The following is a 72,089-nucleotide window of genomic DNA, read 5'->3' on the forward strand; positions in this document are numbered from 1 at the left end:
CCATCATAAGCTGGTAGGCCTCTGCTTGGATCCGCTGCGCCTGGGCATCCAAGGCAGCTCGCTCTGCAGCCATCCTGACGTCCTCAACCGCCAGGTCTGCTTTGTCCTGTTCTATCTCTTCTCACAACTTTGTAACTTCTACGTTGCGCTGCTCTCGATTCGCCGGGCTGACCTCTGTTGTCATCAAGGCCGTCAAGTTATCCAACAAGTCTGTCAAAACTTGAGCCGGCGGGCGCACAGGGCCTCCTGCCCCGGCTGCCATCGCTGCAGCTGACCCGGGAGACATTGTTGGCATAGTTGAGGGAGTCTGCACAGGCTGTGTCCCGGCCATAAAGATTGCAACCCGCTTCGGCGGCTCAAAGGGATCCGAAATACTGTCGCCATCAGAATAGCCCCCAAGCCTACCATCTTGTAGTTGATACAACGAAGTAGTCTCACCCGTGGATGACTCACCATCAGAGTAGATGGACGTCTCACCGCCAGACATAGATCCTTCATCAAATTCCCCTCCATGGATGCATCCCACGAAGGCACGCTTCACGGCGGGTTGAGCTCGGGCGGGTCTTGCACGCTGAGCCGTCTCGATGATGTCAGTGCAGATGTTTGGCTCAGGGCCCGGCTCGCCAATCTTGCCGATGAAGACGTGAATTCTGCCGAAGGGGACCCGGTACCCGTACTCGATTGAGCCGGCCTCGGGGCCCGAGCCTGCATCATCGATGTAGAGCTTGCCACGACGACTCTTGGTCATCCAGCCCACAGCATATCCCTTGATCCCTTCGAAGCTGCCCTTCAAGAACCTGAAACCACCGTGCGCTGGCCCCATAGTGGGCGCCAACTGTCATGGAATAGTCACGACAGATGTCCTCGTGAAAGGACTTAGTCGTGGAGCCATCGCCTCTAGTTAGCTTAAAGGGGTTAAATGTGACAAAGGACACAAGAATTATACTGGTTCGGCCCCTTGCGGTGAAGGTAAAAGCCTACTGTCCAGTTTCAGGTGGTATTGCTTATGTCTTGATTACCAGGGAGCGAATCTTCTTGACCTAGCTTTCGATCTCTTGTTTCTTGTCCTGAACCGCCGCTTGGTCGTCCCTTTAAATACACAGGTTGAAGGCCAGCGGCTCACGGAGTCCCGACCGGCTCATAGACAACGTGTCCGGCTCGGTGACTACTTTTACATGCCTTACAAAACAAGTCTTACATATATGGCGGTTTATACCTGCAGGCCTTGAGTCGCCCGTGGGCCTTGGGCCCTTGGCTGTTAACCGCTATCTTTAATGTCTTCATGGTCTTCATATCAAGAGTCACCATAGGTATAACCCTGCCCCTCCTGGACGGGTCATACCAATAGTTATATCCCCAACACATACCTTGACAAGATTTTGAAAGAGTTCAAAATAGATCAGTCAAAGAAGGAGTGCTTGCCTATATTATAAGGTGTAAAGTTGAGTAAGACTCAAAGCCCGACCACGGTAGAATATAGAAAGAGAATGAAAGTCATTCCCTATGCCTCAGTCATAGGTTCTATAAAGTATGCTATGTTGTGTACCAGACCTATTGTGTACCTTGCCATGCTTTTGGCAAAGGGGTACAATAGTGATCTAGGAGTAAATCAATGGACAATGGTCAAAATTATCCTTAGTAAGGACTAAGGAAATGTTTCTCGGTTATGGGGTGATAAAGAGTTCGTCGTAAATAGTTACGTCGATGCAAGCTTTTACACCGATCCAGATGACTCTAAGTCTCAATCTGGATACATATTGAAAGTGGGAACAATTAGCTAGAGTAGCTCCATGCAAAGCATTGTAGACATAGAATATTTGCAAAATGCATACGGCTCTGAATTTGACAGACCCGTTGACTAAACTTCTCTCACGAGCAAAACATGATCACACCTTAGTACTCTTTGGGTGTTAATCACATAACGATGTGAACTAGATTATTGACTCTAGTAAACCCTTTGGGTGTTGGTCACATGGCGATGTGAACTATGGGTGTTAATCACATATAGATGTGAACTATTGGTGTTAAATCACATGGTGATGTGAACTAGATTATTGACTCTAGTGCAAGTGGGAGACTGAAGGAAATATGCCCTAGAGGCAATAATAAAGTTGTTATTTATATTTATTTATATCATGATAAATGTTTATTATTCATGCTAGAATTGTATTAACAGGAAACTTAGTACATATGTGAATACATAGACAAAACAAAGTGTCCCTAGTATGCCTCTACTTGACTAGCTCGTTAATCAAAGATGGTTATGTTTCCTGACCATAGACATGTGTTGTCATTTGATGAACGGGATCACATCATTAGGGGAATGATGTGATGGACAAGACCCATCCGTTAGCTTAGCATTATGATCATTACTGTTTCATTGATACTGCTTTCTTCATGACTTATACACATTCCTCAAACTGTGAGATTATGCAACTCCCGAATACCGGAGGAACACCTTGTGTGCTATCAAACGTCACAACGTAACTGGGTGATTATAAAGGTGCTCTACAGGTGTCTTTGTAGGTGTTTGTTGGGTTGGCATAGACCAAGATTAGGATTTGTCACTCCGTGTTTCGGAGAGGTATCTCTGGGCCCTCTCGGTAATGCTCATCACTATAAGCCTTGCAAGCATTATAACTAATGAGTTAGTTGCTGGATGAAGTATTACGGAACGAGTAAAGAGACTTGCCAGTAACGAGATTGAACTAGGTATGATGATACCGATGATTGAATCTCGGGCAAGTAACATACCGGTGACAAAGGGAACAACGTATGTTGTTATGCGGTTTGACCGATAAAGATCTTCGTAGAATATGTAGGAGCCAATATGAGCATCCAGGATCCGCTATTGGTTATTGACCGGAGATATGTCTCGGTCATGTCTACATAGTTCTCAAACCCGTAGGGTCCGCACGCTTAACGTTTGATAATGATATGTATTATGAGTTATGTGATTTTGATGACCCAAGTTTGTTAGGAGTCCCGGATGAGAACATGGATGTGATGAGGAGTCTCGAAATGGTTGAGACATAAAGATCAATATATTGGAAGGCTATATTCGAACATCGGAAAGGTTCCGAGTGATTCGGGTATTTTTCGGAGTACCGGAGAGTTACGAGAATTCGCCATGGGAATTAGTGGGCCTTAATGGGCCATATGGGAAAGGAGAGAAGGGCCTCAAGGGGTGGCCACGCGCTCCCCCATGGGTTGGTCCGAATTGGACTAGGAGGGGGCGGCGCCCCCTCCTTACTTCTCCCCTCTTCCTCCTTCCCTTCCTTCTCCTAGTTGGAATAGGAAGGGGGGGGGGGCGAATCCTACTTGGACCGGGAGTCCAAGTAGGACTGGCGCGCCCCCTCTAGGGCCGTCCTCCTCTTCCTCCCTCCTATATATACGTGGGCAGGGGGCACCCCAAAGTCACTCCAAGATTGGTATTAGCCGTGTGTGGTGCGCCTCCCTCCACAGTTACACACCTCGATCACACCGTTGCGGAGCTTAGGCGAAGCCCTGTGCCAGTAGTATCATCATCACCGTCACCATGCCTTCGTGCTGATGGAACTCACCCTTGGCCTCAACTGGATCAAGAGTACACGGGACGTCATCGAGCTGAACGTGTGCTGAACACGGAGGTGTCGTACGTTCAGTGCTTGATCGGTTGGATCGCGAAGAAGTTCGACTACATCAACCGCGTTACTAAACGCTTCCGCTTTCGGTTTATGAGGGTACTGTCGGTGTCAAAACTGGCGGATCTCGGGTAGGGGGTCCCGAACTGTGCGTCTAAGGCTAATGGTAGCAGGAGACTGGGGACATGATGTTTACCCAGGTTCGGGCCCTCTCGATGGAGGTAATACCTTACTTCCTGCTTGATTGATCTTGATGATATGAGTATTACAAGAGTTGATCTACCACGAGATTGTAGAGGCTAAACCCTAGGAGCTAGCCTATGATTATGATTGTCTTGTCCTACAGACTAAACCCTCCCGTTTATATAGACACCGGAGGGGGCTAGGGTTACACAAAGTCAGTTTACAAAGGAGGTCTAGCATCCGGATCGCCAAGCTTGCCTTCCACGCAAAGGAGAGTCCCATCCGGACATGGGACAAAGTCTTCAATCTTGTATCTTCATAGTCCAACAGTCCGGCCAAAGCATATAGTCCGGCTGTCCGGATACCCCCTTATCCAGGACTCCCTCAGTAGCCCCTGAACCAGGCTTCAATGACGATGAGTCCGGCGCGCAGATTGTCTTCGGCATTGCAAGGCGGGTTCTATCTCCGAATACCTCAATATAAATTCCGAACATAAGGACCATGTCCAGCTCTGCAAAACAAGTTCCACATACCTCCGTAGAGAGAATAATAATCCACGAATCTAATCTGCTGATAACTCTTCGAAACATGTCATCATGCCACGGTCCAATTTTTATTCGAACAGTTTTTTATAACCAGCTACCGCACATATTACGAGGCGGTTCCTTTGGCATGTCTTGTCGAAGCAGAGATCGTGTCCCTCTTATCGTGGGATCCTCATCATTATAGATATGGGTAATCCAACCATGCCTGTTGGCATGACTCCATGTTTTTAGGCAAGTCCCGAACGGTTACGCTGGGGACGCTTGATATTCTCCCCCCTTTATAGAGGGGTCGAGGCCTATCCCTCTATCTCCACACTCGCGCCTTCCCGCACTTTGAGTCCCAACACCCAAAGCTCAAGCTTAAGCACTCCGGATCTTCGATCATGTCCGGATCCAACCTTCAAGGCCGGTGGATGGCCTCCTCTGTCACAGAGGAGGACATTGCGAAGCTTAGGGAGGCCGGGTATCTGACCGCTGATGTCAAGCACAGGCTTCCCGTCGCAGGGCAGGTCATCCCCACTCCCGAACCCAATGAGAGTGTTGTATTTGTCTCTCACTTCCTCCGAGGCTTGGGATTTACTCTTGATCCCTTCGTGAGGGGGATCAGGTTCTATTACGGGCTAGATTTTCACGATCTAGCTCCGGATTCCATCCTCCACATCTCGTCGTTTATCGGCGTGTGTGAAGCCTTCCTCCATATCACCCCCCACTTTGGCCTATGGCTCAAGACCTTCAACGTGAAGGCGAAGGAGATTGAGGGGCGACGCATGGAGTGCGGGGGCGCTGCAATAAGCAGAAACACCGATGTTCCATGGCCAGAAGGTTCTTTCCTGGAGGTGTCCGATCTGTGGCAACGAACGTGGTTTTACATCACAGCTCCCTGAGGCACAAGGTGGGCGGCCGCCCTCGCCTTCCGCTCGGGCCCTCCGCCTCAACTAGCATCATGGGCCAACATGGGACCGGACTGGGGGCCTGCTAACGATGTACCGATGTTGCAGAGCCGTATTCGGGAGCTTCTTGAGAGAGACGTCAGTCTTGTCAAAATAATCCAGGTAATGCTAGTTCGGCGGATCCTGCCGTGCAAACGATATCCTCTCCGGATGTGGGAGTTCAATCCGGAGGGTCCGCGAACCATTCTGCACTTCTTCGGTATGACGCCCGAAGAGATGTATAAGTTGTTCTTCGGGCCACGAGTAAAGTGTCCGGACACCACCGAGGATGCGGGCCTGAGCTGCAACCGCCCAGATACCCAAGTAAGCAACCCTATAACCGAACACTTTGTTTGTATTTATCATAACATTAGTCTGAAAAACTGTCCGCGGCCAGGATTGGCTCAGCAAGGCAGAGAGAATCAGGTGTCCGGCCCCACTTCCCGAAGGCCCGCCCGGTCCGGCAATAGCCAGGATGCTTGAGCGGGCATTAAGTCAAGGGCCATTGGGGAAAGACGAAGGGAAGAGTGAGCTTCACACATTGTTCATCCAAACCTGGGGAATTAATGTCTCCACGAAGGAGGATAATTGGGGAGGTGAATCCAAGAATTCCTCCCCCCGCGGGAAGAAAAGGGCTGCCTCCGAAGACTTGGAGACGGAGGCGCCTAAGCAAGGGAAGAAGACTTCACCAGAGAGCCCAGCCCCGAAGGGAGTCCTTGCTGCATCATGCCCGAGAACGGGCCAGCCCTCCACCAAGCTGTGAGTTGATAAACCAGAAACTTATCGCTTTCTCCTCTGAGAGTAATAACCAGGACCTGTTTTTTGTTGTCCGGCCAGCAGTTCATCTCAATAGAGTTCGTCCTCGGGGGATCTTCTTTCGGAGATGATGGAGAGTGAAACCCCACTAGCCTCTCCGCTCCATGGGGCAGGTGACCCTGAGGTGTCATCACGGAGGAGTCTAGATCCACTGAGGCCAGAAGCTAACACTTCGGCCGTCCCGAGCCCAGCATGTTCGGCTCCTTGGGAGGGCAATGAGAAGGGTCCGGGAGAGTCCGGTGCCCGGCCGAACATACTGACGGGCCTCCTGGAGCAAGCTGCTCTCTCGGAGGATCACTGTACACTAATGGGTAAGTTGTTGGAGAAAATTTCCTCCGCTACAAGCGGTTTAAATGAAGCTTTTAAAAGCTTGCTTAGAGGCTTTGAGGTAAGCAACGAAATACATAATTTTTGGTTGCACCACACGCGATAGATGTGCTCTGTATAGATAGTAGCCCCTGAGACTGTGGTTGCCAGCCTACAGCGGCAAACGGAGGATCACACTCCCAGGTAATCATCGCACTTGTTTTGATGTGCAGGTTGCTAAGGGTCTGGCGATAGACCAGACCGCTAAATTCGCCGAATTGAGGCGACAGATTGATGTGGTGGATGCCAACATCACACTTGTGAACAAGCGATTCGATGAGTCGCAGAGTATGCGCTCGTGTTTCCTTATTTGTTGAGGAAATTGCAAGAATGTTGTAATATTAATATGATGTGATGTGGCTGTAGGCGGAGCTTCTGCCATGGAGGCCATGAGGGCGGAACTTGCTTTAGCCAAGGAACAAGCCCGGGTTTGCAATGCGGCTGCCCTAAAGGCAGCCGAAGACTTGAGAGACGAACAGGCTGCTCATCTCCGAAGCGAAGAAAAGATAGCCGAGATGGCTGTGGAGCTGAGGGACGCCGCCGGCCGGTATGAGCTTCTCGAGAAGGAGAATCAGGCAAAGGCGGCTAACCTGAAGAAGGCGCTGGATTCCGCTAAGGAGATGCACTCTAATATTAGAGACGCGCGGGAGGAACTTCGACAAGCCGGAGAAATCGCGTTTGGAAACCCCTATTTGTTGCGGATGAAGTTCTTAGATCCAAAGTATGCTCCTTTGGATCAACTTTGGAGCACTGCAGATGAATATGCGGACTTGGCGAAGAGTACGGCTGATGCGACCAAGTTATTTAAGGATCATAAAGATAATGAAATAGAAAGGCTATTCTGGTTGCAATTTAGCGCTCCAACGCGCTCATTGCCATTAAGTGAGAAGATGGCCGCTATAGCCGAGCTCCATAGGTTGTCCGGTCTTGCAATGAGGTCAGTAATAGACCATCTATGGCCGAAAGGACCAAGGCCGGACAGCTACTTTGGTTTAGTGCAGCAACTATTTGGTTCCAGATCGTGAATCGATGCCGTGAAGAGGTCGGCATGCATAGAGGGTGCGTGGATGGCTCTTGCCCGTGTGAAGAAATATTGGGCAGATATGGAGGCCACCAACATTGTAACCTAGGGTCCGGCAGGAAGCCAAGACCCAGTCGAGCACTATTTTGAGCAGGTCGTAGAAGGTGCCCGTAGAATAGAGGCTCAGTGCTCGAAGAATGTCATGTTCGAGTGACAAGTCTATTCATTGAAAACAATTATGTGTTAATTATAGAGGTTGTTTTTATACTTTTGCCTCAAAGTATTATAATGTCTCCTGTGTGGCCGGTTATGTATGCATATAACATGAAAGTTAGCAGTCGTTGGCTTTAGCCCCCACGCACATAATGCGGGGGTGTTCGAAAAATAATATGCGTAAACACACTTGATCCAACGTCTTGGTCCGTTAAGGAGGTGATCGCACGTCGAACCAGGCAACCGGACTATATAGCTGTAACACTTTCACTTAGCCATAGGAGTTGAAAGGTGGGGCTACTATGTAGCCCCTGGTACTTCCGCGTGTGTCCGGATACGGTGCACGTACGTACTTGACCAGGAAACCGGTCCTTCATTGATGCGGAGGAATCCTATACATTCCGATGAGTCCTCGAGTGGTTGACCAGTCTCTCGTTGTATCACGATAGTCAGTTTTCAGCTTTCTCTACTGAGGCGCTCATCCGGAATAACCAGGGCACAATCGCAGTAGTTCTCCCTTGGCCACCTTAGCCGATAGAACGGAACATAAGGCGGCAAACCCAGGAGCCGGGCTAACCCAACATTTGACCAAAGACATGATTCGGAGCTAATGCATATAAGGCCAAACTCGTGACGCCGAACACTCCCGAAGGTATTCGGACTTTATAAGATATACTGGGCTAAGTAACGCCCTTGACCCTGTATTTCCAGGTACGTGCATTGATTTGTCGTGGCGAATAGCCTATAACGCCAATGTCCCTTGTGGGTGTATGGAATACCCATGGGATGTCAAGCAACAAAAGACAGTAAAGAAGGTTTACACAGGGGCTTAATCTAAAGAGAAACCTTTGAGCGGGGCCCTGCTGCACGTCTGCGCCTTTGTCCTCGTTGTGCCGTATCCTGGAAGGGTGTCGCACGAGTAGTGTCTGTAAAAACTAAAACTCATATAGAGGAGTAAGCGTGCGGGAAGTTGGTTATTCTCAATAGATACTAGAAATATGAGAGATTGGCCTATTATAAGGTAAGCTGAATTGTGGGCTGTATTATGTGTTGACAACCCCTAGTACCATTTATGGGGATATATGTGCAGCACCCAGCCAGGGTTTATCCGGGCTGTTGTTGATGGTGGTGCGCCAGACTCGTCTAGCCGTGTCCGTGGTCTTAACGACCGATCATGCGTTCTGGTGGGAGGGGCCGCTTAGTGTCCGGCCGCGGGAGCTGCCGCATATTGCTCTGTGTTTCCACTAACCGTTATGATGCCATATGGACCGGGCATCTTAAGTTTGAGGCAGGCATAGTTCGGTATTGCATTAAAGCAAGTGAAGGCCATTCTTCCGAGTAATGCATGATAATTGCTGCTGAAGGGGGCAATGTCGAAGAGTAATTCCTCGCTTTTGAAGTTGTCGGGAGAACAGAATGTCACTTCTAATACGAGAGAGCCCCGGTAGCGGGCCTCGATGCCTGGTATCACGCCGTTAAAGGTGGTGTCACTCTGTCTTATTCTGGATGGGTCTATCCCCATCTCGTGGATAGTGTCCTGATATATCAGATTAATACTACTGCCGCCGTCCATTAGGACTTGAGTGAGATGGTATCCATCAATTATTGGGTCGAGCACCAAGGCAGCCGATTCTCCGTGCCGGATACTGGCCGGGTGGTCCATGTGATCAAAAGTGATCGGGCAGGCCTCCGAGGGGTTGGACTTGGGGGCAACGAACTCCGTGTGGGTTGCGTGGACCATGTTTACTGTTTTAACTTCTGGTGGGAATTTTTTCTGTCCCCCAGTGTTCGGCTGGCGAGGCTCATCCTCGTCTTTGCTTGGTGTTTCCCTTCCCTTGTATTCGGCGTTTAACTTGCCGGCCTGCTTGAAGACCCAACATTCTCTATGAGTATGATTTGCATGTTTTTCCGGGGTGACATGGATTTGGCACAGTCTATCCAGGACTTTATTTAGGCCGGACGATCCTTCTTTGCTGCCTTTAAATGGCTTCTTTCTCTGACCGGGTCGCGAGCCCCTGAATCCGGCGTTGAACGCCGTGTTGTCCGGACTATCTTCATTGCTTCAACGCTTATTCTTGTTGCGTTGTGGCTTCCCGTTGCCATCTCGAATTTCGGATGTGCCTGGGTCGCTGGTGCCTCTACGGGCCAACCAGTTGTCCTCGCCCACACAAAAGCGGGTCATAAGGCTTGTTAAGGCCGCCATCGTCCTTGGCTTTTCTTGGCCGAGGTGTCTGGCAAGCCACTTGTCCCGGATACTATGTTTGAAGGCCGCTAGGGCTTCAGCATCGGGACAGTCGATGATTTGATTCTTCTTAGTGAGAAATCTGTTCCAAAGCTTATGGGCTGACTCTCCGGGCTGTTGTATTATGTGACTTAAATCGTCTGTATCCGGAGGTCGGACATAGGTCCCTTGAAAATTGGCCCTGAAAGCGTCCTCAAGTTCCTCCCAACTTCCAATTGAATTTTCGAGGAGGCTTTTCAACCAGTGCCGAGCTGGCCCTTTCAACTTGAGGGGGAGGTATTTGATGGCATGGAGATCGTCCCCTCGAGCCATGTGTATGTGAAGGATAAAATCCTCAATCCAGACCCCAGGGTCTGTCGTTCCGTCGTATGCCTCTGTTCACGGGTTTGAATCCCTATGGAAATTCATGATCCAGCACCTCATTGGTGAAACACAGGGGGTGTGCAGCCCCTCTGTACCTGGATATGTTAGGGCGTGCTGTCGACGGTTGTTGTGTCCGGGTTTGATTCCGGACTGGTATTTGATCAGTATGATCGTTTTGGTGACCATAGTCTTGTACGTGAGCGCGCCCTCTAGATCCATAGACGGACCTGGCCGCACCAGCCTTTTTGTCCAAGAGCTCACGTAAATCATGGGCTGACTTGTGTGCGGCACCGGTGGCTGCTCTATCACGGCCATGAGGTGGTCGGTCCGGTTGATCGGCTGTGGTGTTCTTTAGCGAAACGGGCTCTAAGGCTTCATTGTCGAATTCTGGCAGTAGTTTGCGCTTTGGGTAGCTCTTTGTTTGGCGATCGTCGCCGTATTTTTCTTCAGTATCTAGCACCTTCTTCCATCTTCGGTTCTTCTTTAAGCTCCTCGCCGTGGCAATAAGCCTTTTGCGGAGGTTATCTTGTTCCAAACGTTTTTCCGGGATGATGAATGCACCGTCGACCGGACTGTCCTCCTCTTTGGAGGCAGTGTGATGAGTTCGGCCCTCGGGATCGCTGTGGTCAGGCGCCTGCTCCGGGCTGTGTTCGGCGTGACCTGGCTTATCCTGCTCCATCACTGGGTCCCCATGGTCGTTGTTGCCTTCGTAGTCGACCGGAGTGTTATCCTTTTTTGCGTTGTTATCGCTATTTTGACTGTGACTAGACTTAGAGCGGCGCCTGCACCGTCGTTTTGCTTTTGTCCGGGGGGTTTATCCTCCGTTGTGTCCTTTTTGTCACTGTTGTCCTCCTTGGGCGTGTCCACCATGTAGATGTCATATGATAAAGTGGCGGTCCAGCGCCCCGTGGGCGGTGGTTCCATATTGCCCCCTGTATCGACGCCCATACCGTCGATGTCGTCGAAGTCGAAATCAAGCATGTCTGTTAGGTCATCGACAGTGGCTATGAAGTGGGTGGGTGGGTGGGAAGCGAATCTCTTCTTCGTCCGTACCCCACTCGGGCCGGACATAGTTCGGCCAAGAGTCTTCTGACAAAGAGAGAGACCTTAATGAATTTAGCACATCGCCAAAAGGGGAGTGTTGCATGATATCCGCGATGGTGAACTCCATTACTGGGGCCCAATTGGACTCGATAGGCCCGGGTGCACGTGATCCCGAACCTACGACCAGAGACAAGTCCGGGGGTCCGGAGATACAGATTTCCTTAGGAGCGGAGTCTGTGTTCGGCTCCAATACCGATGAGTGTGCGGCCTCCGGGGCGGGGTCCATCCACCCATCCTCGGAAGGCACGATCTGCTCTAGATCGGAGTCTGGAGCCGTAGTAGGCGCGATATTCCGAATACTGTCCGACATTAGATCTAGGTCGTGCCCGTCGTGATCGTTCGGCGCTCTTGACATGGGCCCGAATCCGTCGAAGATCAAGTCTCCATGGATGTCGGCGGTGTAGTTTAGGTTTCCAAACCTGACCTGATGGCCAAGGGCGTAGCTGTCGATCTGCTCTAGACGACCAAGCGAGTTGGCCCGCAGTGCAAAGCTGCCGAACACGAAGATCTGTCCAGGGAGAAAAGTCTCACCCAGGACGGCGTCGTTGAAGGTTGGGGGAGCCATCGAGCCTTACAGCGACGACATAGAGGAACTCTCAATGAAGGCACCAATGTCGGTGTCAAAACCGGCAGATCTCGGGTAGGGGGTCCCGAACTGTGCGTCTAAGGCTAATGGTAACAGGAGACTGGGGACACGATGTTTACCCAGGTTCGGGCCCTCTCGATGGAGGTAATACCCTACTTCCTGCTTGATTGATCTTGATGGTATGAGTATTACAAGAGTTGATCTACCACGAGATCATAGAGGCTAAACCCTAGGAGCTAGCCTATGATTATGATTGTCTTGTCCTACAGACTAAACCCTCCAGTTTATATAGACACCGGAGGAGGCTAGGGTTACATAGAGTCCGTTTACAGAGAAGGAGATCTACCATCCGGATCGCCAAGCTTGCCTTCCACGCAGAGGAGAGTCCCATCCGGACACATGACGAGGTCTTCAATCTTGTATCTTCATAGTCCAACAGTCCGGCCAAAGCATATAGTCCGGCTGTCCGGATACCCCCTTATCCAGGACTCCCTCAGGTACGTGGACATACTCTCCCCTCTTGTTGCTATGCATCTCCTAGATAGATCTTGCGTGATCGTAGGATTTTTTATGAAATTACTGCGTTCCCCAACAAGATCATCTTGTATGCAGTTCTTACCGAGAAGCGACCCCTCGGGTCCTCCGACCACGCCCAGAAGTCATCTACATGCCTTGTACATAGTGCAATTCTCAAAATAGCCTCGGCATCAACAGGAACAAAAACTTGTCTGATCAAGTCTTCTCTCCAAGATGTTGAAGACGTGTCGATTAACTCTGCCACTAATTGTGGAGGATCCTAAACCAACGAAGAGATCGGCCTCATCAAGCCCGCCCTAGGGATACAGTTATGTTGCCAAATGTGAGTCGGTGTCCCATCTCCAATCCTCATGATCGCACCATGCTGCATTACGTTTCTGCCATCCACTACTACCCGCCAAATCTGAGAGGGATTTGATCCCAAATCCGCTTCGAGGATAGAACTGTCTTGATAATAAGCTGCCTTGAGAATACGTGAACTCAGCGAGTTAGGTTCATTCAGACACTTCCAGGCTTGCCTTGATAGAAGAGATAGATTAAAGACTTCTAGATCCTTGAAACCCAAGCCTGCCAAGTTCTTTGGTTTTGTCAGCACATCCCAAGATACCCAAGCATGCTTCCTCTTTCCCTGTTTAGATCCCCACCAAAAATGTCTTATAAGTGTAGACACACTTTCACAAAGTCCCCTAGGAAGTCTGAAGCATGACATTGAGAAAACGGGTATGGCCTGTGCCACTGATTTTATCAACACCTCCTTCCCCGCTGCTGAGAGTAGTTTCTGCATCCATCCCCTCACTTTCTCCCACACCCCATCTCTCAAATAACAAAAAGTGTCATTCTTTGAGTGACCCACCTCTGTCGGCATGCCCAAGTATTTTTCGCTCAAAGATTCGTTCTGCACATGAAGGATATTTTTCACCTGATGCTTTAGAGCCTCTGGACATCCTTTACTAAAGAAGATTGATGACTTGTCATTGTTAATTCTTTTACCAGATGCATCACAATAATTACGAAGCAGGTTTGAAACCGCATTTGCTCCCTCCACACTAGACTTAAAAAGCAGCAGGCTGTCATCCGTAAACAAAAGATGGTTCACCACAGGATCTGTGGGTGTCACCTTCACGCCTGCAAGTATCGATGACTAAGAACTGGATTTTAAAAGGCACGAAAGGCCCTCTGCTGCCAATAAGAATAAGTAAGGAGAAATGGGATCTCCCTGCCGAATACCTCTAGATGGTTTGAACTGTTCAAGTTTTTCACCATTAAAAATAACCGAGAAAGACACTGATTTGACAATACCCATAACAATTTCCGTCCAAGCTGGTGAGAAACCCAACTTGAGCATGATCGCCTACAAATATGCCCACTCGACCCTGTCGTAAGCTTTCATCATGTCAAGCTTTAGAGCACACAAACTATTCCTCTTGGACCTGTTCCTCTTCATAAAATGCAAGCATTCGTATGCACAGATAATGTTGTCCGTGATCATTCTACCAGGCACAAATGTTGATTGTTCCTCAGATATAATATCAGGCAATATGATCTTCAGTCTGTTCGGTACTACCTTTGACAGAATTTTATATAAGACGTTGCAAAGACCGATTGGCCTGAACTGAGATAGAAGGGTCGGGCTCATTAACTTTGGTATTAAAACTAACACCGTGTCATTAACCCCCTCAAGGCTCTCCTCCCCTCTAATTATCCTCAGTACCACCGAGGTAACCTCTTCTCCGCATATGTCCCAGTGACGCTGGTAGAAGTGAGCAGGAAAGCCATCGGGACCTGGCGCCTTTGTTGGGAACATTTGAAACAACGATGTCTTGACTTCCTCGCTAGTGTACGGTGCACATAAAGTATCGTTCATCGCCGGTGTGACCTTTCAGGGTACATGCCTCAAGACTTCCTCCATCCCATGTACCCCCTCGGATGTGTACAAAGATTGATAAAAATCTTGAACCAACGATTTTAACTCAGATGGGTCATCTTTTACCACTCCCAAAGAGTTTGACAAAGCACGTATCATGTTCCTTTTCCGCCTCATACTAGCCCGCATATGGAAGAATTTAGTATTTATATCTCCAGCTGACATCCACTCAAGGCGAGATCTCTGTCGCCACATCAATTCTTCTCTATGGAGTAGCTCTACTAGTCTCTCATTCAGCTTTATCTCTGCATGCACTGGCCCCATTCTAGCTGGATCATTCCACAGCTGTTCAAGCTTTGCTCTGATTTGTTTCATCTCCTTCTGCACACTTCCAAACCTATCAATACCCCATGCTGATATGTCCTTACTTATTCTGAGCAGCTTATCTCTGAAGTCGCCGACTCCATACCCAGGCGCCAAAGCACCCCGGCAATCTATTATCTTGTCCCTCCATGCTTCATGTGACTCCCACATAGTTTCATATCTAAAAACCTTCCTCGACATTGTATCATGTTGTGTGCTATCAAATTTCAACAAGATCGGTCTGTGGTCAGAGGTTGCACCCACTAAATGAGAAAGCGTGTGGATATCTTGTAATCCAGCTAGCCGAGGCCAAAGCCCGATCCAGCCGAACTCTAGCATACCTCCCCCTGTAATCTTCTTCTCAAATGTCCATGGTCGCCCTGGTACCCCAGGTCCATAAGCATGCACACGTCAACTGCTTCTCGAAAGGCTTGGATCTATGCATTACTTATGTCCGCTATCCCATGATGCTCCTCCTGATGCAAGACTTCGTTGAAATCACCAAAACAAAGCCAGGGTAAATCACTTATTGTGTCGATCCCCTTTAGAACGTCCCAAGTTTGGTGTCTGAGATGGGTTTGGGCCTCCCCGTATACACAAGTGATGCGCCAAGGGTCCTGTCCTTCCTCTGTGATTTTTGCATCAATGTGATAAACAGAATCTCCCAAGATCTCAACATTGCATGTATTATTCCAAAACATACCAATACCTCCACTTCTACCTTGACTACTAATAGCATATGAATTATCAAAACCTAAAGTTCCTGCTAGAGCTTCTACTCGTGCACCACTTATTTGTGTCTAAACTATACATAGAACACTAGGGGTAAACTTCATCGCGAATTCGCGAATTTCTCGAACTGTCGCAGGTTTACCCGCTCCACGACAGTTCCAGCAAAAAGCACTCATTGGGCCCGGCGGCGCTCCTTAAAGGAGCCCGCCAAATTCTTCACTGCTGAGATTTGTCCCTCTGTATCTTCATCTGTCTTCTTAGTCCTCTTCGAATCTCGCTGGGGGGGGGGACTCATCACATTAGCTCCCACCAACATAATTGCTAAAGGATTTACCTTGTCCACTGCAGGTGCATAATTGGGTTGGGGGAGAATATGATGTTTGGCCCGAGCTCTGCTCCCGCATTCCTCTTCCTGCTCAACTCCTCCATATCCATATCGCTAGCCGCCCCGGCAGGATCCACAGGGGTTTGTGTTACTTTCGGTGCATGGCTCTCTGTCATGTCTCCTCTTCCCCTCTGAGTGCCCACTCGAGCGCCCTCCTGATCAGCCTCCCCTGCGACCACCTCGTTGGCTGCGTCCTTCTCTAGGGCCTCTGCCTGAGCGGATAAACCAATTTGCACGTAGATCCTTGAACACCAAGGCAGACGGAGGGTGAATACCATTGCCGTGTTCCTTAAATTGATGCCCAAGCATGCCGCAAACCACACACCAGTCAGGGAGCTTTTCATACTTGACTCTATAAATCTGTCTCTTCCATCTCTAATCATAGACACCGCGTTCTTGAGTGGCTTGAATACATTAATTCTGACCCAAACTCAATGAAAGTTACCAATAAAGTCGTGTGAATTAGGTTAAGGGAAGAGAACTTCCCCCACCTTAGCAGCAAGTGGAGCCACCAGATGCGCATACAACTCTGGTATATCATGGATTTGAATCCATATATCAATTGTCTCAAGCTTAACAGTGGAAGGCTTCGTGATCCCATCATATGGCAGCAGAATCACCGCATCTCCTCTGAAATTCCATGGACCATCATTCATGACTCTCTCCCAATCTGCTAGACATGAGAATTGAATAGTGTATAGATTATCTTCCAAAGGTTTGAACCTTGCCTCTTGCGCTATGTCCCAGGCCGCACACATGTTCCTGTAGAACCATGTTTGGCTGTAGGTTTTTGTTGTGTTAACCCTAGCCAGAGCTATCCATCGCGGTCCCTCCGGCGGTGCGGCTTGTTCATCAAAATCCACATCATCCAGGTCCTCCTCTCTCAGTCCCAGCTCCTTCATCATCTGCTCGACATCACTAATTCCCGAGGAACTCGATGCCCCGTCGGAAGCCATTAGAACTCTGGCCCGAAGAAAAGATCGATCGAGTTGCTTGGGGTAACCCTAACTTTCACTGTCCCCCCCCCCCCCCCCCCAGCGCCCCACAGACGGTAGTAGGGAGAAGATTGACGGTAGGGAAGCAAAAAAAAGACTCGACGGTGGCTAGATCGCCCCGGGAGAACTAGAGAAACCCTAACTAGAGGGAATGGCTCAGTATTTTCTTCTGCAGTGAGAATTCCTGCCATCATCCCATTGCATAGCAAGGTTGCTGGCTCCAGAAAAATTGAAAAAAAGAATCGTGTTATTTGATGGGCCCAGACTTCTTTCCATGAGTGTATGGATCAAATGCAAGGTCCAGTAAGCAAGCTCAGCTGGGAAGTGTGGCCCACAGAACAGTCGTGAGAGCTGAGAGGTCAGGCGAGCTCTCACCACTCACTTCCGTCTCCGGCCATGGCGACCATCTCCGCAGCTCTCTCCATCTCCCTCCTCCCGCCCGCGGCCCGCCGCGCCGTCTCCACCGCCACCTCCTCCCCGCCGCGCGTCAAGGTAAGACCCACACCGTCTGCACTTCTGAGCGCCGTCGCCGCGTCCTCTGATTCCGTGGTCCTCGCAGAGAGCCGCGCGGTTCAGGTGCTGCGCAGAACCTCCTTCCCCGGAACAGCAGGAGACCTCCGCGCCTTCGCCCCCTCCTCCGGCGCCGCCTTCGTCCCTGTGGGGCGTCTCCACAAGCGCCTGGACGGCGGGCGTCGCGGGGCTGGGGCTCCTGGAGACCGGCTACCTCAGCTACCTCAAGCTCACGGGCTCCGAGGCCTTCTGCCCCGTCGCCGGGGGAGGCTGCGGCGACGTGCTCGACAGCGACTACTCCGTCGTCTTCGGTAATTTCCTCCCCCACTGCTCATGGGATTGATAGTTCTGAAAATTGTACTGCTTTCATTATGCTTGCATTGTCAGTACTCATTATGTAGGTAGGATTGTGTATTGGTAACTTAGCCACATTCGAGATCCGGTGCCCATTCTTTTTCAACTGTTGCCCATGGTTGCAGGTTCAGAATTTATACAACTATGTATGAATGTCCCTTTTATCATTCTGCCGTGTGCCGTGTTGTGTGTGCTGAGATAAACTTTCACATAATACAGTACTATGGATGCTCATCAGTAACATTGGTCTCGCTTTATTTCTGTAGGGATCCCTCTTCCATTAGTTGGTATGGTGACATATGGTGTGGTGACTGCACTTTCTCTACAAGAAAACGGAGAGGAGTTACTCCCTGGACTCGATGACTTGGATATCCGCCTAACCTTGCTTCTGCTTGCTACTTCACTGGCGACTGCGAGTGCTTATTTTCTCTTCATCCTGAATACCAAATTTGTCGGGACTTCTTGCTTATACTGCCTGTCGTCAGCATTTATCTCCTTCACATTATTTTTCATCAGACTGAAGGTGTGTGCTTTCTTAAACATTCTGCTTCAGCGTGTTCCTCTTCTTCATTTAGATCTTTTGGTAATCAAGTAGCCCGCCCAACTAACCTTGTGCTCCAAGGAATTGTTTGCAGGACATTGGCTTGGCACGTATCCAGAAGTTTGTTGGTCTTCAGTTAGCTGTAGCTGTCATTGTTGCTCTTGCTTTAACAAACTCATATAGTTCGGCTACTACTCAGTTAAAGGGGTGAGACTTACTCTCACATTGGTAATTAACGTTGAATGATGGGATTGCCTCAGCGAAAATACAAATTATAAGGCGTTTTTTTTGCCATTTACTTGAAGTTTCATCGAACGTGCAGCAAACCGTTAACTCTCTATTATGGTTGTATGTTTCATATCCCATAGTGAATTTCTCTTTTGGACAACCATTTTCCTTTTCCTTTTTTACTTAGGAACCAGCCATTTTGATTTGAGGTCAATGTGAATTTTATTCTACGTAGTTCGTTTCCTTTAAGATCATCTCAAGTGACTAATAGACTTTCTTTTTCCTTCATTTTATGCAGTACAGGTGATTTCGTATTAGAACCATACAAAACAGAGGTAACATCAGAATCAACCCCTTTTGCTATTTCACTGGCAAGACATCTACATTCTATAGGTGCTAAGATGTATGGAGCATTCTGGTGTACTCACTGCAATGACCAAAAACAAGTATGAGTTCTTTCATTTTCCTTGAATCAACAGCTTTTAATAGTTACTACCACAGGACCTCATTGTTGCTGTGCTAGATCTCCAAAAATGAAGCAGAGCAAAATCAATCAAGACCTACTTTATAATTCTTACCATATGGTCATGCAGTTGTTTGGTCGTGAAGCTATGGAAATTCTGGATTATGTGGAATGCTTCCCTAATGGAGCCGGTAAGGGGAAGAAAATGGCCAACGAATGTGTGGCCACTGGTCTGGAAGGTTTTCCAACATGGGTCATCAACGGGAAGGTACTCCCGATAAGTTGGATGTTTCCATTAAAGTTCAAGTCCATGATGTCACCCATTCAGTGTTTTATGTTGAGGCATGATTTAAGTTCTCGGTGCACATCTGCATTTCTGTCAGTATTGGCTCACACTGAATCTGCAGCTTATCCTCAGATGACATCCTCTGTTTTACTTCGCAGTAGCATGCATATAGCTTTGGTTTTCTACATGTGATGTTGTCGGTCACCACACTCCGTCGTGGCTTGCACATGCTTCCTAGATGATGAAAGCACTATGCTTCCTATGTGTTCCCGAACTGATTATGTACCTCCCTTCCACTCAGCTCCTGAGCGGCGACCAGGAACTCTCAGTCCTCGCAGAAGAATCCGGTTTTGTCTCCGAGAGCCCCGAGCAATCCTGAGGCATGGAGCTCGATGAGCAGAAGCACCCCGCCGAATCGAAGAGCAGAAAAGAGCTCTCTAGAGGCAAGAACCTGAAGCTTGTGGCAGTTAACAGCAACACCACAAAAATTTCATCCCAGATGAGGTGCATTCCAATGGTGCATATGTAGATTATACTACTAAATACAACCACTAACCACTGTAATACTATGTAAAAAACAAGACCTATTTGTCCTCTCATCGAATGGCGCGGAAGGAGAGCATCGAACCCCGGGGGCGAATGTACTAGGACCTTTTTGTAGAGCCTGTAGTTTGTGCTGTAAAACCTGTAGTCCTGGAAAACCATTGTTTTCGTAGTACGTAATACTTTGCACTTGGACATTTGCAGTCCTGGGGAAGTACACTGTCTGTGCCCTCCGCCCTTTGAAACGAAGGGTTTCTGCTCTCTGGGAGCATATGTGAATTCCTGAGCTCCACAACGTCGATAATTGAGCCATTGATACTTTCTTGCTAAAACTGAATTTCTGCCTGATTTGTGCAGAAAGTCAAAAACACAAGGAAATGGTCTAATTCTTGCAGCAACTGAAGCAAAACCGTCTCCCTCCCCCAAAACATATGGATATGTGAATTCACTTTTGTCTCAGGAAAAAATATGTGAGCGTGTAAAAGTGTGCATACTCATGTTTCTGGCAAAAGGAGAAATAAAGACTGAATGATCTTTATTTTCAGCTTAAGAAATTCGCAATATGCACTTCAGGGTTGCGAAAAATGTAGAGAGAGGGAGAGAGAGAGTATGGCACAGTTGGGGGTATCAGGAAAAAAAAACTGAACTTTGTTTGGACAGCTATATATAGACGATAGCCACTCTGGTTCTAAAAACGGAGAACACACTACTGTATATAGGATTTATTAGAAAGGTTTTGAAGGATTGTGAAAAGCATGGCACAAATGCACTGTGGCGCTTGATTCTGCAGAAACCTTTATTTTTCTTGCTTTATTAAGGTTATTTTCTGCAGAAGAGACAGACACAGCTGGTGCTGCCCTCCAATCTCCAGCACGTTTGTTGTTTGACACGGGCGCCGATGACTTGCGCCTGCGTCCAGCACAGCGCCTTGCACAAGGCTTCGAAACATAATGGCGTTGTCGAAACCCGGTATTTTGCAATCCTCTGCACGGGAACACCACATTATTACTTACATTAAAAGAAAAAGGAAACAGCACATTATTACATTACACGTGTAATTGTAAATGTCCGCGCATCGGTTAACTATTACTCCCTCCGTTCCAAAAAAGATTTCTCAACTTTATATTAAAGTTAGTATAAAGTTGAGTCATCTATTTTGGAACGGAGGGAGTAGTTTGGTCTCTCGTAGCCTCACACCGCGAGCAAAGAAGAGAAAAACATGCTAGACCCTAGATGTGGGGGAGGAAGAAACGTAAGGGGCATGTTTGGTTCTCTACATGAATTTGGGCCTCCTGCATGTGTGGTTCGGTTGAGTCCGGCTGAGTAAATATAGATAGTAAACAGGGGAGGAGCCAGGATTTGGACTTGAGGGGGGCGAAAGGCCGATGTTCACAGAAGTCATTGACCATCATGATATTTTCAGTCTCACGATAGCATGATGAAAAATCATAATTTTTTTTGTTTGGAATTACAAAAGAATGTTACATTTCTACACTTGAATTGAGCGCTACACCTACAATGTTGAACAAGTTGATAATGTAAACTTTGCTATGCTTCTTACCATTACTGTCAATCATGTAATGCTGAAGAAAATCATGTTCATTTTGTTTCGAAAACGTGTCTTGTCTAGTTCCATAGACGAAAAAGTTTGTTCAGTTGTCGCGGCTGACACTAGAAGATTTATGACCAACCGAAGTAATATATAAACCATTGCGTATGTAGTAGTTTTACTTGTTTTAGGATCCAACAGTCAGATCATGAAGACGAGATTTTCAGCTCTGGATGGTTGCAAACATCCAGCTAGAAATGGACAAGTTGATACTCTAGTTGAGCCCGTTCTTGACGAGAAAAGATTTCATGGTAACAAAAAAATCCACCATTGTTCCTGGATTTATTTCAGGATTTCCGGCGATGCGCTTTCAGTGGGAGGAGACGTTCCCGTCGACGACGAGGCGCCTACGGTGACTTCGTAAATTTCAAGATGATATGCCGGCTCAGTCTCTTGGAGGTGCTCATAGGGGTAGGGTGTGCGTGCGTGCGTTCATAGGGGTGAGTGTATGCGCGTGTATATGAGCGCTTGTGTCTGTACTGATGCTCAAAAAAAAAATCCACCATTGTGTATATATTGGACACATCAAATAAGTCTTGTCGTGACCACATGGTATATGGGTAGTAAGCAACTTCATATTTGAAATTGAGCTGTGATGCTTTAGGTTAATAGATAAAAAGCAAAGTTAAGGAAAAACTCATGTCGTGGATGCAGAATATAAACGATGCTAATTAACAAGACTAAGATCACAATTCACAAAAAATAAACAATAATTATTAATAGTTACTGATGCATGGTGGTATCTGCTGCCAACATATTCAATCCTGTATCCGCAAGAAAACATATTCAATCTTGGTCACCTGGCTAGCGACCTCTAGTTGTATTCTGATGATCTGATCCGTTTGCATCTAGTCAATCGTATGCGGACAGCGGGCTGTAGAGGGTAGAATAGTGGATGGAGTCGTCGTGGCGACTATGATGGATGCCGCGGCGACCGTAAACGCCCTAGCACGACACGCACATCAGTGGATGGCACTAGCGGCGGCCGGTGATAGCGGCAAATGCCCTAAGCGGTCCAGGAGAATACGAACGTAGATCAATCAATCGGATCTATTAGATTGTCCATAGGGCAAACAATAGCCGACACGTACATATCTATGGGCTATTGGGCTCTGGTCATCAATATTTGGCGTAGCTAGTTCAATGGATAAATTGTATACGGGCTAATGATGCGATTAGCTACAGCCATTAGCGATTACCACAACCTGCTAAAATTTGTTGAGGGGGGCGAGCGATTGGCAGGGGTCTAGCCCCTGCTCCCCCCCCCCCCCCCCCCCCCGGTCCCCGTCTCCGCCCCTGATAGTAAACCATGTTGCGTGGTGCGTTTGGTTGCCCACAAAGCTCCAGACTGCATGAGAGCACAACAGACGTACGGCGTTTGGTTGCAAGTCTAGGCTCACCAGATAAAACTTACTGTTGTTTGGTTACGTGTAAGACATACAGTGTGGTTACATCTTTTTTGGGCGGTGAGGTTACGAGCACACACAGTCATAGGCACACCACTTTCAACAAGCATGCACACAGTCATACACACCACTTTCAACAAGTGTACGCATAACTACATTAACAAGCATACACATAGCGACACAATCATAGGCATAATAGTGACAAGCAAACATACGCATAACCACACAATCGTAGGCATAATAGCTCAGGACCGACAGACTAACAAACAAATATTACAACTCTTGGATCATGACAAGTTGGGTCATGATGGACGCACTTGACCACCACGTCTGCGTCAGAAATGTTGAACACAATGAATTTGAAACTATCCCCAGTCAGGACCTATGGTAAAGCAAACCCACCCTTGATCCATGGCATGCCTCCGGTTGACATCTTGGAGCTTGACCCTTTAGATGCAGCTGGTGTTCGTCCTCAGAATGATTTCCTGATGGTGCCCATGTGCTCATGGAAGGCATCATGGATTAGAAGTAAATATAACCCAGGTGCTAAGCAACTTGCAGAAGTGGGATGGACCTACGTCCTCATGGAAGTGGTCGATATTTGTTGGCCTCCCCTGACCCCCCTTTGAATAGTTGCCTTGTACTACAGCCTTGCCCTTGGAACGGCTGCCCGAAGAATCATTGTCAATGACCAACTTGTCGGAAGGGCAATGCAATGAAGAACATTAGGCTCAACACACCATCGAACTACAATGTGTAGGATCATAACAATGTGTATGTCATGGGTGATGATCTTCACTGCTTGTTGTCATATAGAAGGATAAAGGTGGTACAAGGATCAGAACTACAATGTGCAGAACCAACCCTCATACCAACGATCACCCTAATACATGGACTGCACATCATTGAAGATCATTGCTCAAGACAGTCCAAGTTAAATTGTTCTTCCCCCAATTCAGATTGATATACCCCCTAATAGAACTTAGCTTTCCACAAATATAACCCTAAATTGACAACCCAAACTGAGCCCTATCAATCTCTAAATAGAGGCCTGTAAAACCCTAAACTGGATGCTAAATCGAACCATAATCTGGCAGGGAAGGGCTTATCGCCATGCGGAAGGTAACCGCCGATGGTCGCCATGCAGATCTTCCCACCGTCGATAATCACAAAGCTACCTGTGAGGGAGTGGTGGCATAGACAGGGAAGAGTGAGCGGTGAGAGAGGGATGAGGAGATTTATGGCGCGGTTTCGAGAAACTATGAACCGTCTCCCTCTCGTCCCCACATGTGCAGCCGCGTGGCCTCCTTGCGCTCATTCGTGCCTGACTCGCTAGAAACGGTCAGTTCGGCCATTACTCCAAAGCCAGGCTCTGGGCTGCTTTGAGTAGTGTGCTATGCAAGCCTAACCACACGCGCATGTAACCAAACGACCAAATTACCTTCCCAGCTTGCTGGAGATGATGTGGGCAACCAAACACGCCCAAGGTAGCATGTCTGGCATCCATGTAGTAGTATATGATGTGACGGTTTCTCAGAAACCTCAGGGATGGAGTGGATGGAGAGCATGTCAAATACACTGGTTGGATGGTAGTAATAATTATCAGGATTAAGTATAATTTTCCCAAATCTTAGTGGGTTTGCGGTTTATATTTTGTGATTCGTACTTACCGAGCTAGTTTTTTTTAAAGAAAACACAGCTGAAGAGCATCTTAGATCCTATAATTACAATGGAAAGACAAGACGACACAAAATGACTAATAATAATAAAATCACGTCAAAAACCATACTAAAACAACACATGCATTAGTTTGTTTTAGCAGGGTACACATGTTGCCTTAGTTATTTGCTTCAGTCTGTCATGTATAAGGCCGTGCAAAGAAGCGAAAAACAAGTTAGAGAGAGAGAAAGGGAGACGAACCGGCAATGGCAGTAGGATTTCCGTTTAACACAAGTACAAGGAGGAAACAGACAACCATATGTCGGGCATCCATGGTGATGGCAGTGATAGTTTCTTTCTTATCAAACCTAAGGGAGACGCCACCAATAGTATCTCCAAGAAAATTATATGCATATATATCTGGCACCGGTTATAAACAAGTCGACGTCATCACATAACATCTGATGACAATTAATATTTTATCAAATAGCATCATGCAATTAATTTCTATCAAATATCAACGTCTAATTATATTTCACCATATATCTACATCACTACATGCAATTAACATCCTGCCTTTTTTATAGTGAATTAATATCCTACCTATATAGAGAGTCTTTGCATGCTCTTGATAAACATTTTTATTTGGAATGATTGTATCTATCTTTAAGATACGATGAATGCTTACTATATATCTTTGAGATTTGAGATACGCTGGACAGGATCCAGCTTGCCCGCGCCCCGCGCGTGCGCCCATCCGTGCTCCCACTTCATCCTACGGCTATTCTTTTTTCCTTTTTCCTTCCTAATCTAATCACCCCCCTGATTTTAACGGGTGGATCCAGGCCTTTTTTTTGTTCCAATCAAATCAAGCCACGTATGCGGGAGCATGGATGGGCGCACGCGCTGGGCGCAGGCAAGTCTCGTCCCGCTAGACGGTACCCTGAGAATGGATGGATGGCCACCCAGGTGGCGGGTTAGCATCTCCCTGTTCCATCATGTATGTATTGATATTGTTGTTAATACACAAGCACGCCATTAATATCTGGAGAATTTTGCACCTACATCAAAAGGAAATTGATGACTTGATGCTCTGTTAGATTGTATGATTAAAAGTGTAGAAATTTTAAAAAGTGCATAATTGAGATGTGAATACTATTGTTAGTGTTAAACATAAAAAATCTATAAGAAATAATTGTGGACAATGCTACAGTGCATGGGAAATAAACCATATTGACAGGGACCGAAGGCAGTGCAGCAGTGTCCGAAAGCGGGGCAACGAGACCCTTGACCTGCTCCAGATGTCTTTTCCAAGAGCAGGAGGATTATATCCAGGGTTCGACATCGGCAGGATCTAGCTTGGCTTCAACCATAAATATGGGCATACTTTGGGTGGAAATCCATGTTCTCGTCTCTTCAGCTTGATCCGACTTTGTCACATGCGTGTGTTGTGCCTTTGTTGAAGGTTTTGTCTCGAATATTGAGTCCGAGGATGAAAAGTCAAAGTGTCATATTTGATTGGACCCGTTAACATCCACATGGTGCGGTGATCCTTCCCTGAAAGCTTTGTTTATGAGTAGCGTTTTTGTTGGTTGCTTTGTCAAACATTATAGGGTTCGTGCTAAGTTTGTGGAGACATTGTTGTGAGGAAGATCCTTTTGTAGATGTTGTTGGGTTTTTTAAGCTCATTTATTCGGCATCGGTATTGAGTTGTACTTGGTCATTGGTTGAGATTGTTGAAGAATTAATAATACGTATATGACTATGCGCATCAGTTTGGGTGGCTGGTCCTCATTTTCAGAGAGAAAAAGTAGCAAGTACTTTATTTAGCGGAAACCCTTTATTTTTTGTTGAGATTAGTTAATCATTTCCTGCAGAACAAACAAATACAAATGGCATCCAATGGTGTTTTGTAACACCAGGCGTCTTTGACATGGCCGCCCTCGACGAGAGCCGCCTTCGTCCAGCAAAGCCCCTTGCACCAAGCGTCGAAACAAAATGGCTGCCTATAAGCTCCTTTCTGGCAATTCTCTGCACGGAAATAAACAATCATGGACATCCACGCGTTAGTATTCAAGTCTGTCACGGTCTCACTACATGAGCATATCCACGAAGCTAACAAGAACATAAAATCAACCGTTTCTGCATCAAGTTAACAAACCTTAAAATGAGAGAGGGTGGGAGAGAGGGGGGGGGGGGGGGGACGGACCGGCCATGGCAGCAGGATTTGGATGCAGCACAAGTATTAGGAGGAGGAAATGGAGAACAACAAGCCGGGCATCCATGGGTGGAGTGATAAGTTTCTTTATTGCCGAACCTCAAGGGAATATAAACACCGATAGCACGGTGTGATGTTGTGTCCATATGTGTATATATAGGATCGTCTTTGCATGCTCTTGATAAATAATCATTTGTTCATATTCAATAGCCATATCTATGTATCTTTGAGATACTACTATGCTAAACGGAGGTACTCCCTCTGTCCGGGTTTAAAGGGCCTCTTGGCCAGGAAGCCCTGTCCGGAATTGTAAGGCCGCGCACATTAAACCTGCTCCAATCACAGTATTTTACCGTTTCCTATTCCCATGCCATGCCTTGTTAATCGCGTGTGCAGTTACGAGCCATGCATGCAAGCCAGTGCATGCTAGCCTTTGCCTGCAAGCCGCCCCAGCCGTACCTTGTTTCTTGCGTGGGCTGTTTATGTCGTTTGCATGCGCATCTAAGCTGCTGCGGTTTATTAATGTAGCATCTACTTTAAGCTAGAACAGAGCCTCCTAATTGGCCAATTTCAGCTGTAATTTTCAAGCTCTTCTTTTAAGCACTGCCTTGGTCCTATCAAAGTGGTCTTTGGGCCTAATAAACCCGGACGGAGGGAGTAGTCAGAATGAATGCATGGTGGCCACACTACCATTTATCCCCGGACGGCCACGTTGCCACGTTAGAGGATTCGACGGCCGCCTCACGAAGAAAGCTTTCATACGTTGCCGACTGCTGCCGTTCGCGTTGGCGCCGGGCTACCGCTAGAGAAAATAAATGACCTAGGCTTTCTTGGATTGCAGAGGCTAGGTTTTTCGCTGAGCAGTACATACTAGTAAAAACAACACATGTGTTGACGCCGGTCTAATATGCCACAATAACTAAGAGCATTTTCAATAGAAATGGTCAAATTCTTGCAGCAACTGAAGCAAAGCCGTCTCCCTTCCCCAAAACATATGGATATGCGAATTTACTTGTGTGTCTTTTAAAAATAAATGTGAGCGTATAAAAATAAAGACTAAATGATCATTGTTTTTAGTTTAAGAAATTCAACATATGCACTTCGGGGTGGTGAAAAATGTAGAGAGAGAGAGAGAGAGAGAGAGAGAGAGAGAGAGATGCCCTTTTTCTTCTTAAGTAAAATGAAAGACAAACTTGGGTTTTCAGAAAAAAAAACTGAACTTTGTTAGGACAACTATATTTTCAATACACTATGCTCCCTAATTTTGAAGGGCTCACAATCAATTGCGGTCTCTAATTTAGAATTGGTCATCTTTTTTTAGGGTCAAAAAAGTAGGAGAGGCTCCTACACCATATATATTAAAAAAATGAGGGTTATGTACAAATATATACATGCTCCCTACACCGTTTTGGTGATGAGGAGGGAAAGTGGGGGGGGGGGGGGGGGGGGGGGGGGGGGGGAGGAGGATGGGGATCAGGGGATTACAAAAGTGTGCAGCAGATATTCTAGTCTATAGAGTTCACCAAGGCAGATATGCTGGGTTTTATATCCTCTGCCACTCTCTTTTTCAATTCTTTTAATTCACCGTGCTCCCTAATTTTAGAGCTCTTCCATTCGAATGAGGTAATCAATTTTAGATTTGGTTTACAATTTCAACCGGGCCAACGAATTTTCAAATCAATTAGCAACAACCGGCCTATAAAAACATATCAATCCCACTCACCCTCTCACCAATTAGAAAAATGAAGCGTCATCGTGTGACACTGTAGCACCAATATAGTACATGCAACAACCGACTCAAAAATTTCCTGTCATATATATGCGTTGTGAAAGGCCGACCAAAACACCGCATTATATAAATAAAAATAAAATACACGCCATCATCTCCTCCACTCGCTAAACATTCCCTCGGTTCTAAAATAGAAGGTGCTTTAGTTTTTTGGAAACTCAAATTTCTTTAACTTTGACGAAGTTCAGAGCCAAAATATCGACATCCACAATACTAAATAAATAAAATATAAAAATCCGTTTCATGATGAATGTAATGATACCAATTTGATATTATTGATTTTGATATACTTCTAATTTGATCAAACTTAAAGAGGTTTGACTTTTCAAAAAAAATACACCTTCTATTTTGAAACAAAGAGTATTTTTTTTATGAAAACCCAACAATACCAATGGGGCAGCAAAGTGCGCCCAGCCCTTCTAGTATAGACGATAGCTGCTCTAATTCTAATAATGGAGAAAACTATAATATTTATTAGAAAAACTTTGAAGGATTGTGAAAAGCATGTCACAAATGCACCATGGCGCTTTATTCAGCAGAAAGCTAGAAACCTTTATTTTTCTTGCTTTATTAAGGTTATTTTCTGCTGAAGAGACAGACACAACTAGTGTTGTCATCCGATATCCAGCATGTTCGATGTTTGACACGGGCGCCGATGACTTGCGCCTGCGTCCAGCACAAGCCTTGCACAAGGTGTCAAAACAGAATGGCGTCGTCGAAACCCGATATATGCAATCCTCTGCACGGAAGAAGACAATATTACATTAAAAGGAAAAAGAAACAACATAACTGTAAATGTCCACGCATCAGTTAATTATTAGTTTGGTCTCTCGTAGCCTCACACCGCGAGTAAAGAAGAGAAAAACAAGCTAGATCCTAGATGAGAGGGAGGAAGAAACATAAGCCGCGTGTTTGGTTCCGTGCATGAATTTTGGGCCTCCTGCATATGTGGTTCGGTTGAGTCCAGATGAGCAAATAGAGACAGTAAACCGGACATGGAGTTTCTACACCCAGGAGCAAATGGTGTGAACAGTAAAAAAAATAAAAAAAATGTAAAAAAATTCTGATTTTTTTTGCGAGAAAATTTTCGATCTATTCATCTTCAATCATGGCAGTACAACGAATACCAGAAATAATAAAAATTACATCCAGATCCATAGACCACCTAGCGACGACTACAACACTGAAGCGAGCCGAAGGCGCGCCGCCGTCATCGCCCCTCCATCACCGGAGTCAGGCACAACTTGTTGTAGTAGACAGTCGGGAAGTCGTCGTGCTAAGGCCCCATAGGACCAGCGCACCAGAACAGCAACCGCCGCAGATGAAGAATAACGTAGATCAGAAAGATTCAATCCGAAGACACGCGAACGTAGACGAACAACGACGAGATCCGAGCAAATCCACCAAAGATAGATCCGCCGGAGACACACCTCCACACGCCTACCAACGGTGCTAGACGCGCCGCCGGAACGGGGACTAGGCGGGGAGACCTTTATTCCATCTTCAGGGAGCCGCCGCCGACTCGTCTTTCTGAGCATGACACAAACCCTAACAAAACTGAAAGAAACGACTAAAAACGGAGCCCTCCCGCCGGCCCTTGCCGAGATCCACCGCGCCCCCATGGTCCTAGGGCCACCAGAGAGGAGGCGGACCTGCGGCGGCGACGGCGGGAGGCAGAAACCCTAACTTTTTTGTCGAGGAAGGAGGAGGCGGCGGCTAGCCTTTCCTTCGAGGGAAGAGCTTAATGCAAATTCTGAATTTTTTTTGTGGCATACTTATACAAATGTTTGTTGTGCATGTAAAATTTCATTGCGAAATCACATTGGTGGAAGGTGTGGTAAAAAAACAAAATCGATGTTGTGAAAATATTACTTACAAAAGCATTTTGGAGCTTTGATTTTAGTTTTTTCGGCACGACTTACACGAATGTGATTTCCTGATAAAAAATTTCATGCACAAGAAACACTTGTGAAAGTATGTGACAAAAAAAATTCAGATTTTTTTTCTACTTTTTTGATTTTACTGTTCACACCAGGAGCATTTGCTCCTGGGTGTAGAATGGTACTTTCGCAGTAAACCATGTTTTGTAGTGCATTTGGTTTCCCACAAAGCTCCAGGCTGCATGAGAACAGAAATAGAAGTACTACGTTTGGCTGCAAATATTTGTTCGTGAGATGCAACGTGTTGTTGTTCGGTTACGTGCAAGACATAGAGTGTGGTAACCTTTTTTTAGTGGTGAGTTTAGGAGCACACACACTCATAGGCACATCATTTTCAACAAGCATACCCATGACTATATTAACAAGCATACACACAACGACACAACCATAGGTATAATAGTGTAGAGTAAAATACACTAGAGGTCCTACAAGTATTCGAAGTGTGTAAGGTAGGTCCTAAAAGTTTGAAATCGTCCACCACCGGTCCTATACGTCTATTTTACCTGTAACTTTTGGGACCTACTTGACATACTTGGCATACTTTTAGGACCTGCGGTGAACGACTTACACACATTTAGAATCCGTGGTGAACGATTTCAAACTTTTAGGACCTACTTAACACACTTGAAATACTTTTAGGACCTCCGGTATATTTTACTCATAGTGATAGACATGATGGGTGCACTTGACCACCACGTCTACGCCGGAAAGGTCAAACACAATGACCTTGAAACTATCCTCACTCAGGACCTTGATGGTGAGGACGTACTAATATGCAACTTGTGAGCTATGGCAAAGCCAACCCACCCTTGATCCATGGCAGACCCCCGTTGACATCTCGAAGTTTGACCCTTCAGTTGCAGCCAATGTTCTTCCTTAGAACGATTTCCTGTGGGATGGTGCCCATGTGCTCACAAAAGGCATCCTGTATTAGAAACAAGTAAATATAACCCAGGTGCTAAAAGCATCTTGCAGAAGTGGGTTGGACCTACGTCCTCATGGAAGCAGCCAATATTCGTCGACCTCCCCTAACTCCTCTTTGAACTATTGCCTTTTACTACAGCCTTGCCCTTGAAACAACTGCCTGAAACATCACTGTTGATGACCAACTTGTCGGAAGGGCAATGCAATGAAGAACATTAGGCTCACCACACCACCGAACTACAATGTGCAGGATCATAACAATGTGCATGTAAAGGACGATGATCTTCACTTCTTCCTGTCATATAGAAGGAGAGAGATGGTACAAGGATCAGAGCTACAATGTGCAGAAACAACCCTCATACCAACGATCACCCTAATACATGGACTGTACATCAGTGAAAATCATTGCTCTACGCGGTCCAAGTTAAACTATTTTTTCCCCAATCAGACTGATCTACCCCCTAATCTAACTTAGCTTCCCCAAAATTTAACCCTAAATCGACACCCAAATTAAGCCATATCAAACCCTGTAAAACCCTAAATCTGGCAGGGAAAGGGCTTACTGTCATGCGGAAGGTCGTCGCTAGTGGTCACTATGCAGGTCTTCCCACCGTCGATGATCAGAACGTTGCATGTGAGGGAGTGGCGGTGTAGATAGGGGAGAGTGAGTAGTGAGAGAGGGTGAGGGTATTTATGGCACGGCTTCATCAAACTATGCACCGTCTCCCTCTCGTCCCCGCGTGTGCAGTCATGTGCCATCCTTGCACTCGGTCATGCCTGGCTCGCTGGATACAATCGATTTGGCCATTACTCCAATTCTAGGCTCTGGGCTTCTTTAGTAGTCTCCTACACAGGTAACCAAACAAACCAAGATTGCTTTCCCAGGATCTGACTGGAGAGGATGCGGGCAACCAAACGCACCCAAAGTAGCATGCCTGGCGTCCATGTAGTAGTACGTGATGTGATGGTTTTCTTAGAAACCTAACGGATGGAATGGATAGATAGTGTGTTAGATACACTGCCTGGATGGTAGTAATAATTATCAGGATCCAGTATAAATTTCCTAAATCTTAGTGAGTTTCTATTATTATTTTTGTAATTTGCACTTACTGAGCCAGGTTTTTTTTCTAAAAAATACAGCTAAAAGAGCATCTTAGATTACAATGGAAAGACAACAAGACAAAAATGATTAAAAAATAATAAAATTGCATCAAAAACCATACAAAAACAACACATGCATTAGTTTTTTCGCGGGGTGCACATGTTAATTGCTTCAGTCTCATGCGTATACGCCATGCAAAGAAGTGAAAAACAAGTTAGAGAGAGAGAGAGGGAGACGAACCGGCGACATCAGTAGGACTTCCGTGTAACACAAGTACTAGGAGGCGGAAACAGAGAACCAAATGCCGGGCACCCATGGTGATGAAGTGATAGTTTATTTCTTACCAAACCTAAGACAGACGCCGCCGATAGTATCTCCAAGAAAATGATATGCATCTATATGTCACCGGTTATAAACAAGTCGACGTCATCCTATAAAATCTGTCGGGCAATTAATATTTTATCAAATAGCGTTGTGCAATTAATTTCTATCAAATATCAACGTCAAGTTATATTTCACCATATATATACATGCAATTAACATCCTATATTTTTTATAGCGAATTAATATATCCTACCTATACAGAGAGTCTTTGCATGCTCTTGATAAACATTTTAATTCGGACAGATTGTATCTATCTTTAAGGTACGTTGAACGTGCACTATATATCTTTGAGATTTGAGATACGTTGGACGGTACTCCCAGAATGGATGGATGGCCACACTGGTGGAGGGTCATCAATATAGCTAAACCATCATGTATGTATTGATATTGTTGTTAATACACAGGCACGTCATTAATATCTGGATAATTTTGCACCCGCATCAAAAGGAAATTGTTGACTTGACGCCCTTTTAGATTGTAGTAGGTATTAAAAGTGTAGAAATTTATAAAAGTACAAAATTGAGATGTGAGTACTATTGTTAGTTTTAAAACATAAAAAGTCTATAAGAAATAATTGTGAACAATGCTACAATGCATGGGAAATAAATCGTATTGACAGGGACCAAAGGTCATGCGGCAATGTCCGAAAGAGGGGCAATGAGGCCCTCTACCTGCTCCCGGTGTCTTTTCCATGAGGGTGTGTGTGTGTGTGTGGGGGGGGGGGGTATCTAGGGTCCGACATCGCCAGTATCTAGGTTGGCTTCAACAACAAATATGTGCATACTTTGGGTAAAAAGCCATGTTGTCGCATCGTCAGCTTGATCCGGTAATGTCATGTGGGTGGGTAGTGCCTTTGTTGAAGGTGCTAGGTCGAAGATTGGGTTCGAGGATGAAAATTGTAAGTGTAATATTTGGTTGGACCTGTCAACGCTGACGCGGTGTGGTGATCCTTTCCCGAAGGCTTTGTTTAGGAGTAGCATTTTTGTTGGTTGCTTTGTCAAACATCATAGGGTTCGTGCTAAGTTTGTGGATAAATTGTTGTGAGGAAGATCCTTTTGTGGATGGCCTCGGTTTTTTAACCCAATTTATTCGTCATTGATATTGAGTTGTACTTGGGCATTGATTGAGATTATTGAAGAATCAATGATATATGACTATGTGCATCAGTTTGGGTTGCTGATCCTCATTTTTGAAGAGAAAAAATAGCAAGTACTTTATTTAGCGAAAACCCTTTATTTTCTTGTTGCGATTATTTAATCATTTCCTGCAGAAAGTACGAACACAAATGCATCCCATGGTGTTTTGTAACACCAGGAGTCTTTGACACGGCCGCCCTCGATGAGAGCCCCCTTCGTCGAGCAGAGCACCTTGCACCAAGCGTTGAAACATAATGGCTGGCTATAAGCTCCTTTCCCGCAATTCTCTGCATGAAAATAAACAATCACGGATATCAGCGTGTTAGTAGTCAAGTCTGTCACGGTCTCACTACACGAGCATATCCATGAAGCTAACAAGAACATAAAAACATTTTTTTTCTGTATCAAGTTAACAAACCTAAAGATGAGAGAGAGAGAGAGAGAGAGAGAGAGAGAGAGAGAGAGAGAGAGAGAGAGAGAGATCGGCCATGGCAGCAGGATTTGGATGTAGCACAAATACTAGGAGGAGGAAACAGAGAACGGCAAGCCGGGCATCCATGGATGGAGTGATGACACCAGTACTATCTCCGAGAACTAAAGTGATGGTGTGTCCATATGTGTATATATAGGATCGTCTTTGCATGCTCTTGATAACAATCATTTGTTCTAGTATTCAATAGCCATATATCTATGTATCTTTGAGATACTTATCCTACGCTAAACTGAAGTAGTCAGACTGGATGTATGGATGGCCACACTACCATTTATCCCCGGACGGCCACGTCAGCGGCCGCCTCACAAAGAAAGCTCACATTCCTGACTGCTGCCGTTGGTGCCCGGCTACCGGCTAGAGAAGATAAATGACCTAGGCTCTCTTGGATTGCAGGATCTCTTGGATGACAGAGGCTAGGTTTTTCGCTAAGCGGTACGTACTAGTAAAAACAACACATGTGTTGACGCCGGTCTAATAGGCCACCATAACTAAGAGTATTTTCAATAGAAGATGTAATGCAAAAATAACTAATTTTTACATCTTTGAGGCCTAAAAACGCACCTTCAACAGATGATGTAGATATAAAAAAATTACATCACCTGCTCCAAGTGATGTAAAATACAACATTTAAAGATGTAAATTTGCATATCTAACCTCCCCCGTGATGTAAAACAGCCAGCCACACGCAAACGCTCAACCGCCACTTCATTTCGGTTCCACCCGCCCGCCCTCTCGCGGCCGCCCACCCGCCGCCGCGCTGGCCGCCCTCGAACACCGCCGCACCCTGCTGCCGCTAGATCCGGCCTTCCCACTCCCCCAGCGCCGGCTCCGCCGCCCTTCGCCTGAAAATAATCGGTCGACCGACCGCTTTTTCACCGCCCTGCCACTCGATTGGAGCTCCCCCCACCGTCCTACCACCGCCGGAATCCCCCCGCACACCTGCCACCACGCCGCCGCCGCTTTTTCGCCGCCCGACTCGAGCTTCTCGTGTCACTCCGCCGCAGCCAATCCTTCGCTCCAATTCGATCTCCCGCTGACGGCCATTCGAGCTCCGCCCGCCGCCGCATTTGAAGCTATACGCTTAGGCGCCGCGACACACGTCGCTCTGTCGCCGCCGTAGCTCGATCCACGGATGATTCCTTGGGATGTGGAAGAAGATGAAGGCGCCTACTGCTACTTCAGCTAATTCGACGCCACCAATAGTCGCCGGCCATGGGCCTCCTCCTCCACCACCGCAAGCCCCGCCGCCAGCCATGGCGGAAGACACGGCCACGCCCGCAGCCACCGCCTCCAATGTGCCCAACAAAATGTCGCAAAAGGTCGTCGGTCGTTTAACATCTTCAAATATACATCATCTATTCGAGCAGACATCAATGGAGGTTTTACAGACTCCTTCCTCCAAATAACCTCATGATACGTCTCCAATGTATCTATAATTTTTGATTGTTCCATGCTATTATATTATTTGTTTTGGATGTTTAATGGGCTTTGTTATGCACTTTTATATTATTTTTGAAACTAACCTATTAACCGGAGGCCTAGTGCAAATTGTTGTTTTTTGCCTATTTCAGTGTTTCGCAGAAAAATAATATCAAACGGAGTCAAAACGGAATGAAACCTTTGGGAGAATCGTTTTTGGAACAAACGCAATCCAGAAGACTTGGAGTGGACGTCAAGAAAGCAACGAGGCGGTCACGAGGTAGGAGGGCGCGGCGCGCCCCCCACCCTCGTGGGCCCCTCGTGGCTCCACCGACATACTTCTTTCGCCTATATATACTCATATACCCCGAAAACATCAAGGAGCACCACGAAACCCTATTTCCACCGCCGCAACCTTCTGTACCCGTGAGATCCCATCTTGGGGCCTTTTTCGGCACTCCGCCGGAGGGGGAATCGATCATGGAGGGCTTCTACATCAACACCATAGCCTCTCCGATGATGTGTGAGTAGTTTACCACAGACCTTCGGGTCCATAGTTATTAGCTAGATGGCTTATTCTCTCTCTTTGATTCTCAATACAAAGTTCTCCTCGATCTTCTTGGAGATCTATTCGATGTAATACTTTTTGTGGTGTGTTTGTCGAGATCCGATGAATTGTGGGTTTATGATTAAGATTATCTATGAACAATATTTGATTCTTCTCTGAATTCTTATATGTATGATTTGATATCTTTGCAAGTCTCTTTGAATTATCAGTTTGGTTTGGCCTACTAGATTGATCTTTCATGCAATGGGAGAAGTTCTTAGCTTTGGGTTCAATCTTGCGGTGTCCTTTCCCAGTGACAGCAGGGGCAGCAAGGCACGTATTGTATTGTTGCCATTGAGGATAAAAAGATGGGGTTTATATCATATTGCTTGAGTTTATCCCTCTACATCATGTCATCTTGCTTAATGCGTTACTCTGTTCTTATAAACTTAATACTCTAGATGCATGTTGGATAGCGGTCGATGTGTGGAGTAATAGTAGTAGATGCAGAATTGTTCACCCACCGTAACTACGCGCTTTTCTATCAATTGCTCGACAGTAATTTGTTCACCCACCGTAAGACATGCTATCTTGAGAGAAGCCACTAGTGAAACCTATGGCCCCCGGGTCTCTTTCCCACTGTATTATATCTCTTTTATTTACATTGCATCTCGTTTACTATTTTGCAATCTTTACTTTTCAATCTATACAATAAAAATACCAAAAGTATTTATCTTATTATCTCTATCAGATCTCACTTTTGCAAGTGACCGTGAAGGGATTGACAAGCCCTTTATCGCGTTGGTTGCAAGGTTCTTATTTGTTTGTGCAGGTACAAGGCGACTTTCGTGTAACCTCCTATTGGATTGATATCTTGGTTCTAAAAAACTGAGGGAAGTACTTACGCTACTTTGCTGCATCACCCTTTCCTCTTCAAGGGAAAACTAACGCATGCTCAAGAGGTAGCACCTCACCGCCCCTGGTTTTCATTAGGGTGGCCCCTGTCTTTCTCCCTAATCTCTAATTAGAAAATGCCACCTAATACCAGTCCATTGAATCCGTAAAAGTCTGTCCGTTGATGTAGCATTACTCTTTGTTTTACGTCACCAAATATACATCATCTATTGGAGTTGAGACTCTTTGAAATGTAAAAAGCAGTTTTTGATGATGTAAATTATACAACACCTGCTTTTACATCTCCAAATAGACATCTTCTATTGAAGATGATCTAAGTAGGGTAAAAAATGGCCAGAAAAAAACCTGAAAAAAATGTGACGTGTCTATTTGGCCCACGCCACAACTTGTCCAAACTATACTCGCGTGTGGACATTGTTCGACAGCACCAACAGTAATGGTAGGGCAGGCAACCAGGCCCACACATCCCTGGCGTGCAATGGCACGGGCACGCACCGCTAATGGAATATAGATGGCACATGAATTATGGTCACGCCAATGAAAATTGATGCGCCACCAATTAAAGTTGTGGCTAACCATTTCTCTACTAGTGCATTGTCTCTCCAGGGCCGTGGAGATTATATTTTGATAGCTAGTTTATAGCAATGGCCAAGGTGTTGATATTGTTTATATATCTCCTGATGGCACTATTTTTGAAGCCTCATGCCGCTTATAATATTGTTTGCACAAATAATCTGAACTGAATATGCATTGTTATTCGGACCGAAGCTTTTACTTGCTATAGGTGCTACACATGTTGAGGCTTCATGTAATTCGTCATTAGCGGTACAAAAAATATCAAATAATTATCGATATTTTGACGAATCACTTAAGGTTTATCTTCATGCATGTTTAGATATAATTTTCACTTTGGATTGCTTTAGTATTGCTCATAAATCTAGATATGGAATTTGAGAGCAAATGAGCTGACTCAACGAGCATTCAGCTACCGTGTTGATTATGATATATTGCATATTTATCAATAGCTGATGTTTAGTCTCGCTGACATAGGTAATGCAGAACTGGGCCCACCACTTCAGCTACTAATGAATTTTTGTGTGCAAGCAAACGCAGGGTTCGGGGAACCTCATTGTTCATTATTTGCAAAATCTGGTGAAAGGATGGACACGATGGTTAGGCGGATGGATTTGTGATGCACATTGGTATATGAAATTTTATTGTCGGATTATTGATGGTATTCTGTTCAAGTGCTTGCTTAAAAACTAAGCAAGGAGCTGAGGAAGTTCCATCCAAGTTTGGATAAAAAAATTTCAAGCAAGCAATGAACGATAAACTCATCACCCTAAGCATATCAAATGGCTGATGGAATGTTGATATCGTCTTTAGGCAAGAATGATACACGTTAATTTTTTGTACACAAGCTTTTCCAAAAAATAAGGGGGGGGGGGGTGTCTTGACGCTCAAAAGTGGCAATGATCATAAAGAGTGTCTTGAACCTATAACAAGATGAAGTCAAAGTTATGATTCAAAGTCACCCTTGGATGGCCATCTCCGAGTTGATCAACATAAATATAAAGATCGTCTAAATAGAGCTTGGATGCCAAAGTTATGACAATTTCAGAGATGCATGCATAGGCATCAGATCATAGAATGGAACAAACACAATTAAGATGACTTCAAATGAAAAGTTTCTAACATGAAAAAAAAACGCCTTGTCAAGATGATTTTGCTTTTTGAATCATCTAATTCAAGATCGCATGCAAAAGTTATAGACGAAACTGTAAGGTTTGACAATGACGGACTTTTCGGTAAGGTAGCCGGACGCCCGTTCCAAGGCCGGATGAAGGGAAGAAGGTCAAAGGATCATTAGATCCGACTGAAGGCCGAACATTTTCCTTGTACGTTTTTTCTGCTGCATATAAGTTAGAAAACAGTCCAAAACACCCTCAAGATGATCTTGAATCGAGAACTATTCAGCATGAAAGTTATTCGTCTCCTCGAAATGGATTAATTTGCTTTTTGGCTCATCTCCATCTGAGATCATATGTGACCCGTGGGTATAAAAAACCTATCATATATAAGGAGAGGTAATGACCGATTGAACAACACATATCGACAAATCAATCTATCACCTTTTATCTTTTACCCTTTCTTCTTTACCCCAGTTTTTTTTTTCTCATTCTTCGTTGTTGTTCTTGTTGCAGGGTAACGAACCTCGAGGCCATAGGGGCGCTTAGGTTGACCTAGGGAAGCCCATAGCCCCCACACGTCCATACAGGGTCCCTCCCGGCAGTACGAGGTTTCAGGTTCTTAAAAGTTCTTGCCGGCATGTCTTGTGTATCGCACTCCCGACATGGCTGCTCCGGCACGTGTCCTGCGTATCACGTTCGACGCCGGGGTACACATGACTTGTTCGTGTGTGAACACTTTCCTACAGAATTGTCTGGACGGGAGATTACGGTTCACAATATCATCGTAGATGGTTCATATGTGCAACAAAATCATAAAATGCTCGAGTAAATAAAGTTAATTGAATATATACATAAACTCATGGTACGCAAGGGAAGGATAGAAATCCGAAGGGGCCGGCCTTTTTTGATTCACTGTTTGATTTCCTACCCCACAAAAATAGATATAAAAGGATCCACTGATTTCCCACAAAAGGATAACACTACTGGCTAGTACAAGATTTTTAACAGCATCCATGCATGGCGTCTTCAATTCAACTCGGTAGGATTTCGTCTCTAAGGATGGCCTTGACGCTCGGCTGGAACCTTCAGAAGGTTCAATCTTTTTTGCAGAAGAGGCAGTAGCAGGTGGAGCCTGGCCCTGATCCCACGCATCTGGACTCTTTTACTTCGGCGTTCACCACCGCCCCCTCCAGCCAGCACCGTGTCTTGCACAAAACGTCCTGGCATAGCGGCAGCTTATCGTTCCTGTATCTGCAATCCTCTGCACGAAAACAATACATAAGTATTATCTCAACACACGAAAATGTTAATGAAATTCACAACAATATACTTCATCCATTCATAATTTTGTACTAAATCAGAGACATTTATTTTAAGACAGAGAGAGAACACGAACCGGCCTCTGCAGTAGGATTTCCGTGCAACACGAGAACTAGGAGGAAACACAGGGTGGCATGCCTGGCGTCCATGGTATGTGATGTTTTCTTGATAAACCACGAGGATGGGTAGATAGTTTTGGGCTTCGTTTGCTAGGACCAGAGACGGGCAGAGTATGTCCAGGATGATGGATGATGTTGTGCTTATATAGAGTTCCTGCGCGAGAGTTGAAGCTCCCCTTGGTAAGCGTATCCTTGAGATACGCTCAGATCATATCTTTTAGATACGGAGTACGTTCGATGGCAATTACCCCGGGTACGCGCAATGCAGGTTGATATGGCAGAAAATTAATTTATATGTTGATATTAAGCAGAAAATTACTTGCAAATCAATATTATGTAGGATATCATTACAAGTTAATTATGTGGATAGTATATATTTGTATGTTATTAATTGCATGCCAAACATGTTGAGCCCTCCGCATTGAAGCAATATAGGTCATTGAATTGACGCTGTTTGATCGCTGAGATTTGTTGAATCTGCTCCTTTGAGTCTTTTTATATTGATATAGATATAGATATAGATACAACATTGCATTGTTTATTGACAATGATCAATTGACCATACAATAAGATTTTAGAGACGAAATTGATGTATGTTAGGGTGGCCCTCTTACCCAAGCTATCTAGTCGAATAGTCAGTGTCGTCGGAGAGAGCCCTTTAGGTTAGGGAGGCCCAAGTGCGAATAGTAAATTCGTTAAAAATAGCGATAAAATTAAGAAATTTTTTCATTTTATATAGTGAAAGATGTTTGAGTGCGGATGTCCGTGCCAAATTTGATGAAGTTTGGACATTTGAGAAGCTCTTGGCCAAAAGAAAATTCAGATATGCGAGAAAGTTTAAATTCCGCACTGTTCGAAGGTCATTTTGTTTTTCTTTTCTCACGGGCTCCTCGAATATCTAAACTTCACCAAATTTAGCACAAGCATCACACACTCAAGCATGTTGCATCATAAAAAAATCAGAATTTTTTGAATCTTTTTGCGGTTTTTAATGATTTTACTATTCACCAAGGTTAGATGAGCCGGGCTCAGAGATGAATTATCATTTCGATTAACCGTTTGCCTACCTATAAGACTTGCTTTTGTAATTCCCAGATGGGTTACATGTGGGCCCACTCTTGGTACTCCTCTCGTTTAGAAATACCATTCTTAAAAAAAATCTGGAAATTGGATGACACAAGCACAACATATATCAATCATGCCAACCCAAATCTATAACACACATCTTCAAACAAAAAAGGTAAAATTATATGTGCATAGTAACATATACTCCCTCCGTTCCTAAATATAAGTCTTTGTAAATATTCTAATATGAACTACATACAGATGTATATAGACATAGTTTAGATTGTAGATTTACTCATTTTGCTCCGTATGTAGTCCATATTGAAATCTATAAAAAGACTTATATTTAGAAACGGAGGAAGTATTTAGTATGGATAGTAAATTCGGCCCATTAACCATATCGGTTGGATTTACGTCATGATGAATATATATTTTTAGGTTTACATTAACAATTTAGTGAAGTAAAATCAAGTGAGGCAAAAGAATTTAGGATCGTCTTTGCATGCTCTTGATAACAATCATTTGTTCTAGTATTCAATAGCCATATATCTATGTATCTTTAAGATACTTATCCTACGCTAAACCGAAGTAGTCAGAATGGATGTACGGGTGGCCACACTACCATTTATCCCCGGACGGCCACGTCGTCGCGTTAGAGGATTCAGCGGCCGCCTCCGAGATCACCACCATCTTCGACAAGGTTCTCTCTCAAACTCCGCCGCTCTCTGTGGTCAAGGGTGGGGAGGCGAACGAATTGGTGTGTTGACTCCACTCCCCCCTCCCTCGAACTTATTGCCATCCACCCACCCGCCGCCATGCGAGCCGCCCGAGGTGTGCTGTGCCATATGGCCAGTCCCACCATGCGTGTGCACAACGTGACAAGGAAATTGGAACACCACTATAGAGTCAAAATTCGTACCATGTACCAGTGCGCAATGGTGTATCTGCACCCCCTCGCCGTCGATGAGGTGCCAGCTATGGCCTCACTCCGCCACGATCGCGCGGCGGAGATAACAATCACTTGTTCTACGCTAAACCGATCCTATATAACAATCATTTGTGTATATATAGGATCGTCTTTGCATGCTCTTGATAACAATCATTTGTTCTAGTATTCAATAGCCATATATCTATGTATCTTTGAGATACTTATCCTACGCTAAACCGAAGTAGTCAGAATGGATGTATGGGTGGCCACACTACCATTTATCCCCGGACGGCCACGTCGTCGCGTTAGAGGATTCAACGGCCGCCTCATAAAGAAAGCTCTCATACATTCCCGACTGCTGCCGTTGGTGCCCGACTACTGGCTAGAGAAAATAAATGACCTAGGCTCTCTTGGATTGCATGCACTCTTGGATGACAAAGGCTAGGTTTTTCGCTAAGAGGTACGTACTATTAAAAACGACACATGTGTTGACACCATTCTAATAGGCCACCATAACTAAGAGTATTTTCAATAGAAGATGTAATGCAAAAATAACTAACTTATACATCTCTGAGGCCTGAAACGCACCTTCAACAGATGATGTAGATGTAAAAAAATTACATCACGTGCTTCAAGTGATGTAAAATACAACATCTGAAGATGTAAATTTGCATCTCTAACCTTCCTGGTGATGTAAAACAACCAGCCACGCGCAAACGCCCAACCGCCACTTCATTTCAGTTCCACCCGCCCGCTCGCGGCCGCCCACCCACCGCGGCGCTGCCCGCCCTCGAACACCACCGCACCCTGCTGCCACTAGATCCAGCCTTCCCACTCTCCCAGCGCCGGCTATGCCGCCCTCCGCCTAAAAATAGTCGATCAATCGGCCGCTTTGTCACCGCCCTGCCACTCGATTGGAGCTCCCCCCCACCGTCCTGCCACTGCCGGAATCCCCCCGCACACCTGCCACCATGCCGCCGCCACTTTTTCGCCACCCGACTCGTGCTTCTCATGTCGCTCTGCTGCAGCCAATCCTCCGCTCCAATTAGAGCTCTCGCTGACGGCCATTCGAGCTCCGCTCACAGCCGCATTTGAAGCTAGACGCTCAGGCGCCGCGACACACGTCGCTCTGACGCCGCTGAAGCTCGATCCGCAGATGATTCCTCGGGGCGTGGAAGAAGATGAAGGCGTCTACTGCTACTTCAGCCAATTCGATGCCACCAATAGCCGACGGCCATGGGCCTCCTCCTCCATCACCGCATGCCCCGCCACCAGCCATGGCGGAAGACACGGCCACACCCACAGCCACCGCCTCCAATGTGCCCAACAAAATGTCGCAAAGGTTGTTGGCCGTTTAACATCTTCAAATATACATCATCTATTCGAGCATACAACAACGGAGGTTTTACAGACTCCTTCTTCCTAATAACCTCACCGCCCCTGATTTTCATTGGGGTGGGCCCCACCTTTCTCCCTAATCTCCAATTAGAAAATGGCACCTAATACCAGTCCATTGAATCCGTAAAAGTCTGTCCGTTGATGTAGCATTACTCTTTGTTTTACATCACCAAATATACATCATCTCTTGGAGTTGAGACTTTTTGAAATGTAAAAGGTAGTTTTTGAGTCCAAATATACATCTTCTATTAGAGATGATCTAAGTAGGGTAAAAAATGGCCAGACAAAAACCTGAAAAAAATGTGGCGTGTCTATTTGGCCCATGCCACAACTTGTCCAAATTATACTCGCGTGTGGACATTCTTCGACGGCACCAAAAGTAATGGCAAGACATGCAACCAGGCCCACACATCCCTGGCGTGCAATGGCACGGGAATGCCACCGCTAATGGAATATTGATGGCATATGAATTATGGTCACGCCAGTGAAAATTGACGCGTCACCTGATGAAGCTATGTAGGGTAGGGTCACGGACCTGTCCAAGCTACCCTACCCAAGGACATCTCTAGAAGAAACCACCTGTCAATCGACTCAGAAGTGTTCCACTCAACTGACTCAAAGACACTCGACCATGAAGCCAACCACTCGACCATGAAGCCAACCACTCGACGGCCAGGAGATCTAAAGTCACTCTGCACGCCAACGGTCGGTCATTAAGTAGCTTTTATGGTCATCATAGCACTTTATGTGTAGCGTTACCAGTAACGCCCAATCTTAATGTATCTTAAACCCTGCATACCTGAGGGCCAGAGGGGTCTGGCGGACTCTATATAAGCCACCCCCTCCTCAGTTTAAAGGGTTCGCACCCCTGTAACTCATATGCATATAATCCAGTCGACCGCCTCCGGGCTCCAAGACGTAGGGCTGTTACTTCCTCCGAGAAGGGCCTGAACTCGTAAATCTCTTGCGTATACAACTACTCCATATCTAGGATCTTGCCTCTCCATTAGTACCCCCTACACTACTGTCAGACTTAGAACGACGACAGTTGGCGCCCACCGTGGGGCAGGTGTCTTAGCGACTTACTGGAGAAGTTGCGATTTTTTCCGACCTCCTTCATCATGGTTTCAGGCAGAGTTTTGGTTGAGGGCCACGAGATCCGTCTCGGCGCGCTCACGTTCATCGCCGACGACTCTGCTTGGCTTCAGGAGGCTCCGCTCGACATCGACGCGCTCCCAGTCCGCAGAGCGACGCACTTTCGCGCGTGCGTCCGTGGCGTCCTCCTGCGGCAGCCCTCGACCCAGTATCGGTCGGTCTTTGTGTCGTCCTCCCTCCTTGTTTCCGGCCGGCGCAAGCACTCCGGTCGGTCGAGGCTTCAGCGGTGGGTGAGACATGCGGTGGCTCGCCAGTCGGCCACCCCCCAAGTCGCGGCAATCGAGCCCGACGAATCTCTCTACGGCCTGTTCGACCTGTCGACTGGCTCCGCAGAGACTGCATCCGAGTGCGACATCAGTGATCCAGCGGCGGAGGTTCTGATGGTCGATGGACCACGCGGTCCTCCCGGTTTTCCCGGCGCCGACGGAGGCGACGGCGGAGGCGATCTGTCGCATGCCCATGAGGAGTATCTCCCCGAGCCCCTCACTTCATTGCAAAGGGAAGAACTTCGCCGTCGGAACATGGATGCGCTTCATACTCCTATCGTTGGAGAAACTCCTGAGGCTCGTGCCTTAGAGGACGCGCACTTGGCCAACTTGGCTGAGCGCGCTCGACTGAAGAACCTTCAGCGAGCACTCGACGAACGTGCGCGGCAACGGGTTCCAGATTCTAGTTGACGTCAACTCTTTCCACAACCGACTCAGGTATATCAAACTCCGATTCAGAATTTAGCAGCTGCGGCCCGTATAGCAGAGTTAATTCAGTCTTCCCAGTCAGAGGCTGGCAGAGGCTTGTTGCAGATTAGAGATTTACTCCGGGCAACAGGAGATCACAATTCAGCTGTATCGCAGTCGTGGAATAGGATTCACAACAGATCCGTAGCTGCAAATACAGTCCAGTCGGCTCATAGCCCCAGATCGCCCCCGAGGCGTGAGGGGCATGGAGACCAGCATGATCAGTACAAGAACCGTGAGCAGTATGATCACCGAATCGATCGCGATGATCGACGTTGAGTGCCCACCCCTCCCCCAAGGGGTGGATCGTACGCGCCTCGACAGCAGGATGATAGACGCCAGCACAGTGTTGGGCGAAGGATTCTAGTCGACCCCAGGGAACCAGGCTTTGATGCGAGATCCATTGTCGTTCAAGGTTTGGTCGACAGGAACAGAGCTCACCGAGAGGGTCAGGACAGAGATGTACCCACCAGCAGCAGAGTGCACGTCTCAGGACCAGAGTGTTTCAGCAGAGCCATCAGTGTCGCGGTGATTCCTCCCAACTTCAGGTTGGCGACCGGAGTCAGTAAGTTCACTGGTGAGTCCAAGCCTGATACTTGGCTTGAAGACTACCGAGTGGCTGTTCAGATTGGCGGCGGAAATGATGAGGTGGCCATGAAACATCTGCCTCTTATGTTGGAGGGCTCGGCCAGAGCATGGTTGAATCAGTTAGCACCCAACAGCATTTACACTTGCGAAGATCTTTCCTGAGTGTTTGTCAGAACGTTTGAAGGAACTTGCAAGCGACCAGCAGGACTGACAGAGCTGCAATCTTGTGTGCAGAAGTCGAATGAGACTTTGAGAGATTACATCCAGAGATGGATCACGTTGCATCACACGGTAGAGAATGTGTCTGATCACCAGGCGGTCTATGCCTTCAAGGAAGGCGTTAAGTACAGAGAGCTGAACCTGAAATTTGGTCGAACTGGAGACATGTCTCTGAGTCGAATGATGGAGATAGACACCAAGTATGCCAATGGTGAAGAAGAGGATCGGCTCTGGAGTGGCAAACACAAGTCAGTCGTCCATGAAACCAGAGGAGGGAACTCCAGTCGGAAGCAGAAGCAGAAAGCCGAGCCAGCTTCTCCTGGAGAAGCCTTGGCCGTGACTCAAGGAAAGTTTAAAGGGAAGCCCAAGGGGTCTTGGAACCCTAAGAAGGTGAAGGACAAGGAAGGAAATGACATGTTGGATTTTCCGTGCCACATCCACACGAAGAAAGATGAATAGGGTAAATTCATTTACCCGAAACATACCACTCGACAGTGTCAGCTCTTGATCCAGCAATTCCAGGGGAAATAGCCCAAAGATAAGGAAAAGGAGTCGGACAAAGTTGAGGATAAAGAGGATAGTGATGATGGATATCCCCAGGTCAATTCCACCCTGATGATTTTTGCTGACGTTGAAAGAAAAAGTCGACTGAAAGTTATCAACCGAGAAGTGAATATGGTTGCTCCGGCGACGCTAAGTTATCTGAAATGGTCTCAGACTGCCATCACATTTGACCAGTCTGATCACCCGACACACATAGCCACCCCTGGGAGGCAAGCTCTGGTGGTTGACCCAGTCGTCGAAGGCACTCGACTGACTAAGGTTTTGATGAATGGTGGCAGTAGCCTGAACATACTTTACGCAGAGACGTTGAAAGGGATGGGCATTCCGATGTCCAGACTCAGTACCAGCAACATGAGTTTCTATGGAGTCATTCCTGGGAAGAAGGTTGCGTCACTCGGTCAGATTGCTCTTGATGTGGTTTTCGGTGATTCCAAAAATTACCGCAAAGAAAAGTTGACACTTGAAGTTGTGGATTTCCAGAGTGCCTATCACGCTATTTTGGGCAGGCCAGCTTATGCACGTTTTATGACTTGACCATGTTACGTGTATCTCAAATTAAAGATGCCTGGCCCCAAAGGTGTGATCACTATTACTGGCAATCGGAAGAAGGCGGAAGAGTGCTTTCAGAAAGGCTCAAAGATCGACGATGCTCAGATGGCAGCAAAAGAGTGGCAGGAACACCAGAAAAATGCAGACCCGAGTGATTTGTTGCGAGCTAAGAAGCCCGCTACGGAATCAGCGTTTCAGTCGTATGGTGAGACAAAACTGATTCACATTCACCCGACCGACCCCAGTGCTGCTCCGACTCATATCTCTACAACGCTCGACTCTAAATAGGAAGAAGCGCTGATCCAGTTCCTCTGTGAGAACTGGGACATCTTCGCATGGAAACCTTCTGACATGCCGAGTGTTCCCAGGGGGCTGGCTGAGCACCGTCTACGAGTCGACTCAAAGGTGAAACCTGTTAAAGAACATATGCGACGGTCCGCCGTCCAGAAAAGGAAGGCCATTGGCGAGGAGGTGGCTCGGCTTTTAGCAGCAGAGTTCATCCGAGAGATTTACCACTCCGAGTGGCTCGCCAATGTTGTCATGGTCCCCAAGAAGGACAAGTCACTTCGCATGTGCATTGACTTTAAACATATCAATCGGGCCTTCTCGAAAGATCATTTTCCTCTCCCCCGCATCGACCAAATAGTCGAGTCGACTGCGGGATGTGAGCGCCTGTCTTTCTTAGACGCCTATTCCGGGTACCATCAGATCCGTCTGTATGGACCCGATGAGATCAAAACAACGTTCATCACCCCATTCGGGTGCTTCTGTTATGTCACCATGCCATTCGGCCTTAAGAATGCCGGAGCCACGTTCATGAGGATGATTCAGAAGTGTTTGCTCACTCAAATCAGTCGGAATGTGGAAGCATACATGGATGATATTGTGGTCAAGTCACGGAAAGGTTTCGACCTGCTGACTGATCTTGCAGAGACATTTTCCGACCTCAGGAGGTATGATATCAAGCTTAATCCATCAAAGTGCACATTCGGAATTCCTGGCGGAAAGTTACTCGGTTTTCTCATTTCCGAACGAGGAATCGATGACAATCCAGAAAAAGTTGGTACTATACTTCGAATGAAACATCTTGTGCATGTGCACGATGTCCAGAAGCTTACTGGTTGCTTGGCCGCTTTAAGTCAATTCATCTCTCGTCTCGGTGAAAAGGCATTGCCTCTTTACCGACTGATGAAGAAGTCAGACAAATTTGAGTGGACTCCTGAAGCTGATGCAGCGTTTGCAGAGCTAAAAGCCCTGCTTTCCACCCAGCCGGTGCTTGCTGCCCCAATCAGCAAAGAGCCTTTGCTGCTTTACATTGTAGCCACGGGACAAGTCGTCAGTACAGTACTTACGGTCGAGCGGGAAGAAGAAGGAAAAACCTTTAAAGTTCAGCGCCCAGTGTATTATATTTCTGAAGTGTTGACCCCATTAAAGCAAAGATACCCTCATTATCAGAAGCTTGTATATGGGATTTATATGACCACGAAAAAGGTTGCTCATTACTTCTCTGACCATTCCATTACAGTCGTCAGCGATGCTCCATTATCAGAGATTCTGCACAATAGAGATGCAACTGGTCGAGTGGCAAAATGGGCGATTGAACTCCTTCCCCTAGATATCAGATTTGAGGCAAAGAAAGCCATCAAGTCCCAAGCAATAGCAGATTTCATCGCCGAGTGGACCGAACAGCAACTGCCGACTCAAGTTCACTCGGAGCACTGGACCATGTTCTTTGATGGATCTAAGATGCCGAATGGATCTGGTGCTGGGGTAGTGTTGGTTTCCCCCCAAGGAGATAAGCTCGGATATGTGCTCCAGATTCACTTTGATTCCTCCAATAACGAAGCAGAATACGAAGCACTTTTGTATGGGTTGCGTATGGCCATTTCACTCGGCGTCCGTCACCTCATGGTCTATGGCGACTCTGATTTGGTGGTTAACCAAGTGATGAAGGAGTGGGACGTCAGAAGCCCAGCCATGACTGGTTACTACAATGAAGTGAGAAAGCTAGAGAAGAAATTCGAGGGGTTAGAGCTTCATCATATACCCCGACTGAAAAATCAAGCAGCTGATGATTTGGCAAAAATAGGTTCCAAGAGAGAAGCCATTCCCAGTGATGTGTTTTTGGAACACATCCACACACCATCAGTTCAGGAGGATCCTTTCACCGAAGAAGCCCCGCGGCCAAAAAGTGCCACTGATCCAACTAAAGTTGAGGTCCCAGCTGTGGTCGACCTGATCATGGAAGTTTTGGTCATCACTCCCGACTGGACAGTGCCGTACATCGCGTATATCCTAAGGAAAGAGCTCCCAGAGAATGAAGAAGAGGCTCGACAGATCGTCCATCGATCCAAGGCCTTTACTGTGATGAAGGGACAGTTGTACAGAGAAAGCGCGACTGGAGCCAGTCAGAAATGTATAACGCCAGAAGAAGGTCGGATAATTCTTGACGATATCCACTCGGGGACCTGTGGTTATCATGCGTCCTCTCGGACTATTGTGGCTAAAGCATACCGAGCGGGGTTTTACTGGCCCAGAGCAAATGAAATGGCGAAAGAGATAGTCGACAAGTGTGAAGGATGTCAGTTCTATTCCAATATGTCACACAAGCCCGCCTCAGCCTTGAAGACCATTCTAATCGTCTGGCCCTTCGCTGTTTGGGGATTAGATATGGTTGGACCACTGAGAACTGGCAGGAGCGGCTTCACCCATGCACTGGTGGCAGTCGACAAGTTCACTAAGTGGATCAAAGCCAAGCCTATCAAGAATCTTGATGCCGGCACTGCTATCAGCTTCATCAGAGAGTTGATATTCAGATATGGAGTTCCGCATAGCATCCTCACTGATAATGGGTCAAACTTTGATTCCGACCAATTCAAAGCCTTTTGCGCTTCTCAAGGCACACGAGTCGACTATGCTTCCGTCGCTCACCCCCAGTCGAATGGACAAGCAGAAAGAGCAAACGGCCTAATTCTCAAAGGACTGAAACCCCGGTTAATGCGTGATCTCAAACACGCAGCACGCGCGTGGTTCGACGAACTTCCATCAGTTCTTTGGGGATTGAGGACTACACCTAATCGATGGACTGGGCGAACTCCGTTATTTCTGGTCTATGGAGCCGAAGCAGTTCTGCCGAGTGACCTGCTTCACAATGCACCCCGAGTCGAGCTCTACTCTGAAGATGAAGCAGAACAAGCCCGGCAGGACGCAGTCGACCTTCTAGAAGAAGAAAGAGAGATGACCATGATCCGATCGACCATCTATCAACAGGACTTGCGTTGATTCCATGCCAGAAACGTGAAGAGTCGAGCCTTCCAAGAAGGAGACTTGGTCCTCCGAGTGGATCAACAGAAGCCACACAAACTCGCCCCTACTTGGGAAGGCCCCTTCATCATCACCAAAGTTCTCCACAATGGAGCATACCGTCTTTACAATGCCGGTCGCCAGATTGATGAGCCACGAGCTTGGAATGCGGACCTGCTCCGCCCCTTTTACACTTAAGTACTCACTCGGATGAGATGTAATAAAAAGTACTCCTGTAGTTTGATTATCAAAGACAAAAGCGTTATAATTCTCCCATTAATTGTTCTTGCTTTTGTTTATGTGAGAAATCCTCCAGTGGGTGGCTTAGCTGCGAATCCGTTTCGCCTAAGTTTGTAAAAAAATTCCTACCGAGTGACGAGCAAGCCTCTCACTCGGGGCTTAGCTGCGAATCCGTTTCGCCTAAGTATTTGAAAATCCTACCGAGTGACGAGCAAGCCTCTCACTCGGGGGCTTAGCTGCAGTCCAGTACTCGCCTAAGTATTTGAAAATCCTACCGAGTGACGAGCAAGCCTCTCACTCGGGGGCTTAGTTGCAGTCCAGTACTTGCCTAAGTATTTGAAAATCCTACCGAGTGACGAGCAAGCCTCTCACTCGAGGGCTTAGCTGCAATCTAGTACTCGCCTAAGTATTTGAAAATCCTACCGAGTGACGAGCAAACCTCTCTCTCGGGGGCTTAGCTGCAGTCCAGTGCTCGCCTAAGTATTTGAAAATCATACCGAGTGGAGAGCAAACCTCCCACTCGGAGGCTTAGCTGCAGTCCAGTACTCGCCTAAGTATTTAAAAATCCTACCGAGTGGAGAGCGAACCTCCCACTCGGGGCTTAGCTGCAGTCCAGTACTCGCCTAAGTGTTTGAAATCCTACTGAGTGGAGAGCAAACCTCCCACTCAGGGGGCTTAGCTGCAGTCCAGTACTCGCCTAAGTATTTGGAAATCCTACCGAGTGGAGAGCAAACCTCCCACTCGGGGGCTTAGCTGCAGTCCAGTACTCGCCTAAGTATTTGAAAATCCTACCGAGTGGAGAGCGAACCTCCCACTCAGGGGCTTAGCTGTAGTCCAGTACTCGCCTAAGTATTTGAAATCCTACCAAGTGGAGAGCAAACCTCCCACTCGGGAGCTTAGCTACAGTTCGGTACTCGCCTAAGTATGAAACCCATTCCGACCCGCAAGGACGACGAGGTGCAGGTCGACTGCTACCTTCTCCTTTGGAGCTCCACCACAAATACAATGTGCGCTCTGCAAGGACGACGAGGTGCAGGTCGACTGCTACCTTCTCCTTTGGAGCTCCGCCACAAATACAATGTGTGCTCTGCAAGGACGACGAGGTGCAGGTCGACTGCTACCTTCTCCTTCGGAGCTACGCCACAGATACAATGTGCACTCTGCAAGGACGACAAGGTGCAGGTCGACTGCTACCTTCTCCTTCGGAGCTACGCCACAAATACAATGTGCGCTCTGCAAGGACGACGAGGTGCAGGTTGACTGCTACCTTCTCCTTCGGAGCTCCAGCACAAATACAATGTGCGCTCTGCAAGGACGAGGAGGTGCAGGTCGACTGCTACCTTCTCCCTCGGAGCTCCGCCACAAATACAATGTGCGCTCTGCAAGGACGACGAGGTGCAGGCCGACTGCTACCTTCTCCTTCGGAGCTAAGCCACAAATACAATGTGCGCTCTGCAAGGACGATGAGGTGCAGGTCGACTGCTACCTTCTCCTTCAGAGCTAAACCACAAATACAACGTGCGCTCAACAAGGACGCAAGTCGACTGCAATCTGTGCTCCATCCTTACCTGCAAGAGCGATGAAGAGCAGGTCGACTGGCTTCTCCACCTCAGAGCTGCGTCTCAAGCATTAAAGTATATTCCGAGTGAAGAACAAAGTTCGCTCGAAGGCAAATGCAAGCGTATTCAATGATAAGCCAAGTTCAGATAACATCATACGGATTCAGAAGTGCTTAGGCATCAAGCATGTAAAAGTTTATCGGTTACAAAACCACTCGGCATTCTGAGGCAAATTTAAGGCATCAAGCATAGAAGTTTTTTACTCCTCGGGTGGAGGACTTGAAGGCGCGACAAACTGATCCAGGTCGATTCCATCTGCAATCCGAGTGGCAGCAGCAATGAAGGTCTCCATGAACGATTGGAAGTCATGCTTCTTGGTATTGGCCACTTTGAGGGACGCCAGCTTGTCCTCTCGCGCATCCTTGCAGTGAACACGGACCAGAGACAGAGCAACATTAGCACCACACCTGGCAGAAGACTTCTTCCATTCTTGCACTCGACCTGGAACTTCATTCAGTCGAGTCATCAGAGACTCGAGGTCATTTTGAAGCGTCTCTCCCGGCCAGAGTGTCGTGTTGATTTGCGACGCCGCAACCTTCAATCGAGCAAGGTAGTCAACCACACCAGCAACACGAGACTCCAGTCGGAGCACATTCATAGCAGCTTCGTCCTTCACAAGAGAGTTAACGGGGTCCAAGCATGTCTCCACTCGACTGGTCTCTTCCTCAAAGTTTTGGCAGAATTCTGTAAACACAACTCAAAGATAAACCAACAGTTCTATGATAAGTCAGTGATTACAAGTCAGTCGGGCAGGAGAGATTACCCTCAAGCATGATGAATAACTTCTTGGCGAGCCCTCTCTTCCGCAAGCTTCGTTTTGTCCAAAGCCGCCTTCTGTGCCTCGGCAAGTTCCTGGTCCTTCTTCTTCAGAGCCTCCTTCATTTTATCTGCAAAATGACAATGAGATCAGAATCAAGAACGGGCAGAATGATAAGAACAGTCGTCAAGTTCTCACCAATCATACCTTTTGCCTCGTCCTTCGCCTTCTGAAAGTCCTCCTAAACAAGCTTCAAGTCAAGGTCGAGCTGGATATGTTTGTTTTCCAACTCAGTATAGCGAGCCACAAGTTCGCAAGATTTCTGCGAAGAATCAGTCGACAGATATCAAAGAGAGGTTGCTTCCGAGTAACTATGGGAAAAACCGTAGCATTTCTAAGACTACAGTCGAATCAAAATATTCAACAGTAGTCTCGGGGACTACACCCAGTGGGTGCACTCAGCGTGCCCCCACTGGTTCTACCGACTTGGTCCGATCAGTCGGCCGAAAAAAACAGGTTCTTCAGACTACAATCGACTGCTAGCAGTCCACCGTAGTCTCAGGGACTACACCTAGTGGGTGCACTCAGCGTGCCCCCACCGGTTCCAAGATTCCATTCGACATGGTCCGACCAGACCGAGTGAAGAAGTTGGAATGAAGAAATTCAAAATACAAAGACTACAGTCGACTGCCAGCAGTCCACCATAGTCTTGGGGACTACACCCAGTGGGTGCACTCAGCGTGCCCCCACCAATCCAAAAAATCAATCGACACACCTAGTGGGTGTACAGATACAAAGATCTTCGGAAAGAAAGTCTTCAGATAGCATATCCTAACAGAACAAGCGGTGACCAACTAACCTGGACATTGCTCTGAAGGGCTGAGCTAGCATCATAAGCCGCTTGGCTGGCTCCCCGGATCGCCTTCACCTGCTCCATCATGATCCCCGCCTGGCGTATAGCCTCCTTAGCAGCACCCTCTTGGTCCTCTGGGACGTGGTGTGTGGCGAAAAGGAAGGGCGGATCAGCAATCGACGACGAAGGTCGGACACTCGTCAGCGGCACAGCGAAGGACACATAATGTCAAGTGACATCGCCAACTTCTTGAACCGATGCCTCAGGCACTGATGCAGTCTGAGTGGTCTTGCCAGCCGGCGCCTTTTTATTCTTCCTCGCCCTTAGTGGCACCTCGTCGTCATCATCAGCGAGATCAATGACATGAGGAGGAGCTGCAGGATAAATCCAAAGTTAGAAACGAAAATCCAATCGACCAAAAGTGAAACTACAAGAGAGCGTACCAGGGTTGGAGGTGGCAGCGTCTTCCATTTCCTGGTCGTCGTTCTTGGCGGAGGTCTCGGAGGTAGCAGCACTGCAGATTTCAGAAACCAGTCGGTTAATCGATGAGTCGACCAAGAGTTCGTCTGTGCTAAACAAGAAAACACAAGTTCTACTGTTACCCGGAGATAGTGGGAATGGCCATTCTCATCTTGGGTAAGGCCTTCAACGGCTTTGATGGCACCGCTCGTGGATGGTTTGGCGCTTTCTCAGTCGGCGCTGGAGAAGCCGCCCGATGGCGCTTTGACGATTGCCCAACGGGCGCAATCGCTTTGCCACGCTCGCTCACGGGGTCGTGGATGAGCTTGGATCACCTTTCCGTACGAGGAGGATCGACTTCCTCCTCCTCCTCCTCCTCCTCTTCGCTAGATCCATCGTCATCCTCTTCCCCCTCACCATCAGACTGCCACTCCTCACTTTCACCTCCGCTCGCCTCTCCCTCCTCGTCCTGTTCTTGTGCCCCATTGGGCGTCGAGTACATCTCAGTCGTGGCCTAGAAGACAACAAACAAGACAAAAGTCAGTCGGCTGATTTTAAGCAAACAGAATGGAGAAAGCAGAATCACAGTCAGAAATGCAGAATTGGACCTTGTCTACTTCGTATGATTGGTCGAGTGGAGGAATCCTCCTGGCTCCTCGGGGGTTGTCTTTGTTCCCTGTGATGTTGGCCAGCCACCGCTCCAGCGTGGCGCCGTCAATCTCCTCTGGGTGGATCCGAGTGGTATCCTCAGTGCCAGAGTACAACCACATCGGATGGTCTCGAGCTTGAAGCGGCTGGATGCGTCGTCGGAGTAAGACCTCCAAGAGGTCCATGCCAGTCACCCCGTCACGGATAAGCTGGACGACACGCTTGACCAGCACCTTAACCTGCGCCTTCTCTTCCGGGGCCACCTTCAGAGAGGAAGGCTTCCTCACTCGTTCCATGGAAAAAGGAGGGAGCCCAGTCGACTGCCCTGGCGTCGGCTGGTCTTTGCAGTAGAACCAGGTCGACTGCCATCCACGGACTGAGTCGGGTAAGATCATGGTCGGAAAGGAGCTTTTTCCTCTCAACTGAACCCCAAGACCCCCACACATCTGAATCACTTGTGTTCTCTCGTCACTCGCGGATTGGCCTTTTTCACCATCTGGGAGCGACAGGTGAAGATGTGCTTGAAAAGACCCCAATGAGGTCGGCAACCCAAGAAATTCTCGCACAAAGACACGAAAGCAGCGAGGTACACGATGGTGTTGGGTGTGAAGTGGTGGAGTTGCACCCCAAAGAAATTCAGAAATCCCCGAAAGAAAGGGTGAGGCGGCAAAGAAAACCCACGGTCGACATGGGTGGCCAAGAGAATGCACTCACCCTCCTGAGGTTGCGGCTCAGACTCCTTCCCCGGGAGCCGCGCCGATCCATGGGGGATCAGTCCTCCGTTGGCCAGGTCGTCAAGATCTGCTTGACTATTCATCGAGCGGATCCAATCGCCCTGGATCCAGCCCGGCGGCAGGCCGACCCTCGATGAAGATCCGCTCCGACTGGTCTCCCTTCCCTTCGCCTTCGCCGTCGCTTTCTTCGTCCGCTCCAGGGCCACCGTCTTCTCTTTCACCATCGTTGCCAGCGGGACGCGCACGGGGCAGCGGCGCTGAGGCGGAAGCGAACGCGGCGGATGAGTCTGGAGAAGAGAGGAAGAAATGAGAACGCACTATTCAAAAACCCCCGTCCGGCGCCTTATATGAGGTTGCTTCTGAGTGACTGACATGTAGGCCCGGACGATCCTATCAAATCCCGCAACAGTCACGCATGCGTTACGTGGCGAAAAAGGTGGCCCGGAGTTCGAGGCGGCCCTGCCTTATCCCATCCGATTACTGTGGCCTCGCTCCACCCCGCGCGCTTCCCAAAATTCGAATCCCACAAAATCCGCGGGTTGCGGAACAACTCGTCAGACGAAAGATCTCCTCCGCTCTATCGCTCGGAGCTCTCCAAGTGAAAACTTCACTCGACGGATACAAAGAATGGATCAAGGCGACTGAAAAAGAAGTTGGTGCCGTCACCTAAAGTTCATTGATCCAGAACAAGACATACTCATAGCATGAAAAATGGGTCGGAAGAATTCTCAACTCCTTCCCCACTCAAACCTCGATCCATTCGGGGGCTAATGATGAAGCTATGTACCTAGGGTAGGGTCACGGACCTGTCCAAGCTACCCTACCCAAGGACATCTCTAGAAGAAACCACCTGTCAATCGACTCAGAAGTGTTTCACTCGACTGACTCGAAGACACTCGACCATGAAGCCAACCACTCGACCATGAAGCCAACCACTCGACGGCCAGGAGATCTAAAGTCACTCTGCACGCCAATGATCGGTCATTAAGTAGCTTTTATGGTCATCATAGCACTTTATGTGTAGCGTTACCAGTAACGCCCAATCTTAATGTATCTTAAACCCTGCATAACTGAGGGTCGGAGGGGTCTGGCGGACTCTATATAAGCCACCCACCTCCTTAGTGTAAAGGGTTCGCACCCCTGTAACTCATACGCATATAATCCAGTCGACCGCCTCCGGGCTCCGAGACGTAGGGCTGTTACTTCCTCCGAGAAGGGCCTGAACTCGTAAATCTCTTGCGTATACAACTACTCCATAGCTAGGATCTTGCCTCTCCATTAGTACCCCCTACACTACTGTCAGACTTAGAACCACGACACCACCAATTAAAGTTGTGGCTAACCATTTCTCTACTAGTGCATTTGTCTCTCCAGTGTCGTGGAGATTATATTTTGATAGCCAGCTTATAGCAATGACTAAGGTGTTGATGTTGTTTATATATCTCCTGATGGCACTGTTTTTGAAGCCTCATGCCGCTTATAATATTGTTTGCACAAATAATCAGGACTGAATATGCATTGTTATTCGGACTGGAACTTTTACTTGCTATAGGTGCTACACATGTTGAGGCTTAACGTAATTCGTCATTAGCGGTACAAAAAATATCAAATAATTATCGATATTTTGACGAATCACTTAAGGTTTATCTTCATTCATGTTTAGATATAATTTTCACTTTGGATTGCTTTAGTACTGCACATAAATCTAGAGATGGAATTTAAGAGCAAATGAGGTCACTCAACGAGCATTCGGCTACCGTGTTGATTATGATATATTGCATATTTATCAATAGCTGATGTTTAGTCTCGCTAACATAGGTAATGCAGAACCGGGCCCACCACTTCAGCCACTAATGAATTTTTGTGTGCAGGCAAACGCAAGGTTCGGCGAACCTCATTGTTCATTATTTGCAAGATCTGGTGAAAGGATGGACACGATGGTTAGGTGGATGGATTTGTGATGCACATTGGTATATGAAATTTTATTGCCGTATTATTGATGGTATTCTGTTCGAGTGCTTGCTTAAAAACTAAGCAAGGAGTTGAGGAAGTTCCACCCAAGTTTGGATCAAAAAATTTCAAGCAAGCAATGAATGATATATACTCATCACCCTAAGCATATCAAATGGCCGATGGAATGTTGACATCGTCTTTAGGCAAGAATGATACACGTTATTTTTTTGTACACAAGCTTTTCCAAAAAAATAGGGGGGGGGGGGGGGGTCTTGACGCTCAAAAGTGGCATTGGTCGTAAAGAGTGTCTTGAACCTATAACAAGATGAAGTCAAAGTTATGATTCAAAGTCACCCTTGGATGGCCATCTCCGAGTTGATCAACATAAATATAAAGATCTTCTAAATAGAGCGTGGATGCGAAAGTTATGACAATTTCAGAGATGCATGTGCAGGCATCAGATCATAGAATAGAACAAATGCAATTAAGATGACTTCAAACGAAAAGGTTCTAACATGAAAAAAAACCGCCTTGTCGAGATGAATGATTTTGCTTTTTGAATCATCTTAACTCAAGATCGCATGCAAAAGTTACAGTCGAAACTGTAAGGTTTGACAATGACCGGACTTTTCGGTAAGGTAGCCGGACGCCCGTTCCAAGGCCGGATGAAGGGAAGATGGACAGAAGGTCAAAGGATCATTAGATCCGGCTGAAGGCCGGACATGTTCCTTAGTACATTTTTTCTGCTGCATATAAGTTAGAAAACAATCCAAAACACCCTCAAGATGATCTTGAATCTAGAACTATTCAACATGAAAGTTGTTCGTCGTTAAAATGGATTAATTTGCTTTTTGGCTCATCTCCATCTGAGATCATATGTGACCTGTGGGTCTAAAAAACTATCATATATAGAGGAGATGTAATGACCAATTGAACAACACATATCGACAAATCAATCTATCACCTTTTATCTTTTTCCCTTTCTTCTTTACCCCAGTTTTTTTTCTCATTCTTCATTGTTTTTCTTGTTGCACGGTAGCGAACCTCGAGGCCATACGGGCGATCAGTTTGACCTAGGGAAGCCCATAGCCCCCACGCGTCCATACGGGGTCCCTCCCGGTAGTATGAGGTTTCGGGTTCTTAAAAGTTCTTCCGGCGTGTCATGTGTATCGCGCTCCGAATGAGGCTGCTCCGGCACGTGTCCTGTGTATCGCGCTCGACGCCGGGGTACACGGTGACCTGTTCGTGTGTGAACACTTGCCTACAGAATTGACTGGACGGGAGATTATGGTACACACTATTGTCGCAGATGGTTCATATGTGCAACAGAAGGGGCCGGCCTTTTTTGATTCACTGTTTGATCCCCTTCCCCCACAAAAATAGATAAAAAAGATCCACTGTTTCCCACAAAAGGATAACACTACTGGCTAGTATAAGATTTTTAACAGCATCCATGCATGGCGTCTTCAATTCAACTCGGTAGGATTTGTCTCTAAGGATGGCCTTGACGCTAGGCAGGAACCTTAAGAAGGTTCAATCTTTTTTGCAGAAGAGGCAGTAGCAGGTGGAGCCTGGCCCCGATCCCACGCACCTCGACTGTTTTACTTCGGCGTTCACCACCGCCCCCTCCAGCCAGCATTGCGTCTTGCACAACACATCCTGGCATAGCGGCAGCTTATCGTTCCTGTATCTGCAATCCTCTGCACGAAATCAACACATAAGTATATCTCAACACACGAAAATGTTCATAAAGTTCACAACAATATACTCCCTCCGTTCTTAATTTTGTACTAAATCAGAGACACTTATTTTAAGACACAGAGAGAGAACACGAACCGGCCACTGCAGTAGGATTTCCGTGCAACACGAGAACTAGGAGGAAACACAGGGTGGCATGCCTGGCGTCCATGGTATGTATTGTTTCTTGATAAACCTTGAGGATGGGTAGATAGTTTTGGGTTTCGTTTGCTAGGACCAGAGAAGGGTAGAATATGTCCAGGAGGATGCACGATGTTGTGCTTATATAGAGTTCCTGCGTGAGAGTTGAAGCGCCCCTTGGTAAGCGTATCCTTGAGATACGCTCAGATCATATCTTTTAGATACGTTCGATGGTAATTACCCGGGTACGCGCAATGCAGGTAGATATGGCAGAAAATTAATTTACATGTTGATATTAAGCAGAAAATTACTTGCAAATTAATATTAGGTAGGATATCGTTACAAGTTAATTATGTGGATAGTCTATATTTGGTAGGAGTATGTTATTAATTGCATGCTAAACATGTTGAGCCCTCGGCATTGAAGCAATATAGGTCATTGAATTGATGCTGTTTGATGGCGGAGATTTGTTGAATCTACTCCTTTGAGTCTTTTTATATTGATATAGATATAGATACAACATTGCATTGTTTATTGACAATGATCAATTGAGCATACAATAAGATTTTAGAGATGAAATTGAATGTATGTTAGGGTGACCCTCTTACCCAAGCTATCTAGTCGAATAGTCAGTGTCGTCGGAGAGAGCCCTTTAGGTTAGGGAGCGACGTTTTCGCTCACGGGCTCTGATGAGCCTGTGCGCGAATAGTAAATTCGTTAAAAATAGCAAAAAAAAAAAGAGTTTTTTTCATTTTATGTTGTGAAAGATGTTTGAGTGCGTGATGCCCGTGCCAAATTTGGTGAAGTTTGGACATTTGAGCTCTTGGCCAAAAAAAAATCAGATATGCGAGAAAGTTTAAATTCCACACTGTTCGAAGGTCATTTTGTCTTTCTTTTCTCCCGGGCTCCTCGAATGTCTAAACTTCACCAAATTTAGGACGAAATTCACACACTCAAGCATGTTGCACCATAAAAAAATCAGAATTTTTTGAATATTTTTGCAGTTTTTCATGATTTTACTATTCACCAAGGTTAGATGAGCCGGGCTCAGAGATGAGTTATCGTTTCGATTAACCGTTTGCCTACCTATAAGACTTGCTTTTGTAATTCCCAGATGGGTTACATGCGGGCGCACTCTTGGTACTCCTCCCGTTTGGAAATATCATTCTTAAAAAAATCTGGAAATTGGATGACACAAGCACAACATATATCTTCATGCCAACCTAAATCTATAACACACATCTTCAAACAAAAAAAAGGTAACAATGTATATGCATAGTAGTTTGGATAGTGAATTCGGCCCATTAACCATATCGGCTGGATTTACGTCATGATGAATGTATTTTTTAGGTTTACATGAACAATTTAGTGAAGTAAAATCGAGTGAGGCGGAAGAATTCTTGGATGACTGAAAAATTGTTAAATCGTGGGAGAGAAAATGAAACACTATATGGAAGGTAAACATTGTAGATTGACTGACCGGCCGACTCCCGGGCCGGTCGCGCGCACACTCTTGATTGGTGCCAAGTCCCCGACCCCCCACCCTCGCAATGTAGCCATGCATCCATAGGGCCCCACATGCAGATACCCACACACACATCCTTTATATCCAACCCATCTCCGCTCCGCCATCTATCTCTGTTCCTAGCTCCACCGAGTGCGTCGTGGCTTCTCCAGTGAGCCCCACGACTGACAGATCTCCTCCCTACTCCTCTTTCCTCCCTCTCTGACTAGCTACTCCTCTCTTCTTTCTCTATCGTTCCATGTGGACGCCCTCCTCCCCTTCCAGCTCCCCGACGACCCTCTCATCCCGAAGATGGACACGACCAACAACAGGACGTTGCTGCGAACGGCGATGCTGGAACCGGCACCTGGTTTTGTTGCAACCGGCCAGCCAGCGCTGGAACCGGACATCAGTCGTTTTGCTGCAACCAACCAGCGTAGTGTTGGTACCGGCCAAACTAGTGATGCAACCGGTGACAGCGGCAGCTACCATTGTCGACGACATCAATTGTTTTGCTGCAACTGGTCAGCCTAGTGCGGGAGCGGGCAAAACTAGTGCTGCAATCGGCGACATAGATAGCAACCACCGGCGATAGCAGTGTTGCGACAGCGATAGTGTCAGCCATTTTTGTTGCAACTGTGGTCATGGATGTTGGAACCAGCCAACATGGGCATTGCTACCGGCGCGACAACTTTTTATTGTGGGGATCCGTGATGGTTGGTGTTTTGCTACAACCGGCATTGGGATTTTTGCTACAACTGACAACGGTTTTTGCTAGGCGGGCACCTATAGATGTTGGAGATGACAAGGGGCACAGGGTGCTGCAACTGGCACCCACCGGCGCCAAAGACGATGCGCTGCTTTGTTGTCGCGAGCAACAATGACAGATGAGGTTGTTGTGAGGCGTGACCCTGCCGCTAGTCGAAGGTGGATACATGCACCGCTTTGGATGTGCTGCGAGGGGCTTTCTCCCCTGGCACTTTAAGCAGCGATGCAAGCATCCTCGTCGATGATTTGAGTTGGGGCGGTGAGCTAGTATGGATGCAACAACGAGGAAGCGAGCGGCGACATGAATGTCGAGTTGTTCCTACAACGAACTGTGGCAGGGACAACACGCTCTCGGGCACTGCGTTGTCTAATATCGAGATGAGGGAAGAAATATGATGACGTGGGTCAAATCGCACGGCTACTCGATGTCCGATCGAAATTTGGGTTGATCGACCGACAAGCGCTGTCCATATTACATTGCCTTCCTTAAGTTGGCTCACACGATGGAATGCAAGCCGCTGCTGCCGCATTTCCTTGTACGGTTTTTTTTGCAGAGAACTTTGAGCTTTATTCAAATAAAAGTGTTTGCTGGACAGTCAGCCATGAGGCTGCTAACCAGAAAACTTGGAGTTTCAGAGATCCAGCTCTCGGTTACAAACACATTACATGCCCGTTGCGCACAGAGGTGTGCTGGACCGTTAGCTGATCTGCTTACATGAGATATTACAAAGGAATCAAAACTAGCAGCAAGCTCCTCAATTTCGAAGAAAACTGGTGCCACAACAGAGCGACTGTTGAGGCGAGTGTTCCAAAGTTTAACGATCTCCAGACAATCGATTTCCATGATCACTTGAACATAGCCCCGTAGATTTGCAAAGATTACGCCATCCCACAAAGCTAGTGCCTCAGCAATCATTGGATCAATGACCCCCCGCAAGGGTTTACACCATACGCCTAGAAGCGCATCTTTCGAGCGCGCAACTCCTCCTGCTCCGCTCAGTCCTTCCAGATGTCGAATGGCGGCATCTGTGTTGATGTTTACCTGGCCCAGTTCAGGTCGCCTCCAGCCATGGCCCGGTAATATAACAGCTTGTTGTTTGGGAACGTCGAGCAAGGCCAGCGCCTCTCTGGTGAATCTGATCGACTTCACCGGGTCATACTTATCTCCATCGTGCGTCCACCTATTATGAGAGCTCCATATAGACCACATGATGGTGATGATTGTTGCGCGCTCCTTTGCAGTGAACATGGAGCCGCACAAAATATCGCTTGCCCAAAAGGATGGATGAAGCCTTGGCAATTTGATATCAAGGACCAACCTTGCTTCTTCCCAGAACTGTCGAGCATGTGAGCAGTGTATCAGCGCGTGCTCTAGATCTTCCTCTTTTGCTTGACAAACTTTACATAAACTGACATCTCTGATATGTCTATAATGCAATGTCTTCTCATCAGGTAAGATGCCCCGAAGGACTCGCCACCAGAAAACACGCACTTTTGGGACAACTTTGAGAGACCATAATGATTTCCACAAGTGTGATTGATCTACTGAAGCTCCTGTAACCTGCCCTTCACCTAGAGCCGATTGCTCGCTGCGGTTCATAAGAGCACGGTACGCTGTTTTCACACTGTAGTTACCTGATTTCTCATATGCCCATGCTAGGAAATGTGCACCACCACCTTGCCGCAATGGAATATTCAGGATTGCTTCGGCGTCTGGTGTGATAAATGTTTCCTGGACCAGCTCCCTTTTCCAGGTCCAGTTAACTGTATCAATAAGATCGCTGACCCTCTCAATAGTAGTGTTAGGAGGTTTAAGCAAGGGGGTTCTGGGGGCCGTGGTATGAATCCACTTGTCTGTCCAAGCTTTGATGGTGGTGCCATCACCCACCCGCTGGACTAAACCCGCAGTGAGAGCCTCACGCCCAACCACTATGGCACGCCAAATCGCCGAGGCAGAATGGGGTACATTGGCTTGCATGAAATCAGTGTCTGGGAAGTATCTCCCCTGCATAACTCTAGCACAAAGGGAATTTGGATTTGTCATAAACCTCCAACCATGCTTTCCCAATAATGCTAAGTTAAAAAGATGGTAGTCCCGAAAGCCCATACCACCTTTGCATTTTGGAACTGTGAGTCCTTTCCATGATATCCAATGGAGAGATCGTCGATCTATGGAGCTGCTCCACCAGTACTTGGCCATGCAGGACGTCAAAGTCTTACAAACTTTCTTTGTCAATAAGAAGCAGCTCATACTAAAGGTGGGGATTGCCTGCACTATGGACTTCAACAAAGTTTCTCGTCCTGCGCATGCAAAGAGTCGTTCAGACCAACCCTGCATTTTTCCTTTTGATCGATCCACAATGTGCTCAAATGTGCCACTTGTGATCTTCCCAACTGCTGTTGGAAGTCCCAGATATCTCTCGCTGAAGGTTTCAACAAACACTCCAAGAATCCCTTTCAAAACTTGCCTGGATGAGTGTGGAGTGTTCGGGCTGAAGTATATAGCACTTTTATCCCGGTTTACACGCTGACCCGAAGCTTCTCCGTAAATCCGCAAAATCTGATTTAATCGCTCCGCACTGGCTGGATCTGTATTGATGAAGATCAAGCAGTCATCTGCAAAAAGTAAATGACTAACCCAGGGCGCCCGAATGCTCACTCTCACACCCCTGTCAATGGTGGCACCATAGTATTTCAGAAGAGATGATAGGCCTTCTGCACACAAGAGAAATAAAAATGGTGAAGCTGGACAGCCCTACCGGAGCCCTCTGGAGGGGGTGAAGTAAGGAAGCAGCTCCCCGTTCACACGAACCGAGAAGCGCACAGAAGTAACACATTTCATAACCAACCGGACTAATGTGTTACTGAAACCCAGTCTGAGAAGAATAGCCTCCAAATAGTGCCACTCAACGCGGTCGTAAGTTTTCATCATATCGAGCTTGACCGCGCATGCCGTATTCTTCCCTTTCTTCCTTCTTCGCAAAGTGTGTACACCTTCGAAAGCAACCAAAACATTGTCAGTTATTAAGCGTCCCGGAACAAAAGCGCTTTGCTCCTCGCTTATAATTTCATCCATGCAGCCCCGCATACGATTCACTATTGCTTTTGCAACTATTTTGTATAAGACTGGACACAATGCAATGGGACGGTATTGATGAATCATCTGAGGGTGTCTCACCTTGGGTATGAGAGTTATCGAAGTGTCGTTCAGTCCCACTGGTAGATCCCCTCCATTAAGAAATCCAAGCACCGCGGCTGTAACATCTGCTTTCAGTAGCTGCCAATGGCGCTGGAAGAAACCAGCTGTGTATCCATCCACCCCAGGGGCTTTGGAAGGCGCCATCTGGAATAAGGCCTCCTAAACCTCACGTGGTTCAAATGGTCTATCGAGAAACAAGTTCATCTCCGGTGTCACCTTTACAGGGACATAATCCAAAAGCTCATCCATATCAAACACCCCTTGTGATGTATATAAATTTTGATAGAATGACTGTATTTCCACTTTGTCCTCTTCCGCATCTGCACACACTAATCCATCAGCTCTCCTTAAACTACTGATCTTATTCATTCGTTGTCGTTGTTTAGCTTGAGCTTGAAAGTATCCGGTGTTGCGATCTCCCTCTCGGAGCCAGCTAACCCGTGACCGCTGCCGTAGCCATATTTCTTCTTGTTTGAGCGCCTCCCGAAGCTTAGCCGCGGTCCATTTTTCCTCATCTGATGGCCCCTGGCCAATGGACTGTCGCCGTAGCTTATCTAGCTTTTTCTGTAGCCGCCGAACTGATCTTGTGAGACATCCAAATTCTCTCGTACCCCATGGCTCAAGTGTACGTTGGAGCACACCCAGCGAATCTACTATCCCCTGCAACCCAGGGGAGCGCTGCTGCTGCAACCATGTTTCCGTGACCAAACTCTCATAGTCCATATGAGTTTGCCAAACATTTTCGTATCGAAACTGTTTCGGACATTGCCCCCTCTGATCATGTGGCATGTCTCTAATCTCTGCAACGATGAAACAGTGGTCCGACTCCACGACACTGATGTGTCGTACTCGGATAAACTCATGACGCCGTCGAAAGGCCTCATTTGCAAAAGCACGATCAAGCCTGGCCTTTACGTTAGCATCTCCGTCCTGCCTGTTATCCCAGGTATAGGGCAGTCCAGTCCACCCTAGATCTTGGAAACCAACCTCATCAATAACCTCTCTGAAAGCTCGCATTTGCCATTCCGGCCTAGCCGAACGGCTAAAGTGCTCATCACCGTACAGAGTCTCATTAAAATTGCCCATGCATAACCATGCATCATGCGGCTGTGCATACAGTGTTCTCATGAAGCGCCAACTATGGTGTCTATTCTCAGCTCTGGGTGCTCCATAGAAGCCCATGAATCGCCACTCAATCGAGCTTTGATCCTTCATCCGCACCATTGCATCAATATGGCCGGTACTGTAGTGTTTCAGTTGAACATCATAATCCTTGGACCAGAAAAGACCAATGCCACCACTCAGTCCTTCGCTGTCCACGGCAAAACATCCCACGAAACCTAGCTGATAACGCAGATCTTCAACTCTCTTAGCCCTGATTTTGGCCTCCATGACAAACAGCAGGGCAGGAACTTCTTGCTTCACAATGCTGCGAAGCTCACGAACTACCTCGGGGTTCCCAAGCCCCCGGCAGTTCCGACTTAAGCAATTCATTGCGATTGGCAGGGCTGCATCACAGCCTCTGCCGAATTTTCAGGTGTGGGTCTCTTTTTCTTTGTTTTCCTCGCAACCCCCTCCTCATCTTCCTCAAAAGTGTGCACGTTGTCCTCCCTTTCTTGACCAGTTGTATATTCGTGGTGTGCAGAGCTGCTTCCGTCAGTAAGGAGAAGCTGGCGACTAGCTACCGGATGATACACTTGTTTTGGCGCGTCCTTCCTCTCATTTTGCATTATGTTCTTTACTGGAGAGTTCACCTCTGCTTGCTCGTTGCCAGCATTAGTTGAATTCCGAGACTCTCTCTGGCTATATGCATGAGTATGCTGTTCTTTCGATGCGCTATTGCCAGAAGTACTCTTTCTTTTATCCTCTGGTGCCCTTAACAAGGATCCAAACTGCAGCTCTCCTTTTGCGTTCCTGGGCCAGGGTTTGGGCAATAGAGGTCTGCATGACCTAGACGTCCACAAGAGAAGCAAAAGTGTGGCACTTGCTCATATTGTATGTCATAGAGATCAGTTTTGCCCCTCTTCGACGATTCAATCAAGATCAATCACCTTAATGGTTTCTTAACATCTATGGAGACTCTCGCACGCAAATATCCACCCACATGATCGAACTGAATAGAGGTGGCTGCCTTGTCAATTTGTTGCGCAATCAATTTTCCCCAAGCCTCGTTCCGTAGATTATACGGAAGATTCGGAACCCTAGCCCATAAACTGAGCCGATCAAACTGGACCTCATCAGGTCTCATACAATCCTCGAAATCAGCCAAGATAACGGCGTTTTTGCTCATGTGCCAAGGTGAGCCTTCCCTGATCCACTCGCGATCGCGCTGGGATTCAAATTCTGCCACAAAGGTGTTTTCTCCCATCGATCGGAATTGCAGTCTCCTAGGGTTTCCCCATGCCGGCCAAAGCGCATTGGTGATGGTTTGGATATGGAGTAGATTCCGGTGCAGAACCCTGCCCGCCAAGAGCCACTTCTCCGGTTTACCTTCTTCTCGATCATCGATGACCAGTGGAGTCGCCTCCTCATCGGTGATCCCTAACTTCCCGAGCTTCTCTTCGAGCATGGCCCTGGCCGTCCGTGGGGAGGCCGAGCCCGATGCCCGATGATCGCCGCTGGCTGATGTAGTCATCTAACTGCGGAATCCAGGGGCGCCCCGCCGTGCAGAGACAACGTGCGCCGTCAAGGTCCACTCGAAACCCTAATCGTCGGAGCTGTTAGGTCTCGCCAGAGCTGTGGGTTAACATAGTAAAGATGCAGCTGCTCATACATACAGACGTACGCTCATCTATATCTATACTACTATTAAACAAGCAAACATATTCATAGCTAAGTGCACCCAGACTAGACTACACATAACAAAACAGAAGAATTACAGCCTCCCGATCAGATCACGTAATTTTATCTAACGGTCAAGATTACACTAACCCCACATGCAAAACTGCGTTTAGCATTTTTTTTTGGCGGACGAAAACTCTGCCAATCCCACCTCCGCAAGAGTAGCAACCAGCGATCCCATACCGCGTAATTAGCGATAACAACTCGTGTGATGAGAGACGAGAGGTCGTCTGCTCGGAGACCCATGCCCTTGTGCGCTCACGATGGAGAACTTCATGATGCATCGGCCGACGGTTGCTCCGGTCGACGGCCCTACTCCCGAGGGCGCCGTGCGCCGTGCGCCGAGACGTTAAAGGAGTGGCCCATAGATTTCGTCCTCCTCTGCTTGGTGGCCTCCATGGATGCGCGAGACCAGGTCGCCAGATCCGTTGCTGGCCGACCGAAGGGTCCCCGGAGGACAGCCAACAGCCGGAGCCTCGCCACCTACATCCAACAGATGTCGGGCACCCCATTGCTACTGGCACGTCGTCCCCTTCCCAACCAACGTCGCTGTCAGCCTCACGGGATTCAGAGAAGGTGCCTGTTCTATTTGGGTGTTTTCCCCGTGTGGTACTGGTTGGGATTCAGAGGAGGTGCGGTGTGGGGCATTTTCTCCTATAGGTGAACACTCTGATCCCTTTTTATTGTTGTACCAGGCATGGCAGATTCTGCTCTTGTAGTCGAGTTTTTGCTACCCTTCATTTCCTTTAGCCAGATCAGTGTGGTTCCAAACTTTGTATACACTGTTGGATTTGTGAGAAAAACGAGATGTTGTTCGATTCCTCCCAGCCTGTACACCCGCACACACTTTCAGTACGTGAGTGTCCTTTCCCTTGTACACGTGTGATAATTTGTTATTTCTTGATTAAGATTCAAGAGACAGTACATTCTAGAATATTGGAGCTTGTGTTAACTGGTTCAGATTAAACCTAAGAAACGCAATTTTCTTTTTGGTTCGGTGTGACAATTTAGTTGTATTATTGATAGCTTGCACATTCATTGAATTATTAAGTTTCAGTTTTGGGTGCATGTCTTCAGTAGAACAATAAACTGATTTTGTGTGCTAGATAAACACTGATTGTTACTTGCTCATGGCGACTATGTGCAGGAAGATGATCCCGGTGTAGGACGCCCTGACGAGTGCAGTCGGGGTGGAAGAAGGGCATGAAGGACACCTGGCTAAAAGGAATGATCTGATTTTTCCGGTATATAATTATGTAGTTTAAAAAATTACTGGGTGTACTTTTTATATATTATCACTACAATCTTTGAAGTTATATTTATATATACCATTTTATTTGAAAATAAGTTATAAATTAAAATTTCGGAATAGACTGGATGATGTTTCATGTGTCTGAATTGCATTTTAGGTCAAATAAGTCTGCTAGGTGCAGATGAGCTATGACAAAAGTTGTTCAAAAACCAAATGAACTTTTTCTTCTTTCAGTAATGGAGATTGATCATGTATTAGAATGTGTCAGGTTTTGCAAGTTTGTGTTCTCCTATTGATAGCTCTATTTCCATCAGGTATCTCACTCTGTTTGTGGTCTTTTTTTCGGTTCATGAATACAAAATGAGCGTGAAGAGGTGAAGATACTGGCGTGAAGGAACCATGAGATGAGAACATGCTGAGAACAGTTCTATTGATGAACAATTGACCACTGTAATTATATACTAATGCAGCTGTTGCAAGCTTTCTTTTTTATTTAAAATCTTTGTGACAACCTCTAAGATTTTCAGCCATCTCTTTATAGGTACTATAGGGAACTAATTTCTAAGTTACTGGTGTTGTCCCTTTTACTTTTCTACTCATACATTGTTGCTAATTTGGAGTAAGTACAGGAAATCTACTGACTCTGAGGTCGTTATTATGTAGTCCAGTTTCTTCATGCTTGCATTTGTCCATGTTTCTCTTCTATTTCCATCATTGAGAAGTTAAGATGTTGGTTTGGACGATATTCTGATGTTGTTAGTTACTGTAGGATATTCTGATATTTGTTGATCGTTTCCAGGCTAAGGTTCACTAGAAAATATATATTTGAACTACCAAATATGATGCTAGACGATGATAATGGTTTACTCCTTTTGATGCGAGATGAGCTAATCAGGGTGCTTGATCTACAAGGTTAAGATGGTAGATGATTAAAAAGATTCTTTTGATCATAAAAGTACCCCAGAGTTTCTCTCACAACTAGAACAACCACATTACCAAAAATTTATTCAATTTGATTTCAGTTTGTTAGTGATGTTATTGTTTGTACTTTTTTTGCCCGTGATGTTTAGCGCCAATTTATGAGTTTTATATTTAATTTGGTGATATTTTTCCCAGTCACCACAAGTTTGGTCTGGAAAATTGACGTTGCTTGTTTTTTGTTCAATCATCTCTTCTTTACCTAATGCAGATTACAGATATATTATCTTTCATCTTCACATCGATTGCCAAGTCGACTGATGCATATTCTTGTCGGGTCTGGACCAAACTGAATGCAGATGTTAAGGTTGATGATACTACAGCGTCTCGATCATTGCCATTCAAGCATGTTTTTAAAGAGGAAAAAGAATCATGCAAAGCCTAAATATAACATGGTTACGGAGGTGTAATGGCCAGCCATGAGTTCGTGGCTGCAATGCGGTGTTTCCTTACTGCCAGGGGTGCCCATGGTCACAGATAAACTGAAATAACAGTAAGTGACACACTATATGTCTATATACTGTGCTCTCTATTGTGTATGTAAAAACTAAAAAGTGCTATTCAACTGAATGATAAGATGTGTCTTGTAGAGACGTGTGTGCACGTGCAAGGCTACTAGTCCCTATAAACATACACGCATGCTACCCGAGTAAATTGCACAAAACCATCACTTTGAAGCCTAGATTTGCGAAAAACACTATAATACATTTATTTCGCAGAAAACACCATGTCTATAGTAATCTTTTTGCAGATAACACTAATCGGTGGCTTTGGCTCGGTTGACCACGTTTATGACAGATGGGGCCCGTTAGTTAGGTTGACGTGACATCGCTAAACACCTGGCATGTAACGGCGACGCTGGGTAACGTTGTGAACATGTGTGGAGCCCTGTGGAGTCCACCTGTCACTGAAAGAAAATGAAAATGAATGCCTTTTTTGTTTTGCTTGCCTTATCTTCACCAACGAGTCGCTCGTCTCGCCCCGGCCGAGGCAGAGGCCGCCGCCGGTGTCGCCGTACTGAGACGGAGCTGAGTTGCAGTCATTCCTCGGGAGGTGCACCTGCCTCGGCGCCGGCGAGCCCCGCATGCCGGATGGTGCCTCGCGAAGTGTGTGCGGACGCAGGTCTCGGAGACGACGTCGAACCAGGCCTCCATGGGCGCCGCCGCCCACCAACAACGAGATTCCAGCCGCCGTTATATGTGCGACCTGTAGCTGGTCTCGGCCGTCCCGAGCCTTCGCGGGCAGGAGTCGGGGCGCCCCGACCGCATCGGCATCTCCCAGGCCGCGCAAGCGAGCTCCAGGCAGCGCCGGGAATCGGGATCCCTGCGCCCTCGCGAGCCACGTGAGGCCTCCACCGGCGAGGGAGGTGTGGCTAGGTGCACCAGGTAAGCTCCAGCTCACTGGGGAGCTCCTCAAATCTTCAAATCCACCACCGCCCGT

At 46.9% G+C, this 72,089-nt stretch overlaps 1 protein-coding gene and 1 long non-coding RNA gene across 2 annotated transcripts; one reads left to right on the forward strand and one right to left on the reverse strand.

Annotated features, from left to right (window-relative positions):
• The first annotated feature begins 17,135 nt into the window (after positions 1-17,135).
• Positions 17,136-19,989, forward strand: LOC123093609 (thiol-disulfide oxidoreductase LTO1). Its single transcript, XM_044515603.1, has 7 exons — positions 17,136-17,359; positions 17,427-17,688; positions 17,998-18,254; positions 18,367-18,479; positions 18,799-18,946; positions 19,094-19,231; positions 19,551-19,989. The coding sequence occupies exons 1-7, from the start codon at positions 17,264-17,266 to the stop codon at positions 19,626-19,628; spliced, it is 1,092 nt and encodes a 363-aa protein (XP_044371538.1). The 5' UTR covers positions 17,136-17,263; the 3' UTR covers positions 19,629-19,989.
• A 6,282-nt stretch (positions 19,990-26,271) lies between these two features.
• Positions 26,272-26,920, reverse strand: LOC123089411 (uncharacterized). Its single transcript, XR_006442282.1, has 2 exons — positions 26,676-26,920; positions 26,272-26,497 (listed from the first exon to the last, which is right to left on the reverse strand). It is a non-coding gene; the product is annotated as an uncharacterized lncRNA (long non-coding RNA).
• Between the last annotated feature and the right edge of the window lie 45,169 nt (positions 26,921-72,089).

This window comes from Triticum aestivum, chromosome 4B (assembly GCF_018294505.1).
Source record: "Triticum aestivum cultivar Chinese Spring chromosome 4B, IWGSC CS RefSeq v2.1, whole genome shotgun sequence".
Classification (NCBI taxonomy): domain Eukaryota; kingdom Viridiplantae; phylum Streptophyta; class Magnoliopsida; order Poales; family Poaceae; genus Triticum; species Triticum aestivum.

What these genes read in the sequence shown, in the direction of transcription:
- LOC123093609 (XM_044515603.1), top strand. Translation starts at nt 17,264, where the DNA reads ATGGCGACCATCTCCGCAGCTCTCTCCATCTCCCTCCTCCCGCCCGCG. An exon ending in GCTACTACTCAGTTAAAGGG is followed by an intron (nt 18,480 to 18,798) that starts GTGAGACTTACT and finishes CATTTTATGCAG; the next exon opens with TACAGGTGATTTCGTATTAG. An exon ending in CATGGGTCATCAACGGGAAG is followed by an intron (nt 19,232 to 19,550) that starts GTACTCCCGATA and finishes CCTTCCACTCAG; the next exon opens with CTCCTGAGCGGCGACCAGGA.